The sequence below is a fragment of the Thermobia domestica genome, chromosome 18 (assembly GCF_964235325.1).
Source record: "Thermobia domestica chromosome 18, izTheDome1.hap1.1, whole genome shotgun sequence".
NCBI classification, from domain to species: domain Eukaryota; kingdom Metazoa; phylum Arthropoda; class Insecta; order Zygentoma; family Lepismatidae; genus Thermobia; species Thermobia domestica.
The window spans coordinates 106,775,415-106,847,503 of NC_137471.1; positions in this window are offsets into that span (position 1 = coordinate 106,775,415).

Sequence of the window (72,089 nt, forward strand, 5' to 3'; positions counted from 1 at the left end):
TGAAAAGCAGCTTGTAATAGTCGCAAATGAACAAGGTGCTGTGCAGTAAGGATTGACTATCCTTGTGTCGTTTATACCTAGGCAATAAGTATAAACCAACTGGATTCGACGTGTAGTAGAGCTTTTATTCTTACGCCCTCTTGGATAAAAATGTACACGGAGTTTTTGCATGTAAGGAATATCCAAACGTTGTTCTTTATTAAGATGTTAAACTTTACTTCCTTGTAGTAGAGTCGAAAACTAAACGGCAGTTACAAAATTTTAAGTGTCGTTGCAGATGGCAGAATCCTCGGAGTCAATCATCTGCTGTTGAACATCTTAACATATAAACAATCAAACAATAAACAATTGATATTAATTTACAATTGAATGATACTTTAGTACGCGAATGTGATATCTAAATGAATTAGGTTTTGGTCGATATCTTAAACGTGTGCTGCTGCGGTTTCGTTTTGTCTTTGGATACCAAGGCAGCTAGTGTTAAAAGATTCAAAAATAACTAAACAGAAGAATACCCTACCTTCATATTTTATAGCTTTTCCTTACACCTGCATTTAAAGTTTCATCAAGATCGTCTTCATGTCCATTTTTTTAGGTCTATGAGACGGGGACTATATCACAAAATAATAATCATAACTGATTGGATCAACAATTAATCCATTGTCAATGACATATTGGTTTTTTACAGCTGTTGTTCGTTAACATCTATATCATATTTTCTTCCGATCTGCCATTTCTACATGAATTCTCTTGGCAGAATGCACAAAACCTTGAATACTTCATATCGGCTCTTTTACACGAACATGTTTCACGTTCACAATCCTATCTTGCAGTCACTTTTTACTACAGGTAAGTAAGATTATCCGGCTGGAGCTGGTGGTAGGTGTGTGGGTGAACAGACCAACCTCTTTCGATTGGGTTTAGGCTTAGACCATATCGCTCCTGAAGTTGGAGGTACTTCCGAATAGAATGCTGCACAGCTACTGTGTTAGTAATTGGAAAAGTGGCCAGATTGCAGCTTTCTAACTACTTCCTTGATATATCTGATATGGCTTATACCAGGGAAAACATTTTTCCTTCTCCATACAGGTGAATAAGAAAGGTCTAACCTTACCACTTTGCCTGGATTCACATTCGGATGATTGAATACTCTAACTGGCACAATTCTTTTTCTTACTGAAGGAACTTGAAGCCTGCCAACTACTCACTCCTGAGTATAGCTGAGTTCGTGTTACAGCCTCTTGCATCATGAAAAAAGTGAAAGCAATTTTTTAATGACGTTAATATTTCTTTAAATTGATTTATTTCGTAGCATTACCTTTCAGGTCTGTTGTATGTGGCTGTAAGAGAATCAGCAACTGCTCATGATTTCTTCTACCAAGACGTATTGGTTTTTTACAGCTGCTGTTCGTTATCATCTATATCAGATTGTCTTCCAATCTCCCATTTTCAAATGAACTCCCTCGGCAAAAAGCACAAAACCTTGAATACTTCATTTCGGCTATTTTACACTAACATGTGGTTCGTTCACAATCCTATCTTGCAGTCACTTTTTATCTACAGGTAAGTAAGATTATCCGGTAGGAGCTGATGGTAGCTGTGTGGGTCTTTGGTTTTCACATATCCTCTTTCACACACCAGCTCTTTCGATTGGGTTCATGCTTAGACCATTTCGCTCATGGAATTGGAGGTACTTCCCAATTGAATGCTGCACAGCTGCTGTGTTAGTAATGGGAAAAGTGGCCATACTGGAGCTTTGTAACTACTTCCTTGTTATATCTGATATGGCTTATACCAGGGAGGGCATTTTTCCATCTCCATACAGGCGAATAAGGAATTTCTAACGTTACCACTTTGTCAGGATTTACATTTGGTTGGTTGAAGACTCTGTCTAACTTTCATAACTCCTCTTTATGAAGGAACTTGAAGGCTGCAAACTATTCACTCCTGAGTATAGCTGAGGTCGTGTCACAGCCTGTTGCATCATGGAAACAGTGAAAGCAACCTTTAAATGACAATAATGTTTCTTTAAATTTAATATTTTCGAAACATTTCCTTTCTGTTCTGTCATTGTGACTATGTGAAAGGCTATGTCAAAATGTGAAAATGGCTATGTGAAAATTAGCAACTGCGCATGAAGTCTGCTACCAATATTCTTCATGGATCAGAATCAAACCCTTCAACAGTTACAGATTTCCTGTTACTAGTTTCTTCTAATACCGTTGTCCATATACAGATACCTATCCTCCTTCGAAAACTGTTTGCATCATTTGAAGCCGTCTAGTATAGCTCTCCAAGTTTCTCAAGAATTGTCGTTGCTTCAATGGCAGATTTAAATTCGATCGTGGCAGATATTTCCAGAAAGCTCTTTTTCCTCCTTCGGCACTCTCCATGTCTAATTGTAATTTATATCCATAACATATAAGGTGAAAATGGAGTTTAACATGATTTAATTTGTTCTTAACGCAGAATTTAGTTGCCACTTTTAGTCCACACCAATACGTGTAGAAGGAACTTCCTTCTACCTGTGGGTTTTAAAACACAAGACAATACAGACTCTGCATATTCACCTCAGTCGAATTGACATTCTTGCGCATTTAGACATTATCACAGAAAGAAGGGGGCATTAGCTTAACATGTCGATCTGATGATGATTTGGAATACGATATGACCTTCTCTATATACTGCAGCCAATGTTCACGGTAATGTTAACAGTAACGGTTCTTAACTGAACATCTCCAATTTGTAACTAAAGTACAAAAAAAATTCTGTCAATTGATAATTTTGTTGATGTCTATGTTGTATATCTGTTCTACCAGGCCTGCCAACTATACACTGCTGAGTATATCTGATGTAATGTAACAGCCGGTTGCATCATAAACAAGTGAAAGCATTCTTTTAATGAGGCTTAAGTTTCTTTAAATTTATTAATTTCGTATCATTTCTTTTCAGCTCTGCTTGTACGAAGCCTTAAAAGAATCAGCAGCTGCTCATGAAGTCTTCTAGTAAGAGTCTTAGAACCTCTGAATCAGATTCATCAACAGCTACAGAATTCCCGTTTGTAGTTTCTTCCACTATTCTTGTCCATATAAAGCCATTGACACACCAAGAACATGAGTGTGTAGCATTAGAGGTGAAGAGGATGTCAGAATGACGAAATGTGATACAATATTCTTATTAACACAATTCTATCGTGATATCATTCTGGAACTTGGATATGGAGAATTTTCAACAAGAGATGCCTGTAGATATATTGTCAGAAGGTTGCCAACCAATAGTTTTACGTGAAATAAGAAAATTAAAAGAAAAGTGAATAACTCAGTGGTATTTCGAATCAATTTTTGACAGAAGGTGTGCGTCACGTGATCTCATCGAAAAGGTAAAGGTTAAAGTCGGTCATGTATGATATATCTTACTACCTTCATCATTTTATAATTTTTCTGCTAATTTGTGCCTTTCGTATCTATCCTGATGTGTAGAATGTGAAAACAGCATATTTTGTTCTGACATCGAAATATATATATACAGGGTGCAGCAAAATTAACCGTTGCAGAAGACAAGATAATATTTCGTTTTCAGGAAAATATAAACGTTTTCTATAATTAGGGTATTTTCTCTTTGTGTTACGTAAAAATACACATATTTGAACTTCGGATGTCATATGCAAGCAACATAGTGGTGTTTCAGGGAAGGGGTGTGCAGTAAAATATGCGTTATTTTGATAAAAACACATAAGTAGCACCAAAAATGGTAAAGAATAAGGTACTTGATATCAACCATAGGGATCCCGGTTTGGGACCTCTATGAAGGATGTTCCTGCACTGCAGTTTGAGCTTTATTTCGTGAAAATATGTTAAATAGTTCGGAAGATATAGATCAAAACAGATTATAATACACAACAATTCGTAACAATTCAATATGTACATATTGACATATGATATATTGTCAGAAGGTTGCCAACCAATAGTTTTACGTGAAATAAGAAAATTATAAGAAATGTGAATAACTCAGTGGTAATTCGAATCAATTTTTGACAGAAGGTGTGCGTCACGTGATCTCATCGAAAAGGTAAAGGTTAAAGTCGGTCATGTAGGATATATCTTACTACCTTCATCATTTTATAATTTTTCTGCTAATTTGTGCCTTTCGTATCTATCCTGATGTGTAGAATGTGAAAACAGCATATTTTGTTCTGACATCGAAATATATATACAGGGTGCAGCAAAATTAACCGTTGCAGAAGACAAGATAATATTTCGTTTTCAGGAAAATATAAACGTTTTCTATAATTAGGGTATTTTCTCTTTGTGTTACGTAAAAATACACATATTTGAACTTCGGATGTCATATGCAAGCAACATAGTGGTGTTTCAGGGAAGGGGTGTGCAGTGAAATATGCGTTATTTTGATAAAAACACAAAAGTAGTACCAAAAATGGTAAAGAATAAGGTACTTGATATCAACCATAGGGATCCCGGTTTGGGATCTCTATGAAAGATGTTCCTGCCCTGCAGTTTGAGCTTTATTTCGTGAAAATATGTTAAATAGTTCGGAAGATATAGATCAAAACAGATTGTAATACACAACAATTCGTAACAATTCAATATGTAAGTATCGACATATGATATATTGTCAGAAGGTTGCTAACCGACAGTTTTACGTGAAATAAAAAAATATATAAGAAAAGTGAATAACTCAGTGGTAATTCGAATAAATTTTTGAAAGAAGGTGCGCGTCATGTGATCTCATTGAAAAGGTAAGGGTTAAAGTCCTTCATGTATTATATATCTTGCTTACTTCATCATTTTATAATTTTTCTCCTAATTTGTGCCTTTCGTATCTATCCTGATGTGTTGAATATGAAAACAGCATATTTTGTTCTGACATCGAAATATATATAGAGGGTGCAGCAAAATTAACCGCTGCAGAAGACAAGATAATATTTCGTTTTCAGGAAAATATAAACGTTTTCTATAATTAGGGTATTTTCTTATTGCGTTACGTAAAAGTACACATATTTGAAATTCGGGTGTCGTATGCAAGCAACATAGTGGTGTGTCAGGAAAGGGATTTGCAGTTTTATTTTGAAAAAAACACAAAAGTAGTACCAAAAATGGTAAAGAATAAGGTACTTGATATCAACCATAGGGATCCCGGTTTGGGACCTCTATGAAGGATGTTCCTGCACTGCAGTTTGAGCTTTATTTCGTGAAAATATGTTAAATAGTTCGGAAGATATAGATCAAAACAGATTATAATACACAACAATTCGTAACAATTCAATATGTACATATTGACATATGATATATTGTCAGAAGGTTGCCAACCAATAGTTTTACGTGAAATAAGAAAATTATAAGAAATGTGAATAACTCAGTGGTAATTCGAATCAATTTTTGACAGAAGGTGTGCGTCACGTGATCTCATCGAAAAGGTAAAGGTTAAAGTCGGTCATGTAGGATATATCTTACTACCTTCATCATTTTATAATTTTTCTGCTAATTTGTGCCTTTCGTATCTATCCTGATGTGTAGAATGTGAAAACAGCATATTTTGTTCTGACATCGAAATATATATACAGGGTGCAGCAAAATTAACCGTTGCAGAAGACAAGATAATATTTCGTTTTCAGGAAAATATAAACGTTTTCTATAATTAGGGTATTTTCTCTTTGTGTTACGTAAAAATACACATATTTGAACTTCGGATGTCATATGCAAGCAACATAGTGGTGTTTCAGGGAAGGGGTGTGCAGTGAAATATGCGTTATTTTGATAAAAACACAAAAGTAGTACCAAAAATGGTAAAGAATAAGGTACTTGATATCAACCATAGGGATCCCGGTTTGGGATCTCTATGAAAGATGTTCCTGCACTGCAGTTTGAGCTTTATTTCGTGAAAATATGTTAAATAGTTCGGAAGATATAGATCAAAACAGATTGTAATACACAACAATTCGTAACAATTCAATATGTAAGTATCGACATATGATATATTGTCAGAAGGTTGCTAACCGACAGTTTTACGTGAAATAAAATAAATATATAAGAAAAGTTAATAACTCAGTGGTAATTCGAATAAATTTTTGAAAGAAGGTGCGCGTCATGTGATCTCATTGAAAAGGTAAGGGTTAAAGTCCTTCATGTATTATATATCTTGCTTACTTCATCATTTTATAATTTTTCTCCTAATTTGTGCCTTTCGTATCTATCCTGATGTGTTGAATATGAAAACAGCATATTTTGTTCTGACATCGAAATATATATAGAGGGTGCAGCAAAATTAACCGCTGCAGAAGACAAGATAATATTTCGTTTTCAGGAAAATATAAACGTTTTCTATAATTAGGGTATTTTCTCTTTGCGTTACGTAAAAGTACACATATTTGAAATTCGGGTGTCGTATGCAAGCAACATAGTGGTGTGTCAGGAAAGGGATTTGCAGTTTTATTTTGAAAAAAACACAAAAGTAGTACCAAAAATGGTAAAGAATAAGGTACTTGATATCAACCATAGGGATCCCGGTTTGGGATCTCTATGAAAGATGTGCCTGCACTGCAGTTTGAGCTTTATTTCGTGAAAATATGTTAAATAGTTCGGAAGATATAGATCAAAACAGATTATAATACACAACAATTCGTAACAATTCAATATGTACATATTGACATATGATATATTGTCAGAAGGTTGCTAACCGACAGTTTTACGTGAAATAAAAAAATATATAAGAAAAGTGAATAACTCAGTGGTAATTCGAATCAATTTTTGAAAGAAGGTGCGCGTCATGTGATCTCATTGAAAAGGTAAGGGTTAAAGTCCTTCATGAATTATATATCTTGCTTACTTCATCATTTTATAATTTTTCTGCTAATTTGTGCCTTTCGTATCTATCCTGATGTGTTGAATATGAAAACAGCATATTTTGTTCTGACATCGAAATATATATACAGGGTGCAGCAAAATTAACAGTTGCAGAAGACAAGATAATATTTCGTTTTCAGGAAAATATAAACGTTTTCTATAATTAGGGTATTTTCTCTTTGTGTTACGTAAAAATACACATATTTGAACTTCGGGTGTCATATGCAAGCAACATAGTGGTGTGTCAAGTAAGGGGTTTGCAGTGAAATATACGTTATTTTGAAAAAAACACAAAAGTAGTACCAAAAATGGTAAAGAATAAGGTACTTGATATCAACCATAGGGATCCCGGTTTGGGATCTCTATGAATGATGTGCTTGCACTGCAGTTTGATCTTTATTTCGTGAAAATATGTTAAACAGTTATGAAGATATAGATCAAAACAGATTATAATACGCAACAATTCGTAACAATTCAATATGTACATATTGACATATGATATATTGTCAGAAGGTTGCTAACCGACAGTTTTACGTGAAATAAAAAAAATATAAGAAAAGTGAATAACTGATTTGTAATTCGAATCAATTTTTGACAGAAGGTGCGCGTCATGTGATCTCATTGAAAAGGTAAGGGTTAAAGTCATTCATGTATTATATATCTTGCTTACTTCATCATTTTATAATTTTTCTGCTAATTTGTGCCTTTCGTATCTATCCTGATGTGTTGAATATGAAAACAGCATATTTTGTTCTGACATCGAAATATATATACAGGGTGCAGCAAAATTTACCGCTGCATGAGACAAGATAATATTTCGTTTTCTGGAAAATATAAACGTTTTCTATAATTAGGGTATTTTCTCTTTGCGTTACGTAAAAGTACACATATTTGAACTTCGGGTGTCATATGCAAGCAACATAGTGGTGTGTCAGGAAAGGGATTTGCAGTTTTATTTTGAAAAAAAAAACACAAAAGTAGTACCAAAAATGGTAAAGAATAAGGTACTTGATATCAACCATAGGGATTCCGGTTTGGGGTGTTTATGAAAGATGTGCCTGCACTGCAGTTTGAGCTGAATTTCGTGAAAATATGTTAAATAGTTATGAAGATAGATACCAAAACAGATTATAATACACAACAATTCGTAACAATTCAATATGTAACTATTGACATATGATATATTGTCAGAAGGTTGCCAACCAATAGTTTTACGTGAAATAAGAAAATTAAAAGAAAAGTGAATAACTCAGTGGTATTTCGAATCAATTTTTGACAGAAGGTGTGCGTCACGTGATCTCATCGAAAAGGTAAAGGTTAAAGTCGGTCATGTAGGATATATCTTACTACCTTCATCATTTTATAATTTTTCTCCTAATTTGTGCCTTTCGTATCTATCCTGATGTGTTGAATATGAAAACAGCATATTTTGTTCTGACATCGAAATATATATACAGGGTGCAGCAAAATTTACCGCTGCATGAGACAAGATAATATTTCGTTTTCTGGAAAATATAAACGTTTTCTATAATTAGGGTATTTTCTCTTTTCGTTACGTAAAAGTACACATATTTGAACTTCGGGTGTCATATGCAAGCAACATAGTGGTGTGTCAGGAAAGGGATTTGCAGTTTTATTTTGAAAAAAAAACACAAAAGAAGTACCAAAAATGGTAAAGAATAAGGTACTTGATATCAACCATAGGGATTCCGGTTTGGGGTGTCTATGAAAGATGTGCCTGCACTGCAGTTTGAGCTGAATTTCGTGAAAATATGTTAAATAGTTATGAAGATAGATACCAAAACAGATTATAATACACAACAATTCGTAACAATTCAATATGTAACTATTGACATATGATATATTGTCAGAAGGTTGCCAACCAATAGTTTTACGTGAAATAAGAAAATTAAAAGAAAAGTGAATAACTCAGTGGTATTTCGAATCAATTTTTGACAGAAGGTGTGCGTCACGTGATCTCATCGAAAAGGTAAAGGTTAAAGTCAGTCATGTAGGATATATCTTACTACCTTCATCATTTTATAATTTTTCTGCTAATTTGTGCCTTTCGTATCTATCTTGATGTGTAGAATGTGAAAACAGCATATTTATTCTGACATCGAAATATATATACAGGGTGCAGCAAAATTAACCGTTGCAGAAGACAAGATAATATTTCTTTTTAAGCAAATATAAACGTTTTCTATAATTAGGGTATTTTCTCTTTGTGTTACGTAAAAATACACATATTTGAACTTCGGATGTCATATGCAAGCAACATAGTGGTGTTTCAGGGAAGGGGTGTGCAGTGAAATATGCGTTATTTTGATAAAAACACAAAAGTAGTACTAAAAATGGTAAAGAATAAGGTACTTGATATCAACCATAGGGATCCCGGTTTGGGATCTCTATGAAAGATGTGCCTGCACTGCAATTTGAGCTTTATTTCGTGAAAATATGTTAAATAGTTCGGAAGATATAGATCAAAACAGATTATAATACACAACAATTCGTAACAATTCAATATGTACATATTGACATATGATATATTGTCAGAAGGTTGCTAACCGACAGTTTTACGTGAAATAAAAAAATATATAAGAAAAGTGAATAACTCAGTGGTAATTCGAATAAATTTTTGAAAGAAGGTGCGCGTCATGTGATCTCATTGAAAAGGTAAGGGCTAAAGTCCTTCATGTATTATATATCTTGCTTACTTCATCATTTTATAATTTTTCTCCTAATTTGTGCCTTTCGTATCTATCCTGATGTGTTGAATATGAAAACAGCATATTTTGTTCTGACATCGAAATATATATAGAGGGTGCAGCAAAATTAACCGCTGCAGAAGACAAGATAATATTTCGTTTTCAGGAAAATATAAACGTTTTCTATAATTAGGGTATTTTCTCTTTGCGTTACGCAAAAGTACACATATTTGAAATTCGGGTGTCGTATGCAAGCAACATAGTGGTGTGTCAGGAAAGGGATTTGCAGTTTTATTTTGAAAAAAACACAAAAGTAGTACCAAAAATGGTAAAGAATAAGGTACTTGATATCAACCATAGGGATCCCGGTTTGGGATCTCTATGAAAGATGTGCCTGCACTGCAGTTTGAGCTTTATTTCGTGAAAATATGTTAAATAGTTCGGAAGATATAGATCAAAACAGATTATAATACACAACAATTCGTAACAATTCAATATGTACATATTGACATATGATATATTGTCAGAAGGTTGCTAACCGACAGTTTTACGTGAAATAAAAAAATATATAAGAAAAGTGAATAACTCAGTGGTAATTCGAATCAATTTTTGAAAGAAGGTGCGCGTCATGTGATCTCATTGAAAAGGTAAGGGTTAAAGTCCTTCATGAATTATATATCTTGCTTACTTCATCATTTTATAATTTTTCTGCTAATTTGTGCCTTTCGTATCTATCCTGATGTGTTGAATATGAAAACAGCATATTTTGTTCTGACATCGAAATATATATACAGGGTGCAGCAAAATTAACAGTTGCAGAAGACAAGATAATATTTCGTTTTCAGGAAAATATAAACGTTTTCTATAATTAGGGTATTTTCTCTTTGTGTTACGTAAAAATACACATATTTGAACTTCGGGTGTCATATGCAAGCAACATAGTGGTGTGTCAAGTAAGGGGTTTGCAGTGAAATATGCGTTATTTTGAAAAAAACACAAAAGTAGTACCAAAAATGGTAAAGAATAAGGTACTTGATATCAACCATAGGGATCCCGGTTTGGGATCTCTATGAATGATGTGCTTGCACTGCAGTTTGATCTTTATTTCGTGAAAATATGTTAAACAGTTATGAAGATATAGATCAAAACAGATTATAATACGCAACAATTCGTAACAATTCAATATGTACATATTGACATATGATATATTGTCAGAAGGTTGCTAACCGACAGTTTTACGTGAAATAAAAAAAATATAAGAAAAGTGAATAACTGATTTGTAATTCGAATCAATTTTTGACAGAAGGTGCGCGTCATGTGATCTCATTGAAAAGGTAAGGGTTAAAGTCATTCATGTATTATATATCTTGCTTACTTCATCATTTTATAATTTTTCTGCTAATTTGTGCCTTTCGTATCTATCCTGATGTGTTGAATATGAAAACAGCATATTTTGTTCTGACATCGAAATATATATACAGGGTGCAGCAAAATTTACCGCTGCATGAGACAAGATAATATTTCGTTTTCTGGAAAATATAAACGTTTTCTATAATTAGGGTATTTTCTCTTTGCGTTACGTAAAAGTACACATATTTGAACTTCGGGTGTCATATGCAAGCAACATAGTGGTGTGTCAGGAAAGGGATTTGCAGTTTTATTTTGAAAAAAAAACACAAAAGTAGTACCAAAAATGGTAAAGAATAAGGTACTTGATATCAACCATAGGGATTCCGGTTTGGGGTGTCTATGAAAGATGTACCTGCACTGCAGTTTGAGCTGAATTTCGTGAAAATATGTTAAATAGTTATGAAGATAGATACCAAAACAGATTATAATACACAACAATTCGTAACAATTCAATATGTAACTATTGACATATGATATATTGTCAGAAGGTTGCCAACCAATAGTTTTACGTGAAATAAGAAAATTAAAAGAAAAGTGAATAACTCAGTGGTATTTCGAATCAATTTTTGACAGAAGGTGTGCGTCACGTGATCTCATCGAAAAGGTAAAGGTTAAAGTCGGTCATGTAGGATATATCTTACTACCTTCATCATTTTATAATTTTTCTGCTAATTTGTGCCTTTCGTATCTATCCTGATGTGTAGAATGTGAAAACAGCATATTTTGTTCTGACATCGAAATATATATATACAGGGTGCAGCAAAATTAACCGTTGCAGAAGACAAGATAATATTTCGTTTTCAGGAAAATATAAACGTTTTCTATAATTAGGGTATTTTCTCTTTGTGTTACGTAAAAATACACATATTTGAACTTCGGATGTCATATGCAAGCAACATAGTGGTGTTTCAGGGAAGGGGTGTGCAGTAAAATATGCGTTATTTTGATAAAAACACATAAGTAGCACCAAAAATGGTAAAGAATAAGGTACTTGATATCAACCATAGGGATCCCGGTTTGGGACCTCTATGAAGGATGTTCCTGCACTGCAGTTTGAGCTTTATTTCGTGAAAATATGTTAAATAGTTCGGAAGATATAGATCAAAACAGATTATAATACACAACAATTCGTAACAATTCAATATGTAACTATTGACATATGATATATTGTCAGAAGGTTGCCAACCAATAGTTTTACGTGAAATAAGAAAATTATAAGAAATGTGAATAACTCAGTGGTAATTCGAATCAATTTTTGACAGAAGGTGTGCGTCACGTGATCTCATCGAAAAGGTAAAGGTTAAAGTCGGTCATGTAGGATATATCTTACTACCTTCATCATTTTATAATTTTTCTGCTAATTTGTGCCTTTCGTATCTATCCTGATGTGTAGAATGTGAAAACAGCATATTTTGTTCTGACATCGAAATATATATACAGGGTGCAGCAAAATTAACCGTTGCAGAAGACAAGATAATATTTCGTTTTCAGGAAAATATAAACGTTTTCTATAATTAGGGTATTTTCTCTTTGTGTTACGTAAAAATACACATATTTGAACTTCGGATGTCATATGCAAGCAACATAGTGGTGTTTCAGGGAAGGGGTGTGCAGTGAAATATGCGTTATTTTGATAAAAACACAAAAGTAGTACCAAAAATGGTAAAGAATAAGGTACTTGATATCAACCATAGGGATCCCGGTTTAAGATCTCTATGAAAGATGTTCCTGCACTGCAGTTTGAGCTTTATTTCGTGAAAATATGTTAAATAGTTCGGAAGATATAGATCAAAACAGATTGTAATACACAACAATTCGTAACAATTCAATATGTAAGTATCGACATATGATATATTGTCAGAAGGTTGCTAACCGACAGTTTTACGTGAAATAAAAAAATATATAAGAAAAGTGAATAACTCAGTGGTAATTCGAATCAATTTTTGAAAGAAGGTGCGCGTCAAGTGATCTCATTTAAAAGGTAAGGGTTAAAGTCCTTCATGTATTATATATCTTGCTTACTTCATCATTTTATAATTTTTCTCCTAATTTGTGCCTTTCGCATCTATCCTGATGTGTTGAATATGAAAACAGCATATTTTGTTCTGACATCGAAATATATATAGAGGGTGCAGCAAAATTAACCACTGCAGAAGACAAGATAATATTTCGTTTTCAGGAAAATATAAACGTTTTCTATAATTAGGGTATTTTCTCTTTGCGTTACGTAAAAGTACACATATTTGAACTTCGGGTGTCGTATGCAAGCAACATAGTGGTGTGTCAGGAAAGGGATTTGCAGTTTTATTTTGAAAAAAACACAAAAGTAGTACCAAAAATGGTAAAGAATAAGGTACTTGATATCAACCATAGGGATCCCGGTTTGGGATCTCTATGAAAGATGTGCCTGCACTGCAGTTTGAGCTTTATTTCGTGAAAATATGTTAAATAGTTCGGAAGATATAGATCAAAACAGATTATAATACACAACAATTCGTAACAATTCAATATGTACATATTGACATATGATATATTGTCAGAAGGTTGCTAACCGACAGTTTTACGTGAAATAAAAAAATATATAAGAAAAGTGAATAACTCAGTGGTAATTCGAATCAATTTTTGAAAGAAGGTGCGCGTCATGTGATCTCATTGAAAAGGTAAGGGTTAAAGTCCTTCATGAATTATATATCTTGCTTACTTCATCATTTTATAATTTTTCTGCTAATTTGTGCCTTTCGTATCTATCCTGATGTGTTGAATATGAAAACAGCATATTTTGTTCTGACATCGAAATATATATACAGGGTGCAGCAAAATTAACAGTTGCAGAAGACAAGATAATATTTCGTTTTCAGGAAAATATAAACGTTTTCTATAATTAGGGTATTTTCTCTTTGTGTTACGTAAAAATACACATATTTGAACTTCGGGTGTCATATGCAAGCAACATAGTGGTGTGTCAAGTAAGGGGTTTGCAGTGAAATATGCGTTATTTTGAAAAAAACACAAAAGTAGTACCAAAAATGGTAAAGAATAAGGTACTTGATATCAACCATAGGGATCCCGGTTTGGGATCTCTATGAAAGATGTGCCTGCACTGCAGTTTGATCTTTATTTCGTGAAAATATGTTAAACAGTTATGAAGATATAGATCAAAACAGATTATAATACGCAACAATTCGTAACAATTCAATATGTACATATTGACATATGATATATTGTCAGAAGGTTGCTAACCGACAGTTTTACGTGAAATAAAAAAAATATAAGAAAAGTGAATAACTGATTTGTAATTCGAATCAATTTTTGACAGAAGGTGCGCGTCATGTGATCTCATTGAAAAGGTAAGGGTTAAAGTCATTCATGTATTATATATCTTGCTTACTTCATCATTTTATAATTTTTCTGCTAATTTGTGCCTTTCGTATCTATCCTGATGTGTTGAATATGAAAACAGCATATTTTGTTCTGACATCGAAATATATATACAGGGTGCAGCAAAATTTACCGCTGCATGAGACAAGATAATATTTCGTTTTCTGGAAAATATAAACGTTTTCTATAATTAGGGTATTTTCTCTTTGCGTTACGTAAAAGTACACATATTTGAACTTCGGGTGTCATATGCAAGCAACATAGTGGTGTGTCAGGAAAGGGATTTGCAGTTTTATTTTGAAAAAAAAAAACACAAAAGTAGTACCAAAAATGGTAAAGAATAAGGTACTTGATATCAACCATAGGGATTCCGGTTTGGGGTGTCTATGAAAGATGTGCCTGCACTGCAGTTTGAGCTGAATTTCGTGAAAATATGTTAAATAGTTATGAAGATAGATACGAAAACAGATTATAATACACAACAATTCGTAACAATTCAATATGTAACTATTGACATATGATATATTGTCAGAAGGTTGCCAACCAATAGTTTTACGTGAAATAAGAAAATTAAAAGAAAAGTGAATAACTCAGTGGTATTTCGAATCAATTTTTGACAGAAGGTGTGCGTCACGTGATCTCATCGAAAAGGTAAAGGTTAAAGTCGGTCATGTAGGATATATCTTACTACCTTCATCATTTTATAATTTTTCTGCTAATTTGTGCCTTTCGTATCTATCCTGATGTGTAGAATGTGAAAACAGCATATTTTGTTCTGACATCGAAATATATATACAGGGTGCAGCAAAATTAACCGTTGCAGAAGACAAGATAATATTTCGTTTTCAGGAAAATATAAACGTTTTCTATAATTAGGGTATTTTCTCTTTGTGTTACGTAAAAATACACATGTTTGAACTTCGGATGTCATATGCAAGCAACATAGTGGTGTTTCAGGGAAGGGGTGTGCAGTGAAATATGCGTTATTTTGATAAAAACACAAAAGTAGTACCAAAAATGGTAAAGAATAAGGTACTTGATATCAACCATAGGGATCCCGGTTTGGGATCTCTATGAAAGATGTGCCTGCACTGCAGTTTGAGCTTTATTTCGTGAAAATATGTTAAATAGTTCGGAAGATACAGATCAAAACATATTATAATACACAACAATTCGTAACAATTCAATATGTACATATTGACATATGATATATTGTCAGAAGGTTGCCAACCAATAGTTTTACGTGAAATAAGAAAATTATAAGAAATGTGAATAACTGAGTGGTAATTGGAATCAATTTTTGACAGAAGGTGCGCGTCATGTGATCTCATTGAAAAGGTAAGGGTTAAAGTCATTCATGTATTATATATCTTGCTTACTTCATCATTTTATAATTTTTCTGCTAATTTGTGCCTTTCGTATCTATCCTGATGTGTTGAATATGAAAACAGCATATTTTGTTCTGACATCGAAATATATATACAGGGTGCAGCAAAATTTACCGCTGCATGAGACAAGATAATATTTCGTTTCCTGGAAAATATAAACGTTTTCTATAATTAGGGTATTTTCTCTTTGCGTTACGTAAAAGTACACATATTTGAACTTCGGGTGTCATATGCAAGCAACATAATGGTGTGTCAGGAAAGGGATTTGCAGTTTTATTTTGAAAAAAACACAAAAGTAGTACCAAAAATGGTAAAGAATAAGGTACTTGATATCAACCATAGGGATCCCGGTTTGGGATCTCTATGAAAGATGTGCCTGCACTGCAGTTTGAACTTTATTTCGTGAAAATATGTTAATTAGTTCGGAAGATATAGATCAAAACAGATTGTAATACACAACAATTCGTAACAATTCAATATGTAAGTATCGACATATGATATATTGTCAGAAGGTTGCCAACCAACAGTTTTACGTGAAATAAGAAAATTATAAGAAAAGTGAATAACTCAGTGGTAATTCGAATCAATTTTTGACAGAAGGTGTGCGTCACGTGATCTCATCGAAAAGGTAAGGGGTAAAGTCGTTCATGTAGAATATATCTTACTACCTTCATCATTTTATAATTTTTCTGCTAATTTGTGCCTTTCGTGTCTGTCCTGATGTGTAGAATGTGGAAACAGCATATTTTGTTCTGACATCGAAATATATATACAGGGTGCAGCAAAATTAACCGTTGCAGAAGACAAGATAATATTTCGTTTTCAGGAAAATATAAACGTTTTCTATAATTAGGGTATTTTCTCTTTGTGTTACGTAAAAATACACATATTTTAACTTCGGGTGTCATATGCAAGCAACATAGTGGTGTGTCAGGGAAGGGGTGTGCAGTGAAATATGCGTTATTTTGATAAAAACACAAAAGTAGTACCAAAAATGGTAAAGAATAAGGTGTTTGATATCAACCATAGGGATCCCGGTTTGGGATCTCTATGAAAGATGTTCCTGCACTGCAGTTTGAGCTTTATTTCGTGAAAATATGTTAAATAGTTCGGAAGATATAGATCAAAACAGATTATAATACACAACAATTCGTAACAATTCAATATGTACATATTGACATATGATATATTGTCAGAAGGTTGCCAACCAATAGTTTTACGTGAAATAAGAAAATTATAAGAAATGTGAATAACTCAGTGGTAATTCGAATCAATTTTTGACAGAAGGTGTGCGTCTTGTGATCTCATCGAAAAGGTAAAGGATAAAGTCGGTCATGTAGGATATATCTTACTACCTTCATCATTTTATAATTTTTCTGCTAATTTGTGCCTTTCGTATCTATCCTGATGTGTAGAATGTGAAAACAGCATATTTTGTTCTGACATCGAAATATATATACAGGGTGCAGCAAAATTAACCGTTGCAGAAGACAAGATAATATTTCGTTTTCAGGAAAATATAAACGTTTTCTATAATTAGGGTATTTTCTCTTTGTGTTACGTAAAAATACACATATTTGAACTTCGGATGTCATATGCAAGCAACATAGTGGTGTTTCAGGGAAGGGGTGTGCAGTGAAATATGCGTTATTTTGATAAAAACACAAAAGTAGTACCAAAAATGGTAAAGAATAAGGTACTTGATGTCAACCATAGGGATCCCGGTTTGGGATCTCTATGAAAGATATGCCTGCACTGCAGTTTGAGCTTTATTTCGTGAAAATATGTTAAATAGTTCGGAAGATATAGATCAAAACAGATTATAATACACAACAATTCGTAACAATTCAATATGTACATATTGACATATGATATATTGTCAGAAGGTTGCTAACCGACAGTTTTACGTGAAATAAAAAAATATATAAGAAAAGTGAATAACTCAGTGGTAATTCGAATCAATTTTTGAAAGAAGGTGCGCGTCATGTGATCTCATTGAAAAGGTAAGGGTTAAAGTCCTTCATGTATTATATATCTTGCTTACTTCATCATTTTATAATTTTTCTCCTAATTTGTGCCTTTCGTATCTATCCTGATGTGTTGAATATGAAAACAGCATATTTTGTTCTGACATCGAAATATATATACAGGGTGCAGCAAAATTAACCGGTGCAGAAGACAAGATATTATTTCGTTTTCAGGAAAATATAAACGTTTTCTATAATTAGGGTATTTTCTCTTTGCGTTACGTAAAAGTACACATATTTGAACTTCGGGTGTCATATGCAAGCAACATAGTGGTGTGTCAGGAAAGGGATTTGCAGTTTTATTTTGAAAAAAACACAAAAGTAGTACCAAAAATTGTAAAGAATAAGGTACTTGATATCAACCATAGGGATCCCGGTTTGGGATCTCTATGAAAGATGTGCCTGCACTGCAGTTTGAGCTTTATTTCGTGAAAATATGTTAAACAGTTATGAAGATATAGATCAAAACAGATTATAATACGCAACAATTCGTAACAATTCAATATGTACATATTGACATATGATATATTGTCAGAAAGTTGCTAACCGACAGTTTTACGTGAAATAAAAAAAATATAAGAAAAGTGAATAACTGATTTGTAATTCGAATCAATTTTTCACAGAAGGTGCGCGTCATGTGATCTCATTGAAAAGGTAAGGGTTAGAGTCATTCATGTATTATATATCTTGCTTACTTCATCATTTTATAATTTTTCTGCTAATTTGTGCCTTTCGTATCTATCCTGATGTGTTGAATATGAAAACAGCATATTTTGTTCTGACATCGAAATATATATACAGGGTGCAGCAAAATTTACCGCTGCATGAGACAAGATAATATTTCGTTTTTTGGAAAATATAAACGTTTTCTATAATTAGGGTATTTTCTCTTTGCGTTACGTAAAAGTACACATATTTGAACTTCGGTTGTCATATGCAAGCAACATAGTGGTGTGTCAGGAAAGGGATTTGCAGTTTTATTTTGAAAAAAACACAAAAGTAGTACCAAAAATGGTAAAGAATAAGGTACTTGATATCAACCATAGGGATCCCGGTTTGGGATCGCTATGAAAGATGTGCCTGCACTGCAGTTTGAACTTTATTTCGTGAAAATATGTTAATTAGTTCGGAAGATATAGATCAAAACAGATTGTAATACACAACAATTCGTAACAATTCAATATGTAAGTATCGACATATGATATATTGTCAGAAGGTTGCCAACCAACAGTTTTACGTGAAATAAGAAAATTATAAGAAAAGTGAATAACTCAGTGGTAATTCGAATCAATTTTTGACAGAAGGTGTGCGTCACGTGATCTCATCGAAAAGGTAAGGGTTAAAGTCGTTCATGTAGAATATATCTTACTACCTTCATCATTTTATAATTTTTCTGCTAATTTGTGCCTTTCGTGTCTGTCCTGATGTGTAGAATGTGAAAACAGCATATTTTGTTCTGACATCGAAATATATATACAGGGTGCAGCAAAATTAACCGTTGCAGAAGACAAGATAATATTTCGTTTTCAGGAAAATATAAACGTTTTCTATAATTAGGGTATTTTCTCTTTGTGTTACGTAAAAATACACATATTTTAACTTCGGGTGTCATATGCAAGCAACATAGTGGTGTGTCAGGGAAGGGGTGTGCAGTGAAATATGCGTTATTTTGATAAAAACACAAAAGTAGTACCAAAAATGGTAAAGAATAAGGTACTTGATATCAACCATAGGGATTCCGGTTTTTGGTGTCTATGAAACATGTGCCTGCACTGCAGTTTGAGCTGAATTTCGTGAAAATATGTTAAATAGTTATGAAGATAGATACCAAAACAGATTATAATACACAACAATTCGTAACAATTCAATATGTAACTATTGACATATGATATATTGTCAGAAGGTTGCCAACCAATAGTTTTACGTGAAATAAGAAAATTAAAAGAAAAGTGAATAACTCAGTGGTATTTCGAATCAATTTTTGACAGAAGGTGTGCGTCACGTGATCTCATCGAAAAGGTAAAGGTTAAAGTCGGTCATGTAGGATATATCTTACTACCTTCATCATTTTATAATTTTTCTGCTAATTTGTGCCTTTCGTGTCTGTCCTGATGTGTAGAATGTGAAAACAGCATATTTTGTTCTGACATCGAAATATATATACAGGGTGCAGCAAAATTAACCGTTGCAGAAGACAAGATAATATTTCGTTTTCAGGAAAATATAAACGTTTTCTATAATTAGGGTATTTTCTCTTTGTGTTACGTAAAAATACACATATTTTAACTTCGGGTGTCATATGCAAGCAACATAGTGGTGTGTCAGGGAAGGGGTGTGCAGTGAAATATGCGTTATTTTGATAAAAACACAAAAGTAGTACCAAAAATGGTAAAGAATAAGGTGTTTGATATCAACCATAGGGATCCCGGTTTGGGATCTCTATGAAAGATGTTCCTGCACTGCAGTTTGAGCTTTATTTCGTGAAAATATGTTAAATAGTTCGGAAGATATAGATCAAAACAGATTATAATACACAACAATTCGTAACAATTCAATATGTACATATTGACATATGATATATTGTCAGAAGGTTGCCAACCAATAGTTTTACGTGAAATAAGAAAATTATAAGAAATGTGAATAACTCAGTGGTAATTCGAATCAATTTTTGACAGAAGGTGTGCGTCTTGTGATCTCATCGAAAAGGTAAAGGATAAAGTCGGTCATGTAGGATATATCTTACTACCTTCATCATTTTATAATTTTTCTGCTAATTTGTGCCTTTCGTATCTATCCTGATGTGTAGAATGTGAAAACAGCATATTTTGTTCTGACATCGAAATATATATACAGGGTGCAGCAAAATTAACCGTTGCAGAAGACAAGATAATATTTCGTTTTCTGGAAAATATAAACGTTTTCTATAATTAGGGTATTTTCTCTTTGTGTTACGTAAAAATACACATATTTGAACTTCGGATGTCATATGCAAGCAACATAGTGGTGTTTCAGGGAAGGGGTGTGCAGTGAAATATGCGTTATTTTGATAAAAACACAAAAGTAGTACCAAAAATGGTAAAGAATAAGGTACTTGATGTCAACCATAGGGATCCCGGTTTGGGATCTCTATGAAAGATGTTCCTGCACTGCAGTTTGAGCTTTATTTCGTGAAAATATGTTAAATAGTTCGGAAGATATAGATCAAAACAGATTATAATACACAACAATTCGTAACAATTCAATATGTACATATTGACATATGATATATTGTCAGAAGGTTGCTAACCGACAGTTTTACGTGAAATAAAAAAATATATAAGAAAAGTGAATAACTCAGTGGTAATTCGAATCAATTTTTGAAAGAAGGTGCGCGTCATGTGATCTCATTGAAAAGGTAAGGGTTAAAGTCCTTCATGTATTATATATCTTGCTTACTTCATCATTTTATAATTTTTCTCCTAATTTGTGCCTTTCGTATCTATCCTGATGTGTTGAATATGAAAACAGCATATTTTGTTCTGACATCGAAATATATATACAGGGTGCAGCAAAATTAACCGGTGCAGAAGACAAGATATTATTTCGTTTTCAGGAAAATATAAACGTTTTCTATAATTAGGGTATTTTCTCTTTGCGTTACGTAAAAGTACACATATTTGAACTTCGGGTGTCATATGCAAGCAACATAGTGGTGTGTCAGGAAAGGGATTTGCAGTTTTATTTTGAAAAAAACACAAAAGTAGTACCAAAAATTGTAAAGAATAAGGTACTTGATATCAACCATAGGGATCCCGGTTTGGGATCTCTATGAAAGATGTGCCTGCACTGCAGTTTGAGCTTTATTTCGTGAAAATATGTTAAACAGTTATGAAGATATAGATCAAAACAGATTATAATACGCAACAATTCGTAACAATTCAATATGTACATATTGACATATGATATATTGTCAGAAAGTTGCTAACCGACAGTTTTACGTGAAATAAAAAAAATATAAGAAAAGTGAATAACTGATTTGTAATTCGAATCAATTTTTGACAGAAGGTGCGCGTCATGTGATCTCATTGAAAAGGTAAGGGTTAGAGTCATTCATGTATTATATATCTTGCTTACTTCATCATTTTATAATTTTTCTGCTAATTTGTGCCTTTCGTATCTATCCTGATGTGTTGAATATGAAAACAGCATATTTTGTTCTGACATCGAAATATATATACAGGGTGCAGCAAAATTTACCGCTGCATGAGACAAGATAATATTTCGTTTTTTGGAAAATATAAACGTTTTCTATAATTAGGGTATTTTCTCTTTGCGTTACGTAAAAGTACACATATTTGAACTTCGGTTGTCATATGCAAGCAACATAGTGGTGTGTCAGGAAAGGGATTTGCAGTTTTATTTTGAAAAAAACACAAAAGTAGTACCAAAAATGGTAAAGTATAAGGTACTTGATATCAACCATAGGGATCCCGGTTTGGGATCGCTATGAAAGATGTGCCTGCACTGCAGTTTGAACTTTATTTCGTGAAAATATGTTAATTAGTTCGGAAGATATAGATCAAAACAGATTGTAATACACAACAATTCGTAACAATTCAATATGTAAGTATCGACATATGATATATTGTCAGAAGGTTGCCAACCAACAGTTTTACGTGAAATAAGAAAATTATAAGAAAAGTGAATAACTCAGTGGTAATTCGAATCAATTTTTGACAGAAGGTGTGCGTCACGTGATCTCATCGAAAAGGTAAGGGTTAAAGTCGTTCATGTAGAATATATCTTACTACCTTCATCATTTTATAATTTTTCTGCTAATTTGTGCCTTTCGTGTCTGTCCTGATGTGTAGAATGTGAAAACAGCATATTTTGTTCTGACATCGAAATATATATACAGGGTGCAGCAAAATTAACCGTTGCAGAAGACAAGATAATATTTCGTTTTCAGGAAAATATAAACGTTTTCTATAATTAGGGTATTTTCTCTTTGTGTTACGTAAAAATACACATATTTTAACTTCGGGTGTCATATGCAAGCAACATAGTGGTGTGTCAGGGAAGGGGTGTGCAGTGAAATATGCGTTATTTTGATAAAAACACAAAAGTAGTACCAAAAATGGTAAAGAATAAGGTACTTGATATCAACCATAGGGATTCCGGTTTTTGGTGTCTATGAAACATGTGCCTGCACTGCAGTTTGAGCTGAATTTCGTGAAAATATGTTAAATAGTTATGAAGATAGATACCAAAACAGATTATAATACACAACAATTCGTAACAATTCAATATGTAACTATTGACATATGATATATTGTCAGAAGGTTGCCAACCAATAGTTTTACGTGAAATAAGAAAATTAAAAGAAAAGTGAATAACTCAGTGGTATTTCGAATCAATTTTTGACAGAAGGTGTGCGTCACGTGATCTCATCGAAAAGGTAAAGGTTAAAGTCGGTCATGTAGGATATATCTTACTACCTTCATCATTTTATAATTTTTCTGCTAATTTGTGCCTTTCGTATCTATCCTGATGTGTAGAATGTGAAAACAGCATATTTTGTTCTGACATCGAAATATATATACAGGGTGCAGCAAAATTAACCGTTGCAGAAGACAAGATAATATTTCGTTTTCAGGAAAATATAAACGTTTTCTATAATTAGGGTATTTTCTCTTTGTGTTACGTAAAAATACACATATTTGAACTTCGGATGTCATATGCAAGCAACATAGTGGTGTTTCAGGGAAGGGGTGTGCAGTGAAATATGCGTTATTTTGATAAAAACACATAAGTAGTACCAAAAATGGTAAAGAATAAGGTACTTGATATCAACCATAGGGATCCCGGTTTGGGATCTCTATGAAAGATGTGCCTGCACTGCAGTTTGAGCTTTATTTCGTGAAAATATGTTAAATAGTTCGGAAGATATAGATCAAAACAGATTATAATACACAACAATTCGTAACAATTCAATATGTACATATTGACATATGATATATTGTCAGAAGGTTGCTAACCGACAGTTTTACGTGAAATAAAAAAATATATAAGAAAAGTGAATAACTCAGTGGTAATTCGAATCAATTTTTGAAAGAAGGTGCGCGTCATGTGATCTCATTGAAAAGGTAAGGGTTAAAGTCCTTCATGAATTATATATCTTGCTTACTTCATCATTTTATAATTTTTCTGCTAATTTGTGCCTTTCGTATCTATCCTGATGTGTTGAATATGAAAACAGCATATTTTGTTCTGACATCGAAATATATATACAGGGTGCAGCAAAATTTACCGCTGCATGAGACAAGATAATATTTCGTTTTCTGGAAAATATAAACGTTTTCTATAATTAGGGTATTTTCTCTTTGCGTTACGTAAAAGTACACATATTTGAACTTCGGGTGTCATATGCAAGCAACATAGTGGTGTGTCAGGAAAGGGATTTGCAGTTTTATTTTGAAAAAAACACAAAAGTAGTACCAAAAATGGTAAAGAATAAGGTACTTGATATCAACCATAGGGATCCCGGTTTGGGATCTCTATGAAAGATGTGCCTGCACTGCAGTTTGAGCTTTATTTCGTGAAAATATGTTAAATAGTTCGGAAGATATAGATCAAAACAGATTATAATACACAACAATTCGTAACAATTCAATATGTACATATTGACATATGATATATTGTCAGAAGGTTGCTAACCGACAGTTTTACGTGAAATAAAAAAATATATAAGAAAAGTGAATAACTCAGTGGTAATTCGAATCAATTTTTGAAAGAAGGTGCGCGTCATGTGATCTCATTGAAAAGGTAAGGGTTAAAGTCCTTCATGAATTATATATCTTGCTTACTTCATCATTTTATAATTTTTCTGCTAATTTGTGCCTTTCGTATCTATCCTGATGTGTTGAATATGAAAACAGCATATTTTGTTCTGACATCGAAATATATATACAGGGTGCAGCAAAATTAACAGTTGCAGAAGACAAGATAATATTTCGTTTTCAGGAAAATATAAACGTTTTCTATAATTAGGGTATTTTCTCTTTGTGTTACGTAAAAATACACATATTTGAACTTCGGGTGTCATATGCAAGCAACATAGTGGTGTGTCAAGTAAGGGGTTTGCAGTGAAATATGCGTTATTTTGAAAAAAACACAAAAGTAGTACCAAAAATGGTAAAGAATAAGGTACTTGATATCAACCATAGGGATCCCGGTTTGGGATCTCTATGAAAGATGTGCCTGCACTGCAGTTTGATCTTTATTTCGTGAAAATATGTTAAACAGTTATGAAGATATAGATCAAAACAGATTATAATACGCAACAATTCGTAACAATTCAATATGTACATATTGACATATGATATATTGTCAGAAGGTTGCTAACCGACAGTTTTACGTGAAATAAAAAAAATATAAGAAAAGTGAATAACTGATTTGTAATTCGAATCAATTTTTGACAGAAGGTGCGCGTCATGTGATCTCATTGAAAAGGTAAGGGTTAAAGTCATTCATGTATTATATATCTTGCTTACTTCATCATTTTATAATTTTTCTGCTAATTTGTGCCTTTCGTATCTATCCTGATGTGTTGAATATGAAAACAGCATATTTTGTTCTGACATCGAAATATATATACAGGGTGCAGCAAAATTTACCGCTGCATGAGACAAGATAATATTTCGTTTTCTGGAAAATATAAACGTTTTCTATAATTAGGGTATTTTCTCTTTGCGTTACGTAAAAGTACACATATTTGAACTTCGGGTGTCATATGCAAGCAACATAGTGGTGTGTCAGGAAAGGGATTTGCAGTTTTATTTTGAAAAAAAAAACACAAAGGTAGTACCAAAAATGGTAAAGAATAAGGTACTTGATATCAACCATAGGGATTCCGGTTTGGGGTGTCTATGAAAGATGTGCCTGCACTGCAGTTTGAGCTGAATTTCGTGAAAATATGTTAAATAGTTATGAAGATAGATACCAAAACAGATTATAATACACAACAATTCGTAACAATTCAATATGTAACTATTGACATATGATATATTGTCAGAAGGTTGCCAACCAATAGTTTTACGTGAAATAAGAAAATTAAAAGAAAAGTGAATAACTCAGTGGTATTTCGAATCAATTTTTGACAGAAGGTGTGCGTCACGTGATCTCATCGAAAAGGTAAAGGTTAAAGTCGGTCATGTAGGATATATCTTACTACCTTCATCATTTTATAATTTTTCTGCTAATTTGTGCCTTTCGTATCTATCCTGATGTGTAGAATGTGAAAACAGCATATTTTGTTCTGACATCGAAATATATATACAGGGTGCAGCAAAATTAACCGTTGCAGAAGACAAGATAATATTTCGTTTTCAGGAAAATATAAACGTTTTCTATAATTAGGGTATTTTCTCTTTGTGTTACGTAAAAATACACATGTTTGAACTTCGGATGTCATATGCAAGCAACATAGTGGTGTTTCAGGGAAGGGGTGTGCAGTGAAATATGCGTTATTTTGATAAAAACACAAAAGTAGTACCAAAAATGGTAAAGAATAAGGTACTTGATATCAACCATAGGGATCCCGGTTTGGGATCTCTATGAAAGATGTGCCTGCACTGCAGTTTGAGCTTTATTTCGTGAAAATATGTTAAATAGTTCGGAAGATACAGATCAAAACATATTATAATACACAACAATTCGTAACAATTCAATATGTACATATTGACATATGATATATTGTCAGAAGGTTGCCAACCAATAGTTTTACGTGAAATAAGAAAATTATAAGAAATGTGAATAACTGAGTGGTAATTGGAATCAATTTTTGACAGAAGGTGCGCGTCATGTGATCTCATTGAAAAGGTAAGGGTTAAAGTCATTCATGTATTATATATCTTGCTTACTTCATCATTTTATAATTTTTCTGCTAATTTGTGCCTTTCGTATCTATCCTGATGTGTTGAATATGAAAACAGCATATTTTGTTCTGACATCGAAATATATATACAGGGTGCAGCAAAATTTACCGCTGCATGAGACAAGATAATATTTCGTTTCCTGGAAAATATAAACGTTTTCTATAATTAGGGTATTTTCTCTTTGCGTTACGTAAAAGTACACATATTTGAACTTCGGGTGTCATATGCAAGCAACATAATGGTGTGTCAGGAAAGGGATTTGCAGTTTTATTTTGAAAAAAACACAAAAGTAGTACCAAAAATGGTAAAGAATAAGGTACTTGATATCAACCATAGGGATCCCGGTTTGGGATCTCTATGAAAGATGTGCCTGCACTGCAGTTTGAACTTTATTTCGTGAAAATATGTTAATTAGTTCGGAAGATATAGATCAAAACAGATTGTAATACACAACAATTCGTAACAATTCAATATGTAAGTATCGACATATGATATATTGTCAGAAGGTTGCCAACCAACAGTTTTACGTGAAATAAGAAAATTATAAGAAAAGTGAATAACTCAGTGGTAATTCGAATCAATTTTTGACAGAAGGTGTGCGTCACGTGATCTCATCGAAAAGGTAAGGGGTAAAGTCGTTCATGTAGAATATATCTTACTACCTTCATCATTTTATAATTTTTCTGCTAATTTGTGCCTTTCGTGTCTGTCCTGATGTGTAGAATGTGAAAACAGCATATTTTGTTCTGACATCGAAATATATATACAGGGTGCAGCAAAATTAACCGTTGCAGAAGACAAGATAATATTTCGTTTTCAGGAAAATATAAACGTTTTCTATAATTAGGGTATTTTCTCTTTGTGTTACGTAAAAATACACATATTTTAACTTCGGGTGTCATATGCAAGCAACATAGTGGTGTGTCAGGGAAGGGGTGTGCAGTGAAATATGCGTTATTTTGATAAAAACACAAAAGTAGTACCAAAAATGGTAAAGAATAAGGTGTTTGATATCAACCATAGGGATCCCGGTTTGGGATCTCTATGAAAGATGTTCCTGCACTGCAGTTTGAGCTTTATTTCGTGAAAATATGTTAAATAGTTCGGAAGATATAGATCAAAACAGATTATAATACACAACAATTCGTAACAATTCAATATGTACATATTGACATATGATATATTGTCAGAAGGTTGCCAACCAATAGTTTTACGTGAAATAAGAAAATTATAAGAAATGTGAATAACTCAGTGGTAATTCGAATCAATTTTTGACAGAAGGTGTGCGTCTTGTGATCTCATCGAAAAGGTAAAGGATAAAGTCGGTCATGTAGGATATATCTTACTACCTTCATCATTTTATAATTTTTCTGCTAATTTGTGCCTTTCGTATCTATCCTGATGTGTAGAATGTGAAAACAGCATATTTTGTTCTGACATCGAAATATATATACAGGGTGCAGCAAAATTAACCGTTGCAGAAGACAAGATAATATTTCGTTTTCTGGAAAATATAAACGTTTTCTATAATTAGGGTATTTTCTCTTTGTGTTACGTAAAAATACACATATTTGAACTTCGGATGTCATATGCAAGCAACATAGTGGTGTTTCAGGGAAGGGGTGTGCAGTGAAATATGCGTTATTTTGATAAAAACACAAAAGTAGTACCAAAAATGGTAATGAATAAGGTACTTGATGTCAACCATAGGGATCCCGGTTTGGGATCTCTATGAAAGATATGCCTGCACTGCAGTTTGAGCTTTATTTCGTGAAAATATGTTAAATAGTTCGGAAGATATAGATCAAAACAGATTATAATACACAACAATTCGTAACAATTCAATATGTACATATTGACATATGATATATTGTCAGAAGGTTGCTAACCGACAGTTTTACGTGAAATAAAAAAATATATAAGAAAAGTGAATAACTCAGTGGTAATTCGAATCAATTTTTGAAAGAAGGTGCGCGTCATGTGATCTCATTGAAAAGGTAAGGGTTAAAGTCCTTCATGTATTATATATCTTGCTTACTTCATCATTTTATAATTTTTCTCCTAATTTGTGCCTTTCGTATCTATCCTGATGTGTTGAATATGAAAACAGCATATTTTGTTCTGACATCGAAATATATATACAGGGTGCAGCAAAATTAACCGGTGCAGAAGACAAGATATTATTTCGTTTTCAGGAAAATATAAACGTTTTCTATAATTAGGGTATTTTCTCTTTGCGTTACGTAAAAGTACACATATTTGAACTTCGGGTGTCATATGCAAGCAACATAGTGGTGTGTCAGGAAAGGGATTTGCAGTTTTATTTTGAAAAAAACACAAAAGTAGTACCAAAAATTGTAAAGAATAAGGTACTTGATATCAACCATAGGGATCCCGGTTTGGGATCTCTATGAAAGATGTGCCTGCACTGCAGTTTGAGCTTTATTTCGTGAAAATATGTTAAACAGTTATGAAGATATAGATCAAAACAGATTATAATACGCAACAATTCGTAACAATTCAATATGTACATATTGACATATGATATATTGTCAGAAGGTTGCTAACCGACAGTTTTACGTGAAATAAAAAAAATATAAGAAAAGTGAATAACTGATTTGTAATTCGAATCAATTTTTGACAGAAGGTGCGCGTCATGTGATCTCATTGAAAAGGTAAGGGTTAGAGTCATTCATGTATTATATATCTTGCTTACTTCATCATTTTATAATTTTTCTGCTAATTTGTGCCTTTCGTATCTATCCTGATGTGTTGAATATGAAAACAGCATATTTTGTTCTGACATCGAAATATATATACAGGGTGCAGCAAAATTTACCGCTGCATGAGACAAGATAATATTTCGTTTTTTGGAAAATATAAACGTTTTCTATAATTAGGGTATTTTCTCTTTGCGTTACGTAAAAGTACACATATTTGAACTTCGGTTGTCATATGCAAGCAACATAGTGGTGTGTCAGGAAAGGGATTTGCAGTTTTATTTTGAAAAAAACACAAAAGTAGTACCAAAAATGGTAAAGAATAAGGTACTTGATATCAACCATAGGGATCCCGGTTTGGGATCGCTATGAAAGATGTGCCTGCACTGCAGTTTGATCTTTATTTCGTGAAAATATGTTAATTAGTTCGGAAGATATAGATCAAAACAGATTGTAATACACAACAATTCGTAACAATTCAATATGTAAGTATCGACATATGATATATTGTCAGAAGGTTGCCAACCAACAGTTTTACGTGAAATAAGAAAATTATAAGAAAAGTGAATAACTCAGTGGTAATTCGAATCAATTTTTGACAGAAGGTGTGCGTCACGTGATCTCATCGAAAAGGTAAGGGTTAAAGTCGTTCATGTAGAATATATCTTACTACCTTCATCATTTTATAATTTTTCTGCTAATTTGTGCCTTTCGTGTCTGTCCTGATGTGTAGAATGTGAAAACAGCATATTTTGTTCTGACATCGAAATATATATACAGGGTGCAGCAAAATTAACCGTTGCAGAAGACAAGATAATATTTCGTTTTCAGGAAAATATAAACGTTTTCTATAATTAGGGTATTTTCTCTTTGTGTTACGTAAAAATACACATATTTTAACTTCGGGTGTCATATGCAAGCAACATAGTGGTGTGTCAGGGAAGGGGTGTGCAGTGAAATATGCGTTATTTTGATAAAAACACAAAAGTAGTACCAAAAATGGTAAAGAATAAGGTACTTGATATCAACCATAGGGATTCCGGTTTGGGGTGTCTATGAAAGATGTGCCTGCACTGCAGTTTGAGCTGAATTTCGTGAAAATATGTTAAATAGTTATGAAGATAGATACCAAAACAGATTATAATACACAACAATTCGTAACAATTCAATATGTAACTATTGACATATGATATATTGTCAGAAGGTTGCCAACCAATAGTTTTACGTGAAATAAGAAAATTAAAAGAAAAGTGAATAACTCAGTGGTATTTCGAATCAATTTTTGACAGAAGGTGTGCGTCACGTGATCTCATCGAAAAGGTAAAGGTTAAAGTCGGTCATGTAGGATATATCTTACTACCTTCATCATTTTATAATTTTTCTGCTAATTTGTGCCTTTCGTATCTATCCTGATGTGTAGAATGTGAAAACAGCATATTTTGTTCTGACATCGAAATATATATACAGGGTGCAGCAAAATTAACCGTTGCAGAAGACAAGATAATATTTCGTTTTCAGGAAAATATAAACGTTTTCTATAATTAGGGTATTTTCTCTTTGTGTTACGTAAAAATACACATATTTTAACTTCGGGTGTCATATGCAAGCAACATAGTGGTGTGTCAGGGAAGGGGTGTGCAGTGAAATATGCGTTATTTTGATAAAAACACAAAAGTAGTACCAAAAATGGTAAAGAATAAGGTGTTTGATATCAACCATAGGGATCCCGGTTTGGGATCTCTATGAAAGATGTTCCTGCACTGCAGTTTGAGCTTTATTTCGTGAAAATATGTTAAATAGTTCGGAAGATATAGATCAAAACAGATTATAATACACAACAATTCGTAACAATTCAATATGTACATATTGACATATGATATATTGTCAGAAGGTTGCCAACCAATAGTTTTACGTGAAATAAGAAAATTATAAGAAATGTGAATAACTCAGTGGTAATTCGAATCAATTTTTGACAGAAGGTGTGCGTCTTGTGATCTCATCGAAAAGGTAAAGGATAAAGTCGGTCATGTAGGATATATCTTACTACCTTCATCATTTTATAATTTTTCTGCTAATTTGTGCCTTTCGTATCTATCCTGATGTGTAGAATGTGAAAACAGCATATTTTGTTCTGACATCGAAATATATATACAGGGTGCAGCAAAATTAACCGTTGCAGAAGACAAGATAATATTTCGTTTTCTGGAAAATATAAACGTTTTCTATAATTAGGGTATTTTCTCTTTGTGTTACGTAAAAATACACATATTTGAACTTCGGATGTCATATGCAAGCAACATAGTGGTGTTTCAGGGAAGGGGTGTGCAGTGAAATATGCGTTATTTTGATAAAAACACAAAAGTAGTACCAAAAATGGTAATGAATAAGGTACTTGATGTCAACCATAGGGATCCCGGTTTGGGATCTCTATGAAAGATATGCCTGCACTGCAGTTTCAGCTTTATTTCGTGAAAATATGTTAAATAGTTCGGAAGATATAGATCAAAACAGATTATAATACACAACAATTCGTAACAATTCAATATGTACATATTGACATATGATATATTGTCAGAAGGTTGCTAACCGACAGTTTTACGTGAAATAAAAAAATATATAAGAAAAGTGAATAACTCAGTGGTAATTCGAATCAATTTTTGAAAGAAGGTGCGCGTCATGTGATCTCATTGAAAAGGTAAGGGTTAAAGTCCTTCATGTATTATATATCTTGCTTACTTCATCATTTTATAATTTTTCTCCTAATTTGTGCCTTTCGTATCTATCCTGATGTGTTGAATATGAAAACAGCATATTTTGTTCTGACATCGAAATATATATACAGGGTGCAGCAAAATTTACCGCTGCATGAGACAAGATAATATTTCGTTTTTTGGAAAATATAAACGTTTTCTATAATTAGGGTATTTTCTCTTTGCGTTACGTAAAAGTACACATATTTGAACTTCGGTTGTCATATGCAAGCAACATAGTGGTGTGTCAGGAAAGGGATTTGCAGTTTTATTTTGAAAAAAACACAAAAGTAGTACCAAAAATGGTAAAGAATAAGGTACTTGATATCAACCATAGGGATCCCGGTTTGGGATCGCTATGAAAGATGTGCCTGCACTGCAGTTTGAACTTTATTTCGTGAAAATATGTTAATTAGTTCGGAAGATATAGATCAAAACAGATTGTAATACACAACAATTCGTAACAATTCAATATGTAAGTATCGACATATGATATATTGTCAGAAGGTTGCCAACCAACAGTTTTACGTGAAATAAGAAAATTATAAGAAAAGTGAATAACTCAGTGGTAATTCGAATCAATTTTTGACAGAAGGTGTGCGTCACGTGATCTCATCGAAAAGGTAAGGGTTAAAGTCGTTCATGTAGAATATATCTTACTACCTTCATCATTTTATAATTTTTCTGCTAATTTGTGCCTTTCGTGTCTGTCCTGATGTGTAGAATGTGAAAACAGCATATTTTGTTCTGACATCGAAATATATATACAGGGTGCAGCAAAATTAACCGTTGCAGAAGACAAGATAATATTTCGTTTTCAGGAAAATATAAACGTTTTCTATAATTAGGGTATTTTCTCTTTGTGTTACGTAAAAATACACATATTTTAACTTCGGGTGTCATATGCAAGCAACATAGTGGTGTGTCAGGGAAGGGGTGTGCAGTGAAATATGCGTTATTTTGATAAAAACACAAAAGTAGTACCAAAAATGGTAAAGAATAAGGTACTTGATATCAACCATAGGGATTCCGGTTTTTGGTGTCTATGAAACATGTGCCTGCACTGCAGTTTGAGCTGAATTTCGTGAAAATATGTTAAATAGTTATGAAGATAGATACCAAAACAGATTATAATACACAACAATTCGTAACAATTCAATATGTAACTATTGACATATGATATATTGTCAGAAGGTTGCCAACCAATAGTTTTACGTGAAATAAGAAAATTAAAAGAAAAGTGAATAACTCAGTGGTATTTCGAATCAATTTTTGACAGAAGGTGTGCGTCACGTGATCTCATCGAAAAGGTAAAGGTTAAAGTCGGTCATGTAGGATATATCTTACTACCTTCATCATTTTATAATTTTTCTGCTAATTTGTGCCTTTCGTATCTATCCTGATGTGTAGAATGTGAAAACAGCATATTTTGTTCTGACATCGAAATATATATACAGGGTGCAGCAAAATTAACCGTTGCAGAAGACAAGATAATATTTCGTTTTCAGGAAAATATAAACGTTTTCTATAATTAGGGTATTTTCTCTTTGTGTTACGTAAAAATACACATATTTGAACTTCGGATGTCATATGCAAGCAACATAGTGGTGTTTCAGGGAAGGGGTGTGCAGTGAAATATGCGTTATTTTGATAAAAACACATAAGTAGTACCAAAAATGGTAAAGAATAAGGTACTTGATATCAACCATAGGGATCCCGGTTTGGGATCTCTATGAAAGATGTGCCTGCACTGCAGTTTGAGCTTTATTTCGTGAAAATATGTTAAATAGTTCGGAAGATATAGATCAAAACAGATTGTAATACACAACAATTCGTAACAATTCATTATGTAAGTATCGACATATGATATATTGTCAGAAGGTTGCCAACCAACAGTTTTACGTGAAATAAGAAAATTATAAGAAAAGTGAATAACTCAGTGGTAATTGGAATCAATTTTTGACAGAAGGTGTGCGTCACGTGATCTCATCGAAAAGGTAAGGGTTAAAGTCGTTCATGTAGAATATATCTTACTACCTTCATCATTTTATAATTTTTCTGCTAATTTGTGCCTTTCGTGTCTATCCTGATGTGTAGAATGTGAAAACAGCATATTTTGTTCTGACATCGAAATATATATACAGGTTGCAGCAAAATTAACCGTTGCAGAAGACAAGATAATATTTCGTTTTCTGGAAAATATAAACGTTTTCTATAATTAGGGTATTTTCTCTTTGTGTTACGTAAAAATACACATATTTGAACTTCGGATGTCATATGCAAGCAACATAGTGGTGTTTCAGGGAAGGGGTGTGCAGTGAAATATGCGTTATTTTGATAAAAACACAAAAGTAGTACCAAAAATGGTAAAGAATAAGGTACTTGATGTCAACCATAGGGATCCCGGTTTGGGATCTCTATGAAATATGTGCCTGCACTGCAGTTTGAGCTTTATTTCGTGAAAATATGTTAAATAGTTCGGAAGATATAGATCAAAACAGATTATAATACACAACAATTCGTAACGATTCAATATGTACATATTGACATATGATATATTGTCAGAAGGTTGCTAACCGACAGTTTTACGTGAAATAAAAAAATATATAAGAAAAGTGAATAACTCAGTGGTAATTCGAATCAATTTTTGAAAGAAGGTGCGCGTCATGTGATCTCATTGAAAAGGTAAGGGTTAAAGTCCTTCATGTATTATATATCTTGCTTACTTCATCATTTTATAATTTTTCTCCTAATTTGTGCCTTTCGTATCTATCCTGATGTGTTGAATATGAAAACAGCATATTTTGTTCTGACATCGAAATATATATACAGGGTGCAGCAAAATTAACCGGTGCAGAAGACAAGATATTATTTCGTTTTCAGGAAAATATAAACGTTTTCTATAATTAGGGTATTTTCTCTTTGCGTTACGTAAAAGTACACATATTTGAACTTCGGGTGTCATATGCAAGCAACATAGTGGTGTGTCAGGAAAGGGATTTGCAGTTTTATTTTGAAAAAAACACAAAAGTAGTACCAAAAATTGTAAAGAATAAGGTACTTGATATCAACCATAGGGATCCCGGTTTGGGATCTCTATGAAAGATGTGCCTGCACTGCAGTTTGAGCTTTATTTCGTGAAAATATGTTAAACAGTTATGAAGATATAGATCAAAACAGATTATAATACGCAACAATTCGTAACAATTCAATATGTACATATTGACATATGATATATTGTCAGAAGGTTGCTAACCGACAGTTTTACGTGAAATAAAAAAAATATAAGAAAAGTGAATAACTGATTTGTAATTCGAATCAATTTTTGACAGAAGGTGCGCGTCATGTGATCTCATTGAAAAGGTAAGGGTTAGAGTCATTCATGTATTATATATCTTGCTTACTTCATCATTTTATAATTTTTCTGCTAATTTGTGCCTTTCGTATCTATCCTGATGTGTTGAATATGAAAACAGCATATTTTGTTCTGACATCGAAATATATATACAGGGTGCAGCAAAATTTACCGCTGCATGAGACAAGATAATATTTCGTTTTCTGGAAAATATAAACGTTTTCTATAATTAGGGTATTTTCTCTTTGCGTTACGTAAAAGTACACATATTTGAACTTCGGGTGTCATATGCAAGCAACATAGTGGTGTGTCAGGAAAGGGATTTGCAGTTTTATTTTGAAAAAAACACAAAAGTAGTACCAAAAATGGTAAAGAATAAGGTACTTGATATCAACCATAGGGATCCCGGTTTGGGATCTCTATGAAAGATGTGCCTGCACTGCAGTTCGAACTTTATTTCGTGAAAATATGTTAATTAGTTCGGAAGATATAGATAAAAACAGATTGTAATACACAACAATTCGTAACAATTCAATATGTAAGTATCGACATATGATATATTGTCAGAAGGTTGCCAACCAACAGTTTTACGTGAAATAAGAAAATTATAAGAAAAGTGAATAACTCAGTGGTAATTCGAATCAATTTTTGACAGAAGGTGTGCGTCACGTGATCTCATCGAAAAGGTAAGGGGTAAAGTCGTTCATGTAGAATATATCTTACTACCTTCATCATTTTATAATTTTTCTGCTAATTTGTGCCTTTCGTGTCTGTCCTGATGTGTAGAATGTGAAAACAGCATATTTTGTTCTGACATCGAAATATATATACAGGGTGCAGCAAAATTAACCGTTGCAGAAGACAAGATAATATTTCGTTTTCAGGAAAATATAAACGTTTTCTATAATTAGGGTATTTTCTCTTTGTGTTACGTAAAAATACACATATTTTAACTTCGGGTGTCATATGCAAGCAACATAGTGGTGTGTCAGGGAAGGGGTGTGCAGTGAAATATGCGTTATTTTGATAAAAACACAAAAGTAGTACCAAAAATGGTAAAGAATAAGGTGTTTGATATCAACCATAGGGATCCCGGTTTGGGATCTCTATGAAAGATGTTCCTGCACTGCAGTTTGAGCTTTATTTCGTGAAAATATGTTAAATAGTTCGGAAGATATAGATCAAAACAGATTATAATACACAACAATTCGTAACAATTCAATATGTACATATTGACATATGATATATTGTCAGAAGGTTGCCAACCAATAGTTTTACGTGAAATAAGAAAATTATAAGAAATGTGAATAACTCAGTGGTAATTCGAATCAATTTTTGACAGAAGGTGTGCGTCTTGTGATCTCATCGAAAAGGTAAAGGTTAAAGTCGGTCATGTAGGATATATCTTACTACCTTCATCATTTTATAATTTTTCTGCTAATTTGTGCCTTTCGTATCTATCCTGATGTGTAGAATGTGAAAACAGCATATTTTGTTCTGACATCGAAATATATATACAGGGTGCAGCAAAATTAACCGTTGCAGAAGACAAGATAATATTTCGTTTTCTGGAAAATATAAACGTTTTCTATAATTAGGGTATTTTCTCTTTGTGTTACGTAAAAATACACATATTTGAACTTCGGATGTCATATGCAAGCAACATAGTGGTGTTTCAGGGAAGGGGTGTGCAGTGAAATATGCGTTATTTTGATAAAAACACAAAAGTAGTACCAAAAATGGTAAAGAATAAGGTACTTGATATCAACCATAGGGATCCTGGTTTGGGATCTCTATGAAAGATATGCCTGCACTGCAGTTTGAGCTTTATTTCGTGAAAATATGTTAAATAGTTCGGAAGATATAGATCAAAACAGATTATAATACACAACAATTCGTAACAATTCAATATGTACATATTGACATATGATATATTGTCAGAAGGTTGCTAACCGACAGTTTTACGTGAAATAAAAAAATATATAAGAAAAGTGAATAACTCAGTGGTAATTCGAATCAATTTTTGAAAGAAGGTGCGCGTCATGTGATCTCATTGAAAAGGTAAGGGTTAAAGTCCTTCATGTATTATATATCTTGCTTACTTCATCATTTTATAATTTTTCTCCTAATTTGTGCCTTTCGTATCTATCCTGATGTGTTGAATATGAAAACAGCATATTTTGTTCTGACATCGAAATATATATACAGGGTGCAGCAAAATTAACCGGTGCAGAAGACAAGATATTATTTCGTTTTCAGGAAAATATAAACGTTTTCTATAATTAGGGTATTTTCTCTTTGCGTTACGTAAAAGTACACATATTTGAACTTCGGGTGTCATATGCAAGCAACATAGTGGTGTGTCAGGAAAGGGATTTGCAGTTTTATTTTGAAAAAAAAACAAAAGTAGTACCAAAAATTGTAAAGAATAAGGTACTTGATATCAACCATAGGGATCCCGGTTTGGGATCTCTATGAAAGATGTGCCTGCACTGAGTTTGAGCTTTATTTCGTGAAAATATGTTAAACAGTTATGAAGATATAGATCAAAACAGATTATAATACGCAACAATTCGTAACAATTCAATATGTACATATTGACATATGATATATTGTCAGAAGGTTGCTAACCGACAGTTTTACGTGAAATAAAAAAAATATAAGAAAAGTGAATAACTGATTTGTAATTCGAATCAATTTTTGACAGAAGGTGCGCGTCATGTGATCTCATTGAAAAGGTAAGGGTTAGAGTCATTCATGTATTATATATCTTGCTTACTTCATCATTTTATAATTTTTCTGCTAATTTGTGCCTTTCGTATCTATCCTGATGTGTTGAATATGAAAACAGCATATTTTGTTCTGACATCGAAATATATATACAGGGTGCAGCAAAATTAACCGTTGCAGAAGACAAGATAATATTTCGTTTTCTGGAAAATATAAACGTTTTCTATAATTAGGGTATTTTCTCTTTGTGTTACGTAAAAATACACATATTTGAACTTCGGATGTCATATGCAAGCAACATAGTGGTGTTTCAGGGAAGGGGTGTGCAGTGAAATATGCGTTATTTTGATAAAAACACATAAGTAGTACCAAAAATAGTAAAGAATAAGGTACTTGATATCAACCATAGGGATCCCGGTTTGGGATCTCTATGAAAGATGTGCCTGCACTGCAGTTTGAGCTTTATTTCGTGAAAATATGTTAAATAGTTCGGAAGATATAGATCAAAACAGATTATAATACACAACAATTCGTAACAATTCAATATGTACATATTGACATATGATATATTGTCAGAAGGTTGCCAACCAATAGTTTTACGTGAAATAAGAAAATTATAAGAAATGTGAATAACTCAGTGGTAATTCGAATCAATTTTTGACAGAAGGTGTGCGTCTTGTGATCTCATCGAAAAGGTAAAGGTTAAAGTCGGTCATGTAGGATATATCTTACTACCTTCATCATTTTATAATTTTTCTGCTAATTTGTGCCTTTCGTATCTATCCTGATGTGTAGAATGTGAAAACAGCATATTTTGTTCTGACATCGAAATATATATACAGGGTGCAGCAAAATTAACCGTTGCAGAAGACAAGATAATATTTCGTTTTCTGGAAAATATAAACGTTTTCTATAATTAGGGTATTTTCTCTTTGTGTTACGTAAAAATACACATATTTGAACTTCGGATGTCATATGCAAGCAACATAGTGGTGTTTCAGGGAAGGGGTGTGCAGTGAAATATGCGTTATTTTGATAAAAACACAAAAGTAGTACCAAAAATGGTAAAGAATAAGGTACTTGATGTCAACCATAGGGATCCCGGTTTGGGATCTCTATGAAAGATATGCCTGCACTGCAGTTTGAGCTTTATTTCGTGAAAATATGTTAAATAGTTCGGAAGATATAGATCAAAACAGATTATAATACACAACAATTCGTAACAATTCAATATGTACATATTGACATATGATATATTGTCAGAAGGTTGCTAACCGACAGTTTTACGTGAAATAAAAAAATATATAAGAAAAGTGAATAACTCAGTGGTAATTCGAATCAATTTTTGAAAGAAGGTGCGCGTCATGTGATCTCATTGAAAAGGTAAGGGTTAAAGTCCTTCATGTATTATATATCTTGCTTACTTCATCATTTTATAATTTTTCTCCTAATTTGTGCCTTTCGTATCTATCCTGATGTGTTGAATATGAAAACAGCATATTTTGTTCTGACATCGAAATATATATACAGCGTGCAGCAAAATTAACCGGTGCAGAAGACAAGATATTATTTCGTTTTCAGGAAAATATAAACGTTTTCTATAATTAGGGTATTTTCTTTTTGCGTTACGTAAAAGTACACATATTTGAACTTCGGGTGTCATATGCAAGCAACATAGTGGTGTGTCAGGAAAGGGATTTGCAGTTTTATTTTGAAAAAAACACAAAAGTAGTACCAAAAATTGTAAAGAATAAGGTACTTGATATCAACCATAGGGATCCCGGTTTGGGATCTCTATGAAAGATGTGCCTGCACTGCAGTTTGAGCTTTATTTCGTGAAAATATGTTAAACAGTTATGAAGATATAGATCAAAACAGATTATAATACGCAACAATTCGTAACAATTCAATATGTACATATTGACATATGATATATTGTCAGAAGGTTGCTAACCGACAGTTTTACGTGAAATAAAAAAAATATAAGAAAAGTGAATAACTGATTTGTAATTCGAATCAATTTTTGACAGAAGGTGCGCGTCATGTGATCTCATTGAAGAGGTAAGGGTTAGAGTCATTCATGTATTATATATCTTGCTTACTTCATCATTTTATAATTTTTCTGCTAATTTGTGCCTTTCGTATCTATCCTGATGTGTTGAATATGAAAACAGCATATTTTGTTCTGACATCGAAATATATATACAGGGTGCAGCAAAATTTACCGCTGCATGAGACAAGATAATATTTCGTTTTCTGGAAAATATAAACGTTTTCTATAATTAGGGTATTTTCTCTTTGCGTTACGTAAAAGTACACATATTTGAACTTCGGGTGTCATATGCAAGCAACATAGTTATGTGTCAGGAAAGGGATTTGCAGTTTTATTTTGAAAAAAACACAAAAGTAGTACCAAAAATGGTAAAGAATAAGGTACTTGATATCAACCATAGGGATCCCGGTTTGGGATCTCTATGAAAGATGTGCGTGCACTGCAGTTTGAACTTTATTTCGTGAAAATATGTTAATTAGTTCGGAAGATATAGATCAAAACAGATTGTAATACACAACAATTCGTAACAATTCAATATGTAAGTATCGACATATGATATATTGTCAGAAGGTTGCCAACCAACAGTTTTGCGTGAAATAAGAAAATTATAAGAAAAGTGAATAACTAAGTGGTAATTCGAATCAATTTTTGACAGAAGGTGTGCGTCACGTGATCTCATCGAAAAGGTAAGGGTTAAAGTCGTTCATGTAGAATATATCTTACTACCTTCATCATTTTATAATTTTTCTGCTAATTTGTGCCTTTCGTGTCTGTCCTGATGTGTAGAATGTGAAAACAGCATATTTTGTTCTGACATCGAAATATATATACAGGGTGCAGCAAAATTAACCGTTGCAGAAGACAAGATAATATTTCGTTTTCAGGAAAATATAAACGTTTTCTCTAATTAGGGTATTTTCTCTTTGTGTTACGTAAAAATACACATATTTGAACTTCGGGTGTCATATGCAAGCAACATAGTGGTGTGTCAGGGAAGGGGTGTGCAGTGAAATATGCGTTATTTTGATAAAAACACAAAAGTAGTACCAAAAATGGTAAAGAATAAGGTACTTGATATCAACCATAGGGATTCCGGTTTGGGGTGTCTATGAAAGATGTGCCTGCACTGCAGTTTGAGCTGAATTTCGTGAAAATATGTTAAATAGTTATGAAGATAGATACCAAAACAGATTATAATACACAACAATTCGTAACAATTCAATATGTAACTATTGACATATGATATATTGTCAGAAGGTTGCCAACCAATAGTTTTACGTGAAATAAGAAAATTAAAAGAAAAGTGAATAACTCAGTGGTATTTCGAATCAATTTTTGACAGAAGGTGTGCGTCACGTGATCTCATCGAAAAGGTAAAGGTTAAAGTCGGTCATGTAGGATATATCTTACTACCTTCATCATTTTATAATTTTTCTGCTAATTTGTGCCTTTCGTATCTATCCTGATGTGTAGAATGTGAAAACAGCATATTTTGTTCTGACATCGAAATATATATACAGGGTGCAGCAAAATTAACCGTTGCAGAAGACAAGATAATATTTCGTTTTCAGGAAAACATAAACGTTTTCTATAATTAGGGTATTTTCTCTTTGTGTTACGTAAAAATACACATATTTGAACTTCGGATGTCATATGCAAGCAACATAGTGGTGTTTCAGGGAAGGGGTGTGCAGTGAAATATGCGTTATTTTGATAAAAACACAAAAGTAGTACCAAAAATGGTAAAGAATAAGGTACTTGATGTCAACCATAGGGATCCTGGTTTGGGATCTCTATGAAAGATATGCCTGCACTGCAGTTTGAGCTTTATTTCGTGAAAATATGTTAAATAGTTCGGAAGATATAGATCAAAACAGATTATAATACACAACAATTCGTAACAATTCAATATGTACATATTGACATATGATATATTGTCAGAAGGTTGCTAACCGACAGTTTTACGTGAAATAAAAAAATATATAAGAAAAGTGAATAACTCAGTGGTAATTCGAATCAATTTTTGAAAGAAGGTGCGCGTCATGTGATCTCATTGAAAAGGTAAGGGTTAAAGTCCTTCATGTATTATATATCTTGCTTACTTCATCATTTTATAATTTTTCTCCTAATTTGTGCCTTTCGTATCTATCCTGATGTGTTGAATATGAAAACAGCATATTTTGTTCTGACATCGAAATATATATACAGGGTGCAGCAAAATTTACCGCTGCATGAGACAAGATAATATTTCGTTTTCTGGAAAATATAAACGTTTTCTATAATTAGGGTATTTTCTCTTTGCGTTACGTAAAAGTACACATATTTGAACTTCGGGTGTCATATGCAAGCAACATAGTGGTGTGTCAGGAAAGGGATTTGCAGTTTTATTTTGAAAAAAACACAAAAGTAGTACCAAAAATGGTAAAGAATAAGGTACTTGATATCAACCATAGGGATCCCGGTTTGGGATCTCTATGAAAGATGTGCCTGCACTGCAGTTTGAACTTTATTTCGTGAAAATATGTTAATTAGTTCGGAAGATATAGATCAAAACAGATTGTAATACACAACAATTCGTAACAATTCAATATGTAAGTATCGACATATGATATATTGTCAGAAGGTTGCCAACCAACAGTTTTACGTGAAATAAGAAAATTATAAGAAAAGTGAATAACTCAGTGGTAATTCGAATCAATTTTTGACAGAAGGTGTGCGTCACGTGATCTCATCGAAAAGGTAAGGGTTAAAGTCGTTCATGTAGAATATATCTTACTACCTTCATCATTTTATAATTTTTCTGCTAATTTGTGCCTTTCGTGTCTGTCCTGATGTGTAGAATGTGAAAACAGCATATCTTGTTCTGACATCGAAATATATATACAGGGTGCAGCAAAATTAACCGTTGCAGAAGACAAGATAATATTTCGTTTTCAGGAAAATATAAACGTTTTCTATAATTAGGGTATTTTCTCTTTGTGTTACGTAAAAATACACATATTTTAACTTCGGGTGTCATATGCAAGCAACATAGTGGTGTGTCAGGGAAGGGGTGTGCAGTGAAATATGCGTTATTTTGATAAAAACACAAAAGTAGTACCAAAAATGGTAAAGAATAAGGTACTTGATATCAACCATAGGGATTCCGGTTTGGGGTGTCTATGAAAGATGTGCCTGCACTGCAGTTTGAGCTGAATTTCGTGAAAATATGTTAAATAGTTATGAAGATAGATACCAAAACAGATTATAATACACAACAATTCGTAACAATTCAATATGTAACTATTGACATATGATATATTGTCAGAAGGTTGCCAACCAATAGTTTTACGTGAAATAAGAAAATTAAAAGAAAAGTGAATAACTCAGTGGTATTTCGAATCAATTTTTGACAGAAGGTGTGCGTCACGTGATCTCATCGAAAAGGTAAAGGTTAAAGTCGGTCATGTAGGATATATCTTACTACCTTCATCATTTTATAATTTTTCTGCTAATTTGTGCCTTTCGTATCTATCCTGATGTGTAGAATGTGAAAACAGCATATTTTGTTCTGACATCGAAATATATATACAGGGTGCAGCAAAATTAACCGTTGCAGAAGACAAGATAATATTTCGTTTTCAGGAAAATATAAACGTTTTCTATAATTAGGGTATTTTCTCTTTGTGTTACGTAAAAATACACATATTTGAACTTCGGATGTCATATGCAAGCAACATAGTGGTGTTTCAGGGAAGGGGTGTGCAGTGAAATATGCGTTATTTTGATAAAAACACATAAGTAGTACCAAAAATGGTAAAGAATAAGGTACTTGATATCAACCATAGGGATCCCGGTTTGGGATCTCTATGAAAGATGTGCCTGCACTGCAGTTTGAGCTTTATTTCGTGAAAATATGTTAAATAGTTCGGAAGATATAGATCAAAACAGATTGTAATACACAACAATTCGTAACAATTCATTATGTAAGTATCGACATATGATATATTGTCAGAAGGTTGCCAACCAACAGTTTTACGTGAAATAAGAAAATTATAAGAAAAGTGAATAACTCAGTGGTAATTGGAATCAATTTTTGACAGAAGGTGTGCGTCACGTGATCTCATCGAAAAGGTAAGGGTTAAAGTCGTTCATGTAGAATATATCTTACTACCTTCATCATTTTATAATTTTTCTGCTAATTTGTGCCTTTCGTGTCTATCCTGATGTGTAGAATGTGAAAACAGCATAATTTTGTTCTGACATCGAAATATATATACAGGTTGCAGCAAAATTAACCGTTGCAGAAGACAAGATAATATTTCGTTTTCTGGAAAATATAAACGTTTTCTATAATTAGGGTATTTTCTCTTTGTGTTACGTAAAAATACACATATTTGAACTTCGGATGTCATATGCAAGCAACATAGTGGTGTTTCAGGGAAGGGGTGTGCAGTGAAATATGCGTTATTTTGATAAAAACACAAAAGTAGTACCAAAAATGGTAAAGAATAAGGTACTTGATGTCAACCATAGGGATCCCGGTTTGGGATCTCTATGAAATATGTGCCTGCACTGCAGTTTGAGCTTTATTTCGTGAAAATATGTTAAATAGTTCGGAAGATATAGATCAAAACAGATTATAATACACAACAATTCGTAACGATTCAATATGTACATATTGACATATGATATATTGTCAGAAGGTTGCTAACCGACAGTTTTACGTGAAATAAAAAAATATATAAGAAAAGTGAATAACTCAGTGGTAATTCGAATCAATTTTTGAAAGAAGGTGCGCGTCATGTGATCTCATTGAAAAGGTAAGGGTTAAAGTCCTTCATGTATTATATATCTTGCTTACTTCATCATTTTATAATTTTTCTCCTAATTTGTGCCTTTCGTATCTATCCTGATGTGTTGAATATGAAAACAGCATATTTTGTTCTGACATCGAAATATATATACAGGGTGCAGCAAAATTAACCGGTGCAGAAGACAAGATATTATTTCGTTTTCAGGAAAATATAAACGTTTTCTATAATTAGGGTATTTTCTCTTTGCGTTACGTAAAAGTACACATATTTGAACTTCGGGTGTCATATGCAAGCAACATAGTGGTGTGTCAGGAAAGGGATTTGCAGTTTTATTTTGAAAAAAACACAAAAGTAGTACCAAAAATTGTAAAGAATAAGGTACTTGATATCAACCATAGGGATCCCGGTTTGGGATCTCTATGAAAGATGTGCCTGCACTGCAGTTTGAGCTTTATTTCGTGAAAATATGTTAAACAGTTATGAAGATATAGATCAAAACAGATTATAATACGCAACAATTCGTAACAATTCAATATGTACATATTGACATATGATATATTGTCAGAAGGTTGCTAACCGACAGTTTTACGTGAAATAAAAAAAATATAAGAAAAGTGAATAACTGATTTGTAATTCGAATCAATTTTTGACAGAAGGTGCGCGTCATGTGATCTCATTGAAAAGGTAAGGGTTAGAGTCATTCATGTATTATATATCTTGCTTACTTCATCATTTTATAATTTTTCTGCTAATTTGTGCCTTTCGTATCTATCCTGATGTGTTGAATATGAAAACAGCATATTTTGTTCTGACATCGAAATATATATACAGGGTGCAGCAAAATTTACCGCTGCATGAGACAAGATAATATTTCGTTTTCTGGAAAATATAAACGTTTTCTATAATTAGGGTATTTTCTCTTTGCGTTACGTAAAAGTACACATATTTGAACTTCGGGTGTCATATGCAAGCAACATAGTGGTGTGTCAGGAAAGGGATTTGCAGTTTTATTTTGAAAAAAACACAAAAGTAGTACCAAAAATGGTAAAGAATAAGGTACTTGATATCAACCATAGGGATCCCGGTTTGGGATCTCTATGAAAGATGTGCCTGCACTGCAGTTCGAACTTTATTTCGTGAAAATATGTTAAATAGTTCGGAAGATATAGATAAAAACAGATTGTAATACACAACAATTCGTAACAATTCAATATGTAAGTATCGACATATGATATATTGTCAGAAGGTTGCCAACCAACAGTTTTACGTGAAATAAGAAAATTATAAGAAAAGTGAATAACTCAGTGGTAATTCGAATCAATTTTTGACAGAAGGTGTGCGTCACGTGATCTCATCGAAAAGGTAAGGGGTAAAGTCGTTCATGTAGAATATATCTTACTACCTTCATCATTTTATAATTTTTCTGCTAATTTGTGCCTTTCGTGTCTGTCCTGATGTGTAGAATGTGAAAACAGCATATTTTGTTCTGACATCGAAATATATATACAGGGTGCAGCAAAATTAACCGTTGCAGAAGACAAGATAATATTTCGTTTTCAGGAAAATATAAACGTTTTCTATAATTAGGGTATTTTCTCTTTGTGTTACGTAAAAATACACATATTTTAACTTCGGGTGTCATATGCAAGCAACATAGTGGTGTGTCAGGGAAGGGGTGTGCAGTGAAATATGCGTTATTTTGATAAAAACACAAAAGTAGTACCAAAAATGGTAAAGAATAAGGTGTTTGATATCAACCATAGGGATCCCGGTTTGGGATCTCTATGAAAGATGTTCCTGCACTGCAGTTTGAGCTTTATTTCGTGAAAATATGTTAAATAGTTCGGAAGATATAGATCAAAACAGATTATAATACACAACAATTCGTAACAATTCAATATGTACATATTGACATATGATATATTGTCAGAAGGTTGCCAACCAATAGTTTTACGTGAAATAAGAAAATTATAAGAAATGTGAATAACTCAGTGGTAATTCGAATCAATTTTTGACAGAAGGTGTGCGTCTTGTGATCTCATCGAAAAGGTAAAGGTTAAAGTCGGTCATGTAGGATATATCTTACTACCTTCATCATTTTATAATTTTTCTGCTAATTTGTGCCTTTCGTATCTATCCTGATGTGTAGAATGTGAAAACAGCATATTTTGTTCTGACATCGAAATATATATACAGGGTGCAGCAAAATTAACCGTTGCAGAAGACAAGATAATATTTCGTTTTCTGGAAAATATAAACGTTTTCTATAATTAGGGTATTTTCTCTTTGTGTTACGTAAAAATACACATATTTGAACTTCGGATGTCATATGCAAGCAACATAGTGGTGTTTCAGGGAAGGGGTGTGCAGTGAAATATGCGTTATTTTGATAAAAACACAAAAGTAGTACCAAAAATGGTAAAGAATAAGGTACTTGATATCAACCATAGGGATCCTGGTTTGGGATCTCTATGAAAGATATGCCTGCACTGCAGTTTGAGCTTTATTTCGTGAAAATATGTTAAATAGTTCGGAAGATATAGATCAAAACAGATTATAATACACAACAATTCGTAACAATTCAATATGTACATATTGACATATGATATATTGTCAGAAGGTTGCTAACCGACAGTTTTACGTGAAATAAAAAAATATATAAGAAAAGTGAATAACTCAGTGGTAATTCGAATCAATTTTTGAAAGAAGGTGCGCGTCATGTGATCTCATTGAAAAGGTAAGGGTTAAAGTCCTTCATGTATTATATATCTTGCTTACTTCATCATTTTATAATTTTTCTCCTAATTTGTGCCTTTCGTATCTATCCTGATGTGTTGAATATGAAAACAGCATATTTTGTTCTGACATCGAAATATATATACAGGGTGCAGCAAAATTAACCGGTGCAGAAGACAAGATATTATTTCGTTTTCAGGAAAATATAAACGTTTTCTATAATTAGGGTATTTTCTCTTTGCGTTACGTAAAAGTACACATATTTGAACTTCGGGTGTCATATGCAAGCAACATAGTGGTGTGTCAGGAAAGGGATTTGCAGTTTTATTTTGAAAAAAAAACAAAAGTAGTACCAAAAATTGTAAAGAATAAGGTACTTGATATCAACCATAGGGATCCCGGTTTGGGATCTCTATGAAAGATGTGCCTGCACTGAGTTTGAGCTTTATTTCGTGAAAATATGTTAAACAGTTATGAAGATATAGATCAAAACAGATTATAATACGCAACAATTCGTAACAATTCAATATGTACATATTGACATATGATATATTGTCAGAAGGTTGCTAACCGACAGTTTTACGTGAAATAAAAAAAATATAAGAAAAGTGAATAACTGATTTGTAATTCGAATCAATTTTTGACAGAAGGTGCGCGTCATGTGATCTCATTGAAAAGGTAAGGGTTAGAGTCATTCATGTATTATATATCTTGCTTACTTCATCATTTTATAATTTTTCTGCTAATTTGTGCCTTTCGTATCTATCCTGATGTGTTGAATATGAAAACAGCATATTTTGTTCTGACATCGAAATATATATACAGGGTGCAGCAAAAGTAACCGTTGCAGAAGACAAGATAATATTTCGTTTTCTGGAAAATATAAACGTTTTCTATAATTAGGGTATTTTCTCTTTGTGTTACGTAAAAATACACATATTTGAACTTCGGATGTCATATGCAAGCAACATAGTGGTGTTTCAGGGAAGGGGTGTGCAGTGAAATATGCGTTATTTTGATAAAAACACATAAGTAGTACCAAAAATAGTAAAGAATAAGGTACTTGATATCAACCATAGGGATCCCGGTTTGGGATCTCTATGAAAGATGTGCCTGCACTGCAGTTTGAGCTTTATTTCGTGAAAATATGTTAAATAGTTCGGAAGATATAGATCAAAACAGATTATAATACACAACAATTCGTAACAATTCAATATGTACATATTGACATATGATATATTGTCAGAAGGTTGCCAACCAATAGTTTTACGTGAAATAAGAAAATTATAAGAAATGTGAATAACTCAGTGGTAATTCGAATCAATTTTTGACAGAAGGTGTGCGTCTTGTGATCTCATCGAAAAGGTAAAGGTTAAAGTCGGTCATGTAGGATATATCTTACTACCTTCATCATTTTATAATTTTTCTGCTAATTTGTGCCTTTCGTATCTATCCTGATGTGTAGAATGTGAAAACAGCATATTTTGTTCTGACATCGAAATATATATACAGGGTGCAGCAAAATTAACCGTTGCAGAAGACAAGATAATATTTCGTTTTCTGGAAAATATAAACGTTTTCTATAATTAGGGTATTTTCTCTTTGTGTTACGTAAAAATACACATATTTGAACTTCGGATGTCATATGCAAGCAACATAGTGGTGTTTCAGGGAAGGGGTGTGCAGTGAAATATGCGTTATTTTGATAAAAACACAAAAGTAGTACCAAAAATGGTAAAGAATAAGGTACTTGATGTCAACCATAGGGATCCCGGTTTGGGATCTCTATGAAAGATATGCCTGCACTGCAGTTTGAGCTTTATTTCGTGAAAATATGTTAAATAGTTCGGAAGATATAGATCAAAACAGATTATAATACACAACAATTCGTAACAATTCAATATGTACATATTGACATATGATATATTGTCAGAAGGTTGCTAACCGACAGTTTTACGTGAAATAAAAAAATATATAAGAAAAGTGAATAACTCAGTGGTAATTCGAATCAATTTTTGAAAGAAGGTGCGCGTCATGTGATCTCATTGAAAAGGTAAGGGTTAAAGTCCTTCATGTATTATATATCTTGCTTACTTCATCATTTTATAATTTTTCTCCTAATTTGTGCCTTTCGTATCTATCCTGATGTGTTGAATATGAAAACAGCATATTTTGTTCTGACATCGAAATATATATACAGGGTGCAGCAAAATTAACCGGTGCAGAAGACAAGATATTATTTCGTTTTCAGGAAAATATAAACGTTTTCTATAATTAGGGTATTTTCTTTTTGCGTTACGTAAAAGTACACATATTTGAACTTCGGGTGTCATATGCAAGCAACATAGTTATGTGTCAGGAAAGGGATTTGCAGTTTTATTTTGAAAAAAACACAAAAGTAGTACCAAAAATGGTAAAGAATAAGGTACTTGATATCAACCATAGGGATCCCGGTTTGGGATCTCTATGAAAGATGTGCGTGCACTGCAGTTTGAACTTTATTTCGTGAAAATATGTTAATTAGTTCGGAAGATATAGATCAAAACAGATTGTAATACACAACAATTCGTAACAATTCAATATGTAAGTATCGACATATGATATATTGTCAGAAGGTTGCCAACCAACAGTTTTGCGTGAAATAAGAAAATTATAAGAAAAGTGAATAACTAAGTGGTAATTCGAATCAATTTTTGACAGAAGGTGTGCGTCACGTGATCTCATCGAAAAGGTAAGGGTTAAAGTCGTTCATGTAGAATATATCTTACTACCTTCATCATTTTATAATTTTTCTGCTAATTTGTGCCTTTCGTGTCTGTCCTGATGTGTAGAATGTGAAAACAGCATATTTTGTTCTGACATCGAAATATATATACAGGGTGCAGCAAAATTAACCGTTGCAGAAGACAAGATAATATTTCGTTTTCAGGAAAATATAAACGTTTTCTCTAATTAGGGTATTTTCTCTTTGTGTTACGTAAAAATACACATATTTGAACTTCGGGTGTCATATGCAAGCAACATAGTGGTGTGTCAGGGAAGGGGTGTGCAGTGAAATATGCGTTATTTTGATAAAAACACAAAAGTAGTACCAAAAATGGTAAAGAATAAGGTACTTGATATCAACCATAGGGATTCCGGTTTGGGGTGTCTATGAAAGATGTGCCTGCACTGCAGTTTGAGCTGAATTTCGTGAAAATATGTTAAATAGTTATGAAGATAGATACCAAAACAGATTATAATACACAACAATTCGTAACAATTCAATATGTAACTATTGACATATGATATATTGTCAGAAGGTTGCCAACCAATAGTTTTACGTGAAATAAGAAAATTAAAAGAAAAGTGAATAACTCAGTGGTATTTCGAATCAATTTTTGACAGAAGGTGTGCGTCACGTGATCTCATCGAAAAGGTAAAGGTTAAAGTCGGTCATGTAGGATATATCTTACTACCTTCATCATTTTATAATTTTTCTGCTAATTTGTGCCTTTCGTATCTATCCTGATGTGTAGAATGTGAAAACAGCATATTTTGTTCTGACATCGAAATATATATACAGGGTGCAGCAAAATTAACCGTTGCAGAAGACAAGATAATATTTCGTTTTCAGGAAAACATAAACGTTTTCTATAATTAGGGTATTTTCTCTTTGTGTTACGTAAAAATACACATATTTGAACTTCGGATGTCATATGCAAGCAACATAGTGGTGTTTCAGGGAAGGGGTGTGCAGTGAAATATGCGTTATTTTGATAAAAACACAAAAGTAGTACCAAAAATGGTAAAGAATAAGGTACTTGATGTCAACCATAGGGATCCTGGTTTGGGATCTCTATGAAAGATATGCCTGCACTGCAGTTTGAGCTTTATTTCGTGAAAATATGTTAAATAGTTCGGAAGATATAGATCAAAACAGATTATAATACACAACAATTCGTAACAATTCAATATGTACATATTGACATATGATATATTGTCAGAAGGTTGCTAACCGACAGTTTTACGTGAAATAAAAAAATATATAAGAAAAGTGAATAACTCAGTGGTAATTCGAATCAATTTTTGAAAGAAGGTGCGCGTCATGTGATCTCATTGAAAAGGTAAGGGTTAAAGTCCTTCATGTATTATATATCTTGCTTACTTCATCATTTTATAATTTTTCTCCTAATTTGTGCCTTTCGTATCTATCCTGATGTGTTGAATATGAAAACAGCATATTTTGTTCTGACATCGAAATATATATACAGGGTGCAGCAAAATTTACCGCTGCATGAGTCAAGATAATATTTCGTTTTCTGGAAAATATAAACGTTTTCTATAATTAGGGTATTTTCTCTTTGCGTTACGTAAAAGTACACATATTTGAACTTCGGGTGTCATATGCAAGCAACATAGTGGTGTGTCAGGAAAGGGATTTGCAGTTTTATTTTGAAAAAAACACAAAAGTAGTACCAAAAATGGTAAAGAATAAGGTACTTGATATCAACCATAGGGATCCCGGTTTGGGATCTCTATGAAAGATGTGCCTGCACTGCAGTTTGAACTTTATTTCGTGAAAATATGTTAATTAGTTCGGAAGATATAGATCAAAACAGATTGTAATACACAACAATTCGTAACAATTCAATATGTAAGTATCGACATATGATATATTGTCAGAAGGTTGCCAACCAACAGTTTTACGTGAAATAAGAAAATTATAAGAAAAGTGAATAACTGAGTGGTAATTCGAATCAATTTTTGACAGAAGGTGTGCGTCACGTGATCTCATCGAAAAGGTAAGGGTTAAAGTCGTTCATGTAGAATATATCTTACTACCTTCATCATTTTATAATTTTTCTGCTAATTTGTGCCTTTCGTGTCTGTCCTGATGTGTAGAATGTGAAAACAGCATATCTTGTTCTGACATCGAAATATATATACAGGGTGCAGCAAAATTAACCGTTGCAGAAGACAAGATAATATTTCGTTTTCAGGAAAATATAAACGTTTTCTATAATTAGGGTATTTTCTCTTTGTGTTACGTAAAAATACACATATTTTAACTTCGGGTGTCATATGCAAGCAACATAGTGGTGTGTCAGGGAAGGGGTGTGCAGTGAAATATGCGTTATTTTGATAAAAACACAAAAGTAGTACCAAAAATGGTAAAGAATAAGGTACTTGATATCAACCATAGGGATTCCGGTTTGGGGTGTCTATGAAAGATGTGCCTGCACTGCAGTTTGAGCTGAATTTCGTGAAAATATGTTAAATAGTTATGAAGATAGATACCAAAACAGATTATAATACACAACAATTCGTAACAATTCAATATGTAACTATTGACATATGATATATTGTCAGAAGGTTGCCAACCAATAGTTTTACGTGAAATAAGAAAATTAAAAGAAAAGTGAATAACTCAGTGGTATTTCGAATCAATTTTTGACAGAAGGTGTGCGTCACGTGATCTCATCGAAAAGGTAAAGGTTAAAGTCGGTCATGTAGGATATATCTTACTACCTTCATCATTTTATAATTTTTCTGCTAATTTGTGCCTTTCGTATCTATCCTGATGTGTAGAATGTGAAAACAGCATATTTTGTTCTGACATCGAAATATATATACAGGGTGCAGCAAAATTAACCGTTGCAGAAGACAAGATAATATTTCGTTTTCAGGAAAATATAAACGTTTTCTATAATTAGGGTATTTTCTCTTTGTGTTACGTAAAAATACACATATTTGAACTTCGGATGTCATATGCAAGCAACATAGTGGTGTTTCAGGGAAGGGGTGTGCAGTGAAATATGCGTTATTTTGATAAAAACACATAAGTAGTACCAAAAATGGTAAAGAATAAGGTACTTGATATCAACCATAGGGATCCCGGTTTGGGATCTCTATGAAAGATGTGCCTGCACTGCAGTTTGAGCTTTATTTCGTGAAAATATGTTAAATAGTTCGGAAGATATAGATCAAAACAGATTGTAATACACAACAATTCGTAACAATTCAATATGTAAGTATCGACATATGATATATTGTCAGAAGGTTGCCAACCAACAGTTTTACGTGAAATAAGAAAATTATAAGAAAAGTGAATAACTCAGTGGTAATTGGAATCAATTTTTGACAGAAGGTGTGCGTCACGTGATCTCATCGAAAAGGTAAGGGTTAAAGTCGTTCATGTAGAATATATCTTACTACCTTCATCATTTTATAATTTTTCTGCTAATTTGTGCCTTTCGTGTCTGTCCTGATGTGTAGAATGTGAAAACAGCATATTTTGTTCTGACATCGAAATATATATACAGGGTGCAGCAAAATTAACCGTTGCAGATGACAAGATAATATTTCGTTTTCAGGAAAATATAAACGTTTTCTATAATTAGGGTATTTTCTCTTTGTGTTACGTAAAAATACACATATTTGAACTTGGGGTGTCATATGCAAGCAACATAGTGGTGTGTCAAGGAAGGGGTGTGCAGTGAAATATGCGTTATTTTGATAAAAACACAAAAGTAGTACCAAAAATGGTAAAGAATAAGGTGTTTGATATCAACCATAGGGATCCCGGTTTGGGATCTCTATGAAAGATGTTCCTGCACTGCAGTTTGAGCTTTATTTCGTGAAAATATGTTAAATAGTTCGGAAGATATAGATCAAAACAGATTATAATACACAACAATTCGTAACAATTCAATATGTACATATTGACATATGATATATTGTCAGAAGGTTGCCAACCAATAGTTTTACGTGAAATAAGAAAATTATAAGAAATGTGAATAACTCAGTGGTAATTCGAATCAATTTTTGACAGAAGGTGTGCGTCTTGTGATCTCATCGAAAAGGTAAAGGTTAAAGTCGGTCATGTAGGATATATCTTACTACCTTCATCATTTTATAATTTTTCTGCTAATTTGTGCCTTTCGTATCTATCCTGATGTGTAGAATGTGAAAACAGCATATTTTGTTCTGACATCGAAATATATATACAGGGTGCAGCAAAATTAACCGTTGCAGAAGACAAGATAATATTTCGTTTTCTGGAAAATATAAACGTTTTCTATAATTAGGGTATTTTCTCTTTGTGTTACGTAAAAATACACATATTTGAACTTCGGATGTCATATGCAAGCAACATAGTGGTGTTTCAGGGAAGGGGTGTGCAGTGAAATATGCGTTATTTTGATAAAAACACAAAAGTAGTACCAAAAATGGTAAAGAATAAGGTACTTGATGTCAACCATAGGGATCCCGGTTTGGGATCTCTATGAAAGATATGCCTGCACTGCAGTTTGAGCTTTATTTCGTGAAAATATGTTAAATATTTCGGAAGATATAGATCAAAACAGATTATAATACACAACAATTCGTAACAATTCAATATGTACATATTGACATATGATATATTGTCAGAAGGTTGCTAACCGACAGTTTTACGTGAAATAAAAAAATATATAAGAAAAGTGAATAACTCAGTGGTAATTCGAATCAATTTTTGAAAGAAGGTGCGCGTCATGTGATCTCATTGAAAAGGTAAGGGTTAAAGTCCTTCATGTATTATATATCTTGCTTACTTCATCATTTTATAATTTTTCTCCTAATTTGTGCCTTTCGTATCTATCCTGATGTGTTGAATATGAAAACAGCATATTTTGTTCTGACATCGAAATATATATACAGGGTGCAGCAAAATTAACCGGTGCAGAAGACAAGATATTATTTCGTTTTCAGGAAAATATAAACGTTTTCTATAATTAGGGTATTTTCTTTTTGCGTTACGTAAAAGTACACATATTTGAACTTCGGGTGTCATATGCAAGCAACATAGTGGTGTGTCAGGAAAGGGATTTGCAGTTTTATTTTGAAAAAAACACAAAAGTAGTACCAAAAATTGTAAAGAATAAGGTACTTGATATCAACCATAGGGATCCCGGTTTGGGATCTCTATGAAAGATGTGCCTGCACTGCAGTTTGAGCTTTATTTCGTGAAAATATGTTAAACAGTTATGAAGATATAGATCAAAACAGATTATAATACGCAACAATTCGTAACAATTCAATATGTACATATTGACATATGATATATTGTCAGAAGGTTGCTAACCGACAGTTTTACGTAAAATAAAAAAAAATATAAGAAAAGTGAATAACTGATTTGTAATTCGAATCAATTTTTGACAGAAGGTGCGCGTCATGTGATCTCATTGAAAAGGTAAGGGTTAGAGTCATTCATGTATTATATATCTTGCTTACTTCATCATTTTATAATTTTTCTGCTAATTTGTGCCTTTCGTATCTATCCTGATGTGTTGAATATGAAAACAGCATATTTTGTTCTGACATCGAAATATATATACAGGGTGCAGCAAAATTTACCGCTGCATGAGACAAGATAATATTTCGTTTTCTGGAAAATATAAACGTTTTCTATAATTAGGGTATTTTCTCTTTGCGTTACGTAAAAGTACACATATTTGAACTTCGGGTGTCATATGCAAGCAACATAGTTATGTGTCAGGAAAGGGATTTGCAGTTTTATTTTGAAAAAAACACAAAAGTAGTACCAAAAATGGTAAAGAATAAGGTACTTGATATCAACCATAGGGATCCCGGTTTGGGATCTCTATGAAAGATGTGCGTGCACTGCAGTTTGAACTTTATTTCGTGAAAATATGTTAATTAGTTCGGAAGATATAGATCAAAACAGATTGTAATACACAACAATTCGTAACAATTCAATATGTAAGTATCGACATATGATATATTGTCAGAAGGTTGCCAACCAACAGTTTTACGTGAAATAAGAAAATTATAAGAAAAGTGAATAACTAAGTGGTAATTCGAATCAATTTTTGACAGAAGGTGTGCGTCACGTGATCTCATCGAAAAGGTAAGGGTTAAAGTCGTTCATGTAGAATATATCTTACTACCTTCATCATTTTATAATTTTTCTGCTAATTTGTGCCTTTCGTGTCTGTCCTGATGTGTAGAATGTGAAAACAGCATATTTTGTTCTGACATCGAAATATATATACAGGGTGCAGCAAAATTAACCGTTGCAGAAGACAAGATAATATTTCGTTTTCAGGAAAATATAAACGTTTTCTATAATTAGGGTATTTTCTCTTTGTGTTACGTAAAAATACACATATTTTAACTTCGGGTGTCATATGCAAGCAACATAGTGGTGTGTCAGGGAAGGGGTGTGCAGTGAAATATGCGTTATTTTGATAAAAACACAAAAGTAGTACCAAAAATGGTAAAGAATAAGGTACTTGATATCAACCATAGGGATTCCGGTTTGGGGTGTCTATGAAAGATGTGCCTGCACTGCAGTTTGAGCTGAATTTCGTGAAAATATGTTAAATAGTTATGAAGATAGATACCAAAACAGATTATAATACACAACAATTCGTAACAATTCAATATGTAACTATTGACATATGATATATTGTCAGAAGGTTGCCAACCAATAGTTTTACGTGAAATAAGAAAATTAAAAGAAAAGTGAATAACTCAGTGGTATTTCGAATCAATTTTTGACAGAAGGTGTGCGTCACGTGATCTCATCGAAAAGGTAAAGGTTAAAGTCGGTCATGTAGGATATATCTTACTACCTTCATCATTTTATAATTTTTCTGCTAATTTGTGCCTTTCGTATCTATCCTGATGTGTAGAATGTGAAAACAGCATATTTTGTTCTGACATCGAAATATATATACAGGGTGCAGCAAAATTAACCGTTGCAGAAGACAAGATAATATTTCGTTTTCAGGAAAATATAAACGTTTTCTATAATTAGGGTATTTTCTCTTTGTGTTACGTAAAAATACACATATTTGAACTTCGGATGTCATATGCAAGCAACATAGTGGTGTTTCAGGGAAGGGGTGTGCAGTGAAATATGCGTTATTTTGATAAAAACTCATAAGTAGTACCAAAAATGGTAAAGAATAAGGTACTTGATATCAACCATAGGGATCCCGGTTTGGGATCTCTATGAAAGATGTGCCTGCACTGCAGTTTGAGCTTTATTTCGTGAAAATATGTGAAATAGTTCGGAAGATATAGATCAAAACAGATTGTAATACACAACAATTCGTAACAATTCAATATGTAAGTATCGACATATGATATATTGTCAGAAGGTTGCCAACCAAAAGTTTTACGTGAAATAAGAAAATTATAAGAAAAGTGAATAACTCAGTGGTAATTGGAATCAATTTTTGACAGAAGGTGTGCGTCACGTGATCTCATCGAAAAGGTAAGGGTTAAAGTCGTTCATGTAGAATATATCTTACTACCTTCATCATTTTATAATTTTTCTGCTAATTTGTGCCTTTCGTGTCTATCCTGATGTGTAGAATGTGAAAACAGCATATTTTGTTCTGACATCGAAATATATATACAGGGTGCAGCAAAATTAACCGCTGCAGAAGACAAGATAATATTTCGTTTTCTGGAAAATATAAACGTTTTCTATAATTAGGGTATTTTCTCTTTGTGTTACGTAAAAATACACATATTTGAACTTCGGATGTCATATGCAAGCAACATAGTGGTGTTTCAGGGAAGGGGTGTGCAGTGAAATATGCGTTATTTTGATAAAAACACAAAAGTAGTACCAAAAATGGTAAAGAATAAGGTACTTGATGTCAACCATAGGGATCCCGGTTTGGGATCTCTATGAAAGATATGCCTGCACTGCAGTTTGAGCTTTATTTCGTGAAAATATGTTAAATAGTTCGGAAGATATAGATCAAAACAGATTATAATACACAACAATTCGTAACAATTCAATATGTACATATTGACATATGATATATTGTCAGAAGGTTGCTAACCGACAGTTTTACGTGAAATAAAAAAATATATAAGAAAAGTGAATAACTCAGTGGTAATTCGAATCAATTTTTGAAAGAAGGTGCGCGTCATGTGATCTCATTGAAAAGGTAAGGGTTAAAGTCCTTCATGTATTATATATCTTGCTTACTTCATCATTTTATAATTTTTCTCCTAATTTGTGCCTTTCGTATCTATCCTGATGTGTTGAATATGAAAACAGCATATTTTGTTCTGACATCGAAATATATATACAGGGTGCAGCAAAATTAACCGGTGCAGAAGACAAGATATTATTTCGTTTTCAGGAAAATATAAACGTTTTCTATAATTAGGGTATTTTCTCTTTGCGTTACGTAAAAGTACACATATTTGAACTTCGGGTGTCATATGCAAGCAACATAGTGGTGTGTCAGGAAAGGGATTTGCAGTTTTATTTTGAAAAAAACACAAAAGTAGTACCAAAAATTGTAAAGAATAAGGTACTTGATATCAACCATAGGGATCCCGGTTTGGGATCTCTATGAAAGATGTGCCTGCACTGCAGTTTGAGCTTTATTTCGTGAAAATATGTTAAACAGTTATGAAGATATAGATCAAAACAGATTATAATACGCAACAATTCGTAACAATTCAATATGTACATATTGACATATGATATATTGTCAGAAGGTTGCTAACCGACAGTTTTACGTGAAATAAAAAAAATATAAGAAAAGTGAATAACTGATTTGTAATTCGAATCAATTTTTGACAGAAGGTGCGCGTCATGTGATCTCATTGAAAAGGTAAGGGTTAGAGTCATTCATGTATTATATATCTTGCTTACTTCATCATTTTATAATTTTTCTGCTAATTTGTGCCTTTCGTATCTATCCTGATGTGTTGAATATGAAAACAGCATATTTTGTTCTGACATCGAAATATATATACAGGGTGCAGCAAAATTTACCGCTGCATGAGACAAGATAATATTTCGTTTTCTGGAAAATATAAACGTTTTCTATAATTAGGGTATTTTCTCTTTGCGTTACGTAAAAGTACACATATTTGAACTTCGGGTGTCATATGCAAGCAACATAGTGGTGTGTCAGGAAAGGGATTTGCAGTTTTATTTTGAAAAAAACACAAAAGTAGTACCAAAAATGGTAAAGAATAAGGTACTTGATATCAACCATAGGGATCCCGGTTTGGGATCTCTATGAAAGATGTGCCTGCACTGCAGTTTGAACTTTATTTCGTGAAAATATGTTAATTAGTTCGGAAGATATAGATCAAAACAGATTGTAATACACAACAATTCGTAACAATTCAATATGTAAGTATCGACATATGATATATTGTCAGAAGGTTGCCAACCAACAGTTTTACGTGAAATAAGAAAATTATAAGAAAAGTGAATAACTCAGTGGTAATTCGAATCAATTTTTGACAGAAGGTGTGCGTCACGTGATCTCATCGAAAAGGTAAGGGTTAAAGTCGTTCATGTAGAATATATCTTACTACCTTCATCATTTTATAATTGTTCTGCTAATTTGTGCCTTTCGTGTCTGTCCTGATGTGTAGAATGTGAAAACAGCATATTTTGTTCTGACATCGAAATATATATACAGGGTGCAGCAAAATTAACCGTTGCAGAAGACAAGATAATATTTCGTTTTCAGGAAAATATAAACGTTTTCTATAATTAGGGTATTTTCTCTTTGTGTTACGTAAAAATACACATATTTTAACTTCGGGTGTCATATGCAAGCAACATAGTGGTGTGTCAGGGAAGGGGTGTGCAGTGAAATATGCGTTATTTTGATAAAAACACAAAAGTAGTACCAAAAATGGTAAAGAATAAGGTACTTGATATCAACCATAGGGATTCCGGTTTGGGGTGTCTATGAAAGATGTGCCTGCACTGCAGTTTGAGCTGAATTTCGTGAAAATATGTTAAATAGTTATGAAGATAGATACCAAAACAGATTATAATACACAACAATTCGTAACAATTCAATATGTAACTATTGACATATGATATATTGTCAGAAGGTTGCCAACCAATAGTTTTACGTGAAATAAGAAAATTAAAAGAAAAGTGAATAACTCAGTGGTATTTCGAATCAATTTTTGACAGAAGGTGTGCGTCACGTGATCTCATCGAAAAGGTAAAGGTTAAAGTCGGTCATGTAGGATATATCTTACTACCTTCATCATTTTATAATTTTTCTGCTAATTTGTGCCTTTCGTATCTATCCTGATGTGTAGAATGTGAAAACAGCATATTTTGTTCTGACATCGAAATATATATACAGGGTGCAGCAAAATTAACCGTTGCAGAAGACAAGATAATATTTCGTTTTCAGAAAAATATAAACGTTTTCTATAATTAGGGTATTTTCTCTTTGTGTTACGTAAAAATACACATATTTGAACTTCGGATGTCATATGCAAGCAACATAGTGGTGTTTCAGGGAAGGGGTGTGCAGTGAAATATGCGTTATTTTGATAAAAACACATAAGTAGTACCAAAAATGGTAAAGAATAAGGTACTTGATATCAACCATAGGGATTCCGGTTTGGGATCTCTATGAAAGATGTGCCTGCACTGCAGTTTGAGCTTTATTTCGTGAAAATATGTTAAATAGTTCGGAAGATATAGATCAAAACAGATTGTAATACACAACAATTCGTAACAATTCAATATGTAAGTATCGACATATGATATATTGTCAGAAGGTTGCCAACCAACAGTTTTACGTGAAATAAGAAAATTATAAGAAAAGTGAATAACTCAGTGGTAATTGGAATCAATTTTTGACAGAAGGTGTGCGTCACGTGATCTCATCGAAAAGGTAAGGGTTAAAGTCGTTCATGTAGAATATATCTTACTACCTTCATCATTTTATAATTTTTCTGCTAATTTGTGCCTTTCGTGTCTATCCTGATGTGTAGAATGTGAAAACAGCATATTTTGTTCTGACATCGAAATATATATACAGGGTGCAGCAAAATTAACCGTTGCAGAAGACAAGATAATATTTCGTTTTCAGGAAAATATAAACGTTTTCTATAATTAGGGTATTTTCTCTTTGTGTTACGTAAAAATACACATATTTTAACTTCGGGTGTCATATGCAAGCAACATAGTGGTGTGTCAGGGAAGGGGTGTGCAGTGAAATATGCGTTATTTTGAAAAAAACACAAAAGTAGTACCAAAAATGGTAAAGAATAAGGTACTTGATATCTACCATAGGGATCCCTGTTTGGGATCTCTATGAAAGATGTTCCTGCACTGCAGTTTGAGCTTTATTTCGTGAAAATATGTTAAATAGTTCGGAAGATACAGATCAAAACAGATTATAATACACAACAATTCGTAACAATTCAATATGTACATATTGACGTATGATATATTGTCAGAAGGTTGCCAACCAATAGTTTTACGTGAAATAAGAAAATTATAAGAAATGTGAATAACTCAGTGGTAATTCGAATCAATTTTTGACAGAAGGTGTGCGTCACGTGATCTCATCGAAAAGGTAAAGGTTAAAGTCGGTCATGTAGGATATATCTTACTACCTTCATCATTTTATATTTTTTCTGCTAATTTGTGCCTTTCGTATCTATCCTGATGTGTAGAATGTGAAAACAGCATATTTTGTTCTGACATCGAAATATATATACAGGGTGCAGCAAAATTAACCGTTGCAGAAGACAAGATAATATTTCGTTTTCAGGAAAATATAAACGTTTTCTATAATTAGGGTATTTTCTCTTTGTGTTACGTAAAAATACACATATTTGAACTTCGGATGTCATATGCAAGCAACATAGTGGTGTTTCAGGGAAGGGGTGTGCAGTGAAATATGCGTTATTTTGATAAAAACACAAAAGTAGTACCAATAATGGTAAAGAATAAGGTACTTGATATCAACCATAGGGATCCCGGTTTGGGATCTCTATGAAATATGTGTTTGCACTGCAGTTTGAGCTTTATTTCGTGAAAATATGTTAAATAGTTCGGAAGATATAGATCAAAACAGATTATAATACACAACAATTCGTAACAATTCAATATGTACATATTGACATATGATATATTGTCAGAAGGTTGCTAACCGACAGTTTTACGTGAAATAAAAAAATATATAAGAAAAGTGAATAACTCAGTGGTAATTCGAATCAATTTTTGAAAGAAGGTGCGCGTCATGTGATCTCATTGAAAAGGTAAGGGTTAAAGTCCTTCATGTATTATATATCTTGCTTACTTCATCATTTTATAATTTTTCTCCTAATTTGTGCCTTTCGTATCTTTCCTGATGTGTTGAATATGAAAACAGCATATTTTGTTCTGACATCGAAATATATATACAGGGTGCAGCAAAATTAACCGCTGCAGAAGACAAGATAATATTTCGTTTTCAGGAAAATATAAACGTTTTCTATAATTAGGGTATTTTCTCTTTGCGTTACGTAAAAGTACACATATTTGAACTTCGGGTGTCATATGCAAGCAACATAGTGGTGTGTCAGGAAAGGGATTTGCAGTTTTATTTTGAAAAAAACACAAAAGTAGTACCAAAAATGGTAAAGAATAAGGTACTTGATATCAACCATAGGGATCCCGGTTTGGGATCTCTATGAAAGATGTGCCTGCACTGCAGTTTGAGCTTTATTTCGTGAAAATATGTTAAATAGTTCGGAAGATATAGATCAAAACAGATTATAATACACAACAATTCGTAACAATTCAATATGTACATATTGACATATGATATATTGTCAGAAGGTTGCTAACCGACAGTTTTACGTGAAATAAAAAAATATATAAGAAAAGTGAATAACTCAGTGGTAATTCGAATCAATTTTTGAAAGAAGGTGCGCGTCATGTGATCTCATTGAAAAGGTAAGGGTTAAAGTCCTTCATGAATTATATATCTTGCTTACTTCATCATTTTATAATTTTTCTGCTAATTTGTGCCTTTCGTATCTATCCTGATGTGTTGAATATGAAAACAGCATATTTTGTTCTGACATCGAAATATATATACAGGGTGCAGCAAAATTAACAGTTGCAGAAGACATGATAATATTTCGTTTTCAGGAAAATATAAACGTTTTCTATAATTAGGGTATTTTCTCTTTGCGTTACGTAAAAGTACACATATTTGAACTTCGGGTGTCATATGCAAGCAACATAGTGGTGTGTCAGGAAAGGGATTTGCAGTTTTATTTTGAAAAAAACACAAAAGTAGTACCAAAAATTGTAAAGAATAAGGTACTTGATATCAACCATAGGGATCCCGGTTTGGGATCTCTATGAAAGATGTGCCTGCACTGCAGTTTGAGCTTTATTTCGTGAAAATATGTTAAACAGTTATGAAGATATAGATCAAAACAGATTATAATACGCAACAATTCGTAACAATTCAATATGTACATATTGACATATGATATATTGTCAGAAGGTTGCTAACCGACAGTTTTACGTGAAATAAAAAAAATATAAGAAAAGTGAATAACTGATTTGTAATTCGAATCAATTTTTGACAGAAGGTGCGCGTCATGTGATCTCATTGAAAAGGTAAGGGTTAGAGTCATTCATGTATTATATATCTTGCTTACTTCATCATTTTATAATTTTTCTGCTAATTTGTGCCTTTCGTATCTATCCTGATGTGTTGAATATGAAAACAGCATATTTTGTTCTGACATCGAAATATATATACAGGGTGCAGCAAAATTTACCGCTGCATGAGACAAGATAATATTTCGTTTTCTGGAAAATATAAACGTTTTCTATAATTAGGGTATTTTCTCTTTGCGTTACGTAAAAGTACACATATTTGAACTTCGGGTGTCATATGCAAGCAACATAGTGGTGTGTCAGGAAAGGGATTTGCAGTTTTATTTTGAAAAAAACACAAAAGTAGTACCAAAAATGGTAAAGAATAAGGTACTTGATATCAACCATAGGGATCCCGGTTTGGGATCTCTATGAAAGATGTGCCTGCACTGCAGTTTGAACTTTATTTCGTGAAAATATGTTAATTAGTTCGGAAGATATAGATCAAAACAGATTGTAATACACAACAATTCGTAACAATTCAATATGTAAGTATCGACATATGATATATTGTCAGAAGGTTGCCAACCAACAGTTTTACGTGAAATAAGAAAATTATAAGAAAAGTGAATAACTCAGTGGTAATTCGAATCAATTTTTGACAGAAGGTGTGCGTCACGTGATCTCATCGAAAAGGTAAGGGTTAAAGTCGTTCATGTAGAATATATCTTACTACCTTCATCATTTTATAATTGTTCTGCTAATTTGTGCCTTTCGTGTCTGTCCTGATGTGTAGAATGTGAAAACAGCATATTTTGTTCTGACATCGAAATATGTATACAGGGTGCAGCAAAATTAACCGTTGCAGAAGACAAGATAATATTTCGTTTTCAGGAAAATATAAACGTTTTCTATAATTAGGGTATTTTCTCTTTGTGTTACGTAAAAATACACATATTTTAACTTCGGGTGTCATATGCAAGCAACATAGTGGTGTGTCAGGGAAGGGGTGTGCAGTGAAATATGCGTTATTTTGATAAAAACACAAAAGTAGTACCAAAAATGGTAAAGAATAAGGTACTTGATATCAACCATAGGGATTCCGGTTTGGGGTGTCTATGAAAGATCTGCCTGCACTGCAGTTTGAGCTGAATTTCGTGAAAATATGTTAAATAGTTATGAAGATAGATACCAAAACAGATTATAATACACAACAATTCGTAACAATTCAATATGTAACTATTGACATATGATATATTGTCAGAAGGTTGCCAACCAATAGTTTTACGTGAAATAAGAAAATTAAAAGAAAAGTGAATAACTCAGTGGTATTTCGAATCAATTTTTGACAGAAGGTGTGCGTCACGTGATCTCATCGAAAAGGTAAAGGTTAAAGTCGGTCATGTAGGATATATCTTACTACCTTCATCATTTTATAATTTTTCTGCTAATTTGTGCCTTTCGTATCTATCCTGATGTGTAGAAAGTGAAAACAGCATATTTTGTTCTGACATCGAAATATATATACAGGGTGCAGCAAAATTAACCGTTGCAGAAGACAAGATAATATTTCGTTTTCAGAAAAATATAAACGTTTTCTATAATTAGGGTATTTTCTCTTTGTGTTACGTAAAAATACACATATTTGAACTTCGGATGTCATATGCAAGCAACATAGTGGTGTTTCAGGGAAGGGGTGTGCAGTGAAATATGCGTTATTTTGATAAAAACACATAAGTAGTACCAAAAATGGTAAAGAATAAGGTACTTGATATCAACCATAGGGATCCCGGTTTGGGATCTCTATGAAAGATGTGCCTGCACTGCAGTTTGAGCTTTATTTCGTGAAAATATGTTAAATAGTTCGGAAGATATAGATCAAAACAGATTGTAATACACAACAATTCGTAACAATTCAATATGTAAGTATCGACATATGATATATTGTCAGAAGGTTGCCAACCAACAGTTTTACGTGAAATAAGAAAATTATAAGAAAAGTGAATAACTCAGTGGTAATTGGAATCAATTTTTGACAGAAGGTGTGCGTCACGTGATCTCATCGAAAAGGTAAGGGTTAAAGTCGTTCATGTAGAATATATCTTACTACCTTCATCATTTTATAATTTTTCTGCTAATTTGTGCCTTTCGTGTCTATCCTGATGTGTAGAATGTGAAAACAGCATATTTTGTTCTGACATCGAAATATATATACAGGGTGCAGCAAAATTAACCGTTGCAGAAGACAAGATAATATTTCGTTTTCAGGAAAATATAAACGTTTTCTATAATTAGGGTATTTTCTCTTTGTGTTACGTAAAAATACACATATTTTAACTTCGGGTGTCATATGCAAGCAACATAGTGGTGTGTCAGGGAAGGGGTGTGCAGTGAAATATGCGTTATTTTGAAAAAAACACAAAAGTAGTACCAAAAATGGTAAAGAATAAGGTACTTGATATCAACCATAGGGATCCCTGTTTGGGATCTCTATGAAAGATGTTCCTGCACTGCAGTTTGAGCTTTATTTCGTGAAAATATGTTAAATAGTTCGGAAGATACAGATCAAAACAGATTATAATACACAACAATTCGTAACAATTCAATATGTACATATTGACATATGATATATTGTCAGAAGGTTGCCAACCAATAGTCTTACGTGAAATAAGAAAATTATAAGAAATGTGAATAACTCTGTGGTAATTCGAATCAATTTTTGACAGAAGGTGTGCGTCACGTGATCTCATCGAAAAGGTAAAGGTTAAAGTCGGTCATGTAGGATATATCTTACTACCTTCATCATTTTATATTTTTTCTGCTAATTTGTGCCTTTCGTATCTATCCTGATGTGTAGAATGTGAAAACAGCATATTTTGTTCTGACATCGAAATATATATACAGGGTGCAGCAAAATTAACCGTTGCAGAAGACAAGATAATATTTCGCTTTCAGGAAAATATAAACGTTTTCTATAATTAGGGTATTTTCTCTTTGTGTTACGTAAAAATACACATATTTGAACTTCGGATGTCATATGCAAGCAACATAGTGGTGTTTCAGGGAAGGGGTGTGCAGTGAAATATGCGTTATTTTGATAAAAACACAAAAGTAGTACCAATAATGGTAAAGAATAAGGTACTTGATATCAACCATAGGGATCCCGGTTTGGGATCTCTATGAAATATGTGCCTGCACTGCAGTTTGAGCTTTATTTCGTGAAAATATGTTAAATAGTTCGGAAGATATAGATCAAAACAGATTATAATACACAACAATTCGTAACAATTCAATATGTACATATTGACATATGATATATTGTCAGAAGGTTGCTAACCGACAGTTTTACGTGAAATAAAAAAAATATATAAGAAAAGTGAATAACTCAGTGGTAATTCGAATCAATTTTTGAAAGAAGGTGCGCGTCATGTGATCTCATTGAAAAGGTAAGGGTTAAAGTCCTTCATGTATTATATATCTTGCTTACTTCATCATTTTATAATTTTTCTCCTAATTTGTGCCTTTCGTATCTTTCCTGATGTGTTGAATATGAAAACAGCATATTTTGTTCTGACATCGAAATATATATACAGGGTGCAGCAAAATTAACCGCTGCAGAAGACAAGATAATATTTCGTTTTCAGGAAAATATAAACGTTTTCTATAATTAGGGTATTTTCTCTTTGCGTTACGTAAAAGTACACATATTTGAACTTCGGGTGTCATATGCAAGCAACATAGTGGTGTGTCAGGAAAGGGATTTGCAGTTTTATTTTGAAAAAAACACAAAAGTAGTACCAAAAATGGTATAGAATAAGGTACTTGATATCAACCATAGGGATCCCGGTTTGGGATCTCTATGAAAGATGTGCCTGCACTGCAGTTTGAGCTTTATTTCGTGAAAATATGTTAAATAGTTCGGAAGATATAGATCAAAACAGATTATAATACACAACAATTCGTAACAATTCAATATGTACATATTGACATATGATATATTGTCAGAAGGTTGCTAACCGACAGTTTTACGTGAAATAAAAAAATATATAAGAAAAGTGAATAACTCAGTGGTAATTCGAATCAATTTTTGAAAGAAGGTGCGCGTCATGTGATCTCATTGAAAAGGTAAGGGTTAAAGTCCTTCATGAATTATATATCTTGCTTACTTCATCATTTTATAATTTTTCTGCTAATTTGTGCCTTTCGTATCTATCCTGATGTGTTGAATATGAAAACAGCATATTTTGTTCTGACATCGAAATATATATACAGGGTGCAGCAAAATTAACAGTTGCAGAAGACATGATAATATTTCGTTTTCAGGAAAATATAAACGTTTTCTATAATTAGGGTATTTTCTCTTTGTGTTACGTAAAAATACACATATTTGAACTTCGTTTGTCATATGCAAGCAACATAGTGGTGTGTCAAGTAAGGGGTTTGCAGTGAAATATGCGTTATTTTGGAAAAAACACAAAAGTAGTACCAAAAATGGTAAAGAATAAGGTACTTGATATCAACCATAGGGATCCCGGTTTGGGATTAGGGATGCGCTCGAGTCGAGACATGTCTCGAATCTCGACTCGACTCGACTCGAATTCGAGTCGAGATTCGAGTCGAGACACACTTTGTAAAATTCGAGACGAGTCGAGACAAACGTATTTCTCGACTCGAATGTTCGAGTCGAGACACGAGTCGAGTCGAGACGGCTCTTAAAAATCTCGACTCGACTCGAATGTCTCGAAAATCTTTCTATAATTTTTAATATTATTTTGAAGAAAGTAATCACTCAGAAACAGCCTTGAAACCAATTCCAGCTTTTGTTCCTTCAGAAAGGTACAGAACGCATAAAATTAATAGTTAATATTTAAAGATCAAGATTTAATTTTCAGCTCAATTCAGTTAATTAGAACTAATAGTTAATGTCGTTGTATTTGGTTGTACTGCAAATATAATGATAATAATAATAATTGATTATCTAGTTTGTATAAAACTATTATCCGTAGTCTAAATCTAGTTTGTATAAAACTATTGCGATAAAGTGAACTTCATAAATTCTCTGAATGAGCAGTTGGTAGTCTATAGTAATTTAGCATAGTTATAATTATTGTGTCTTCGTTCCCATGAACACAATAGGGTTACGTAACTTCTGGATTATTCGCTTGCCCAACTATTCTGAGGCTTTAATATGTTGCAGCTGTGATGCGCCCTATATTACACGTATATAATATAGTATGTTCGTTCTACTATCTTATACTTCGCTTCAAAACCTGAAAATTAATTCGAGAGACACTCACATAATATAAATAAATTTGCTTACTAATCGTCTAGGTAACTAGTAAACAATAAACTTAAAATCAATACCCAAGGTTCAGGGAATTTTATATCAATCAGACTTTTCCAAGTAGACTAGTTTATTCAAAATTTTAAAAACCAAAACAAAAAAGAAATGCTCTCTGAGATTAATATTCCTTAATGTAAATGATTTCTCTAATCAAAAAAAAGTTCGTTCAGGTACACCTCTAGACCCAGAGGTCCCCACCTATTTAAAACCTTAAATAACAGTTCGCTCCAAACATGAAGCTTCCTTTAAAATTTGTCTAAAATTCCTTAAGAGAGGTTCTGAACATGCGTCCTCGTACAAGCCATCATGAACCTCACATACTCTAAAGACAGACCCAACATTCTGAGAACTGTCTGGCCTAAGTCCCTAATTCAGGAATCGCCCTTTATTGGACAACCCTTAAGGAAATCAGCTAGCTAACAGACTTTAAAAGGTAAAGGGAAATGGAAAATTCCTTCACTTAGGAATAAAGCACCTTCTCTCAGGCTCGGTAGTAGGAATAAAATTCAAAACAAACAACAGCCTACCATCCCCTTATGTGAGGAATCAGCTGTGAAAAATCTAATCGGCTAATCGGAAACAACTAGCCGAGGAAAAAAAAGTATATATTACTCATCCGGCTCGGTTGCCGTAGCAACAGCCTTCCCTAAAATCAAAATAAAGAAAAATTTCTGAAAACATACAGCGCTCGGAAGGAGCGATGTCACAATAAATCTAAAAATCCCTACTACAATTCATTTCTTAAAATATTCCTAACCGGGAATCGAACCTATCCTTAGACCTTACCCTTGGACATACAACCAGAACTCAAATATTCTGAATTGTATTCCGCTTAACAAGTCTAAAGGTTGACCCTATACACAGCCATCTCTTTCGGCTGTACCCCTGCTCTGACTTAAAAAGAAAAGTCGCGAAGAAAAAAGAGACCCAAGGAGCACGAAAGCTCCCCCCGCTAAAAATTCCGTCTCGATTCTATCAAAAGAATCCAAAATCTGCCTCTTCGCTGCCATTCCCTTCTTACTTATATACGATTTAACAGCTTTCCCCCTCTCCGCTACGACGAGAAGAAACTGTCACTGAGCTTAGCAGTGTTTCCAAATGAGCTAGCTAGCTACTGAACTTTTGCCTTACTTGGAATTATTATTTTTTTTATAAACTGAAAAGAATAACTTTTAAAGATTAACATATACATATATATACATACATTACACAATACATAAATGCACACATGAATATATAAATTTATATAAAGATTAATAGACAAAATACCAAACTATAATAATTTTACCAGCGCTGGTTTTTTTAACCTAATTATATATGTATTAGTAAACAAGAAATAATATGAATATTAAATTTCCTTTAAATATATGCATATATGTACAAAACTAGCAATGGGCCTGAAAGTGCTCATTGCACAGCATATCACGAGCTACGGATAATATATAATGTAACATTTGTTCTACATCACATATTATGATACGAGACTATTTTACATAGTATATCTTATCTAATATAAATAAAATAAAGAGTTTGTTTGTGTGTTTGTCTGTCTGTCTGTGTGCGACCTGGGGACCAGACGAGTGGACCGAGAGTTCCCAAAATTTGGTCACGGGTACCTTAGTCCAGGCCCCAGATCAAGACGAAGCGTTTTTTTTTTAAATTTCGAACCAGGGGGGTCTCGGGGGGGGGACGTTTACTGGGACCGACCTGGGGACCAGACAAGTTGACCGAGAGTTACCAAATTGTGGTCACGGATACCTTGGTCCAGGTCCCAGTCTAAGGCGAAGCGTTTTTGTCAAAATTGGAACCAGGGGGTCTCAGGTGGGCATTTAGCGAGACATGTAGTAAAAGTAATCGAAATTGATCGACATTAGTGTCAAATCCATAGTTTTCACGGTCGCTGAGATCAATGGTGACACTTCCATCAGCGATGACTTGCAAATTCAGCTACTACTGTATGCGGGCCGGATGTCAGCGGGTGAGGAATACCGAGACATGTATAAATAGCCCATATTGATTGATACTAGTGTCAAATCCATAGTTTTCGCGGTCACTGAAATGAATGGTGATACTTCCACAGGTGTTGACTTCCAAATACAGCCCCCATGCGAAGAATGGGTATATTAAGCCAGTATTACAATAAATGGACTGCTTGGATGCCAAGAGCTAGTACAGATAAGTACCATTCACTTCTATGAATAGGTATTTTTTAAAAGGATTTTTGTAAACACTAAATTATAAAACAATGAACTACATACAGTAGTTATGCTTTTGGTTCCCAACATAAAAGAAATATGGATTGTTCATGAGATATTGAACTTCAACTTTCACTCCTGGAAAATTTCAATTTTGGAGTTAGGCCACTTGGCATCAAAGCAGTTCACTGTAAGATAAATACATTTCGCACATTAGTAACATAGTTGTTCAGGGGCCTTCGATTTCCATCCTCTCAAATGAAAGCTGAACGATTGCTTGATACATGCTGACTATATAGGAGAAATAGTGTATTAAGTTTTCGAGCTT